This window comes from Gopherus flavomarginatus (assembly GCF_025201925.1).
Source record: "Gopherus flavomarginatus isolate rGopFla2 chromosome 13 unlocalized genomic scaffold, rGopFla2.mat.asm SUPER_13_unloc_1, whole genome shotgun sequence".
Lineage (NCBI taxonomy): Eukaryota > Metazoa > Chordata > Testudines > Testudinidae > Gopherus > Gopherus flavomarginatus.
This window is the reverse complement of record NW_026114609.1, coordinates 5,088,136-5,158,845: the sequence shown is the minus strand read 5'-3', so window position 1 is coordinate 5,158,845 and position 70,710 is coordinate 5,088,136. Positions and strand designations below refer to the sequence as shown.

Here is a 70,710-nt window from a genome sequence, read left to right as displayed (position 1 = left end):
ATCAGGGGCGGAGCCTTGGGGAAGAGGCGGGGCCTTGGGGAAGGGGCGGGGTTAGGCTGTTTGGTTTTGTGCGGAAAGTTGGTAACCCTACTTCAGGCCTAAAGCCTGGGGTGACCTCTCCACTCCAATCTCTAGCCAAGCAAATTGGAGCCTGCAGGTTTCCAGGCCAGGTTCACTTCGTGTCTCTCATTGGAGCTGCTCTGTACTGGCTCCCTGCCCAGCCGCTGCTGCTCCCCCAGAACCCCACCCAGACCTGCAGCCAGCTGTAAGCTCTGGGAGTCACAGCCTGTTCCACATGTGGATCTGCATCCGTTCCTGGGGATTGCCCTCCGCATCCAGCTCTCTGCAGCTCCTCGCCTGCCACGCGGCCACCACTTCCCACAACAGCCCGGCCCTTTCCTGCCTCAGGACCATTCCCCTGACCTGGCCAGAGGAAAGGGAAGTGCAGCGGAGAAGGAAATGGTGAATTGTAGTCCCATTCTTAACAGATTTCTCACAGTCCGAAACATAGGCTGAAATACACTGCAAACAGACAAAGTTCCTCTCTGCAATATCAGATTATGAGTCCCAATGTTTTTGGGGTCACATTGATTGCCCCCTCTTGTTTAAAGAAACAGTCTTAAAGTCTGCAGCTGCCTTTTCAGTTCCTTTCTGTACCTTTAACTGCAAACTTTATATTATATCCTTTTGGTGACACCCTGATTTCCTGTATTTTTTAACCAATTCATCTCCAAAAGATCCATGAAATGTTACCAAGAAAAAGAAAATTGAGAAAGTCAGTGTGTTTGTGAAAACGTTCATATTTTTTAAAGCTATCTCTTGGGTCAGTGAACCCTGATCCATGGACATTCGAGCCACACTGAAGACTGGGCACCTGAAGGGAACGTCCAGCTGAGAGACAAAGTTTCCTTCTTCCCCAGCAGCAGGCTCAGCAAAGCCAGCGTCACATGAGCTGGCAGGGACCATGTCCAGGACAGGTCGGTACATTTCCAAAACCTTGGAGACCATGGCCTGAGGCTCAGTAGGACTGACACTCTGTAGACGCAAGTCTAGGAAAAGAAAAGGGATGGACAGTGAACAAGTCAACACAACCCACTCCTTTTCACTGGGGGGTTGCAAAAATGAAAACAAAATCCTCAACATTTTAGCTTTGGGTTTAGATTTCCATTGAAAACCACAAAGGTTTCTTGAGAAATTAAAAAAATCCTTCAGCCCACGCAGCCCGAGGTGCCGGGCTCTCCGGCAGGCGGACACCTCAGCCACCTCTTGCCTCATGGCCTAGGCTTTCAATGCTCTGCTGGTTGCCTCCTCCTTTGAAGGCCCCCAGCAAAAAGAAACAAGCACATGCCTAGCAGAAGACGGTTTTGATTCATTGACTTTTGGGTTATGGACCCACCACGCTTCTGCTGTGTCACTCTGCTGGCTCTTTACTTACAGCCTCCAGCACCCACACTTGCCTTGCGAGCTCTAGCGCTGGCAGGCAGATGCGCAGGCTGCTAGGCAGCAGCCTTGGTAACAGCAGACATGTTTCTCCGTGGCGCAATGGGTCAGTGTGTTTTGCTGTTAATTGAAAGGATGGTGGTTTGAGCCCACCCAGGCATGGCGATAACCCCTAGCTCCTCAAGACCTGCTGGGAGCCTCAAAGGCCACCTCAAACCCATCTCTCTTGGCCTCAGTGGTTTCAGCTCAGGCCCGAAGACTGTGCTGGATGCAACTCAGAAATCCATCTCCCAACACCCATGCTGGAGGCTCAGGATTAATCCTCAAGGCTGAACACAAAACCTTCAGCCAGGCGTGTTTTGCTCCATTCCTGCCTCCGCCCAAGCGGCAATGGAGAAATGTAGGAGAAACGCCGGCTAGAAGACACCTCCCTCTCATTTCTCTGTAGGCTGTGACATTATTAATATCAACTGGGACCATATAGATCATTGCTGCCACCACTGTTATATATTTGCAGCAAATATTGTGCAAAAGTTGTCGTGTGAGGTGTCTGTGACAAGGTTATGATTTGCTGGTTATAATTATACTAGCTGTATGTGTGTACTATTTTTCTATCTGAAGTTATGAATATGGGCTATGTACTTGTATCTCAAATGTATTTGATTTCAAGTAGCCTCAGTGATGTATTTGGTCAGCTTCTTGAGAAAGGACTATTCTCAGTAAGTGCCCAATCAAGAAACGTTTCACTGACAATGGACTTTGGAAAATGCCAATCCACATCCGAGCTTTCCTGGGAACATTCAAACTAACATGTAAACAATGTTGTAGGCCTGCAAATTGAATCAGGCACAGACATGTGACCTGCCCATGTGACTCCAGACTCCATCTTGCTGCTGTGATTTTCCTAGGTCAGCCCTAGGACCAATCCTATTCAACTTATTCATAAATGATTTGGAGAAGGGGGTAAAAAGTGAAGTGGCAAAGTTCACAGATGATACTAAACTGCTCAAGATAGTTAAGACCAAAGCAGACTGCGAAGAACTTCAAAAAGATCTCACAAAACTAAGTGATTGGGCAACAAAATGGCAAATGAAATTTAAGGTGGATAAATGTCACGTTGGAAAAACATAACCCCAACTATACATACAATATGATGGGGGCTAATTTAGCTACAACATATCAGGAAAGAGATCTTGGAGTTATCATGGATAGTTCTCTGAAGACGTAGCAATGAATTGACACATATGACCCCAAGATGAGATCATTAATACACTAACCTGAGGAGAAGGACACCCCAACACTAGTAGGGAGAGGAAATACAAAAAGGGAAGAGGGGAGAAACCCCTACTGAACATGCATTACACCTAGTGATGGCAGCAGAACAGATTATCGGCTACACAACCCAAGAACGGGATCTGCATGTTGCTGTAGACAGATCAATGAAAAGCTCCACTCAATTCACAGCTGCCGGCAAAAAAGTTAACATCAAGTTAGTATTCGTAAGGAATGGGCTGGAGAATAACATTTGTATACAAACCAAGGGGGAAGCCTCCAATACCCTGGGACCACCCTGCCTACTACAGCGCTGCACACAGGATATTTTATATCTATCTTAGAGAACTGGGGAAGAAATGGGTCTAAAAAGAAACATTTGCTAATGAGAGAAAACCATCTGAATATGAAGAGATTTTACATTAAGTGAGAGTAATTGGACAGTGGAAGTTCAATTAACAGAGAGCAATAATTCCCCCCCCACACACACACACACAACCACACCATTCACATGGCAGCAGGGAGCCCTTTGGGGAGGTGCTTTAAGAGGGTACGTGAGGGGAGTGTGGAGCAGGAAAACTTCCTGGCAGTGGAGAGGAGGCAGAAGCAGGGGCAGGCAGGTGACTGGCAGTTGGGGGTAGCAGTAGCCAGGACGGCGTAACCTTGTGCTGGAAAGTCTCCTCTGGGGACTTTTTCCTTCTGTCCCCTTCCTTGCCAGCAGAGAATGGCCACCCCAGCCCACCCCAGAGGCAGCTGTGTCTCAGGGCTCTGCAAACTGCATCCATTAAGCCCCTTCTCATTTGGGGAATGATTCAGGACAATTTCCCGAAGAAAGGAAGAAAATTTGCTTCAGGTCAAATGGTTGTGAAAATATCCCAAATCAGAGATTGTTAAATTAAGATTGGAGAATTAAAGAGAAAATGGGGCAAAATCTGAAAAGGAGACTAGAGAAAGTGTCAATAATTGCTCCAGCAGCACCGACCCCTCATGGAGCCCTTGCTGCTTTTCCAGCTGAGAGGAAACTTCCTCTCTCTGATGCCTGGCCATGCTGGAACTGGTGACAGAGTGAAGCTGACTTGAGGCTGATGCAAGGTAAGCAAAGCTGAACCAGCTGCCCAGGGTACGGGGTTGGAAGTCAGAATCGGAGGGTGGGCCTGGGTTCCCCTACATCAGTGGTTCTCAACCAAGGGTATGTGTACGCCATAGGGTACGCAGAGAACTTCCATCAAGGCATCTAGTTAATTGCCTCATTTTACCACAGGCTACAGAAAAAGCACCAGCAAAGTCTGTACGAACTGACATCCCAGCACAGGGAGTGACTTGTACATGTAACCCTTCTGCCCCGCTGAGTTGGCAGCAACAAGGGCCGGGTTCAGTATCCAGGGGTTCTGTTTCAGTAACACAATGCATAACCGGATCGAGCCCCCGCCAAGTGACCTGGGACACTCACATACCACACCCCCCTGGGCTCCTCTAGGAGGCAATACTTTTCCTCTCGCAAGCACGGAGTCTGAGTGTAGCAAAATCTTTTTTAATAAAGGAAGGAATTAATGCGGCATCCCATTGGAGAAACACCACAAACAGGGTTATAACCCAAACCATAAACAAAAACCCACCTCCAAGTACGTTTGGCACTGTCCTTTTTCCCCTTAGGGTTTTAAGTTCAATTACCCCAAAGTCCAACAACCCAAAAGTCTCTGGTCAATGCCACCCCATGTCTCAGGTACAAGGAGACGGTTGCCAGCCACGCGCAGTCCCCGGGCGCGGGGACAGGCAGCTGTTTCCAGATCAGACACTTGGGGCCCAGAAGTGACCTGCTGCCCGACACCAGCTCCTGAACTTGCCTCTTGGGCAGGAGAGCCCCCCAGCCCCTCCCCCACTCTACCACCTAATCTCCCTCCCCTCCCCGAGCTGGGGGAGAACCCAGGACTCCTGGCTCCCAGCCCTGCCCACCTCCGTGTTTCCATAGGGCTCCACCCAACGCCCCCCCCCCAAGTGGGGCAGCCCCGCGGAGCACATCGGGGCGGCACAGACGAGGCCAGGGGAGGAGCAGGCGCCCGGCAGCCCCCACCACACTGGGGGGCGCCGCGCTGCGGGGGGCGGGGCCAGGCCGAGACCCCAGAACACAAGAGTTCGCGCCTGGACTCAGAGCTTGGGGAGGGCGGGGCCGGGGATCTCTGGGGGGAGGGGCGGGAGGTGTCCGATTGACCCAGGGACCCGCCCTTACCTGGGCTCGAGAGGATGGAAACGCCCCGGGGCAGGCTGGGAGTTGTAGTTCCTGGCTCGTCTCAGAGCGGAAGTGACGACTGTTTGCTCAGGCAATGCCCTCCCGGTGCATACTGGGAAACGTAGTTCCCCGCTCCCTGATTGGCGGAGAGAGCGCGGGACAGAGACTCAGCGCGTGGGGTGCGGGCCTGGTTCCCTCGCCCCGAGGCTTCGCTGCCCCCGCCCCCTCCGCCATGGGGAGCCGGGGGGGGGCACCAGTGGGACACGGGCTCGGGGGCAGCCCGCCCAAGCGGCAAGAGAGAAGCGGACGAGACACGCCGGCCCAAAGACGCCTCCCTCCCACTTCCCTGTAGGCTGTGCAAAGCTCTTGCCCTGCCTCATGCCTCGTCAGGAAAGAGCAGCCACGCTGCCCACGCCTGAGTCACGTGCACAGCCAGGCCCGCCCCGGCTGACGGCGCGCAGAGCCACACGAGTCAATGGCAGGTCGAGTCAGTAGCCTCGGCTCTTTCCCCTGACAGCCACACAGCACTGCCTAGTGCCCCGAGAGCCTCCCTCCTGTTCTCCCGCAGCCCGCCGGGGTGGGTGGGAAAAGGGGACCAGGAAGCACTGCAGCCTCATTCTGGGACAGGAGGCCCTTGCCACACCCCGACCTCCCTCTTGCCTTCAGCCCAGGCAGCCAGAGGTGCCAGGGAGCTCCCTGGCAGGCCGCCACCTCAGCCACCTCTTGCTGCTCTGCTGGTCACCGCCTTGCTGGAAGGCCCAGAGGGAAAAGAAACAAATGCACACGTAGCAGAGGATGGTTTCGATCCATTGACCTGTGGGTTATGGACCCAGCACACTGCCACTGCACCACTCTGCTGGCTCTTCACAGCCTTGCCAGCCAGCCAGCCACTGCTATCCGGATTAGTGCCTTATGAGCTCACGCGCTGGCAGGCAGATGCCCAGGCTGCTAGGCAGCTGCCCTGGTCACAGGATTTTACAGCTTCTACAGGGTAAAAGGGATCTATTTGGGGTTTGGACCCCACTGGGAGCTGGGTAGCTGAGTGCCGGAGACGGGAGCACTTCTTAACTGTTCTTAGTTAAGCCTTCAGCTTGTGGGGGACGAGGTTCAGCCTTGGATCCGTGTCTGCAGCAGGCAAGCGCCTCTGGCTCAATCGGCCCCCCTCGCTGTCTTAGCAGACTAAAACCCGGAGCAAACGCATAAGCCTTGCAAAGGAGCAGGATCCGGGATCTCGAACAAAAGTCAACATTTTATTAAGATGATGTTGAAAGAAAAAAGAAGTGTACGGTACAGCGTTTAGGCGCAGAAGTTTCTGGTGATCAGGGAACAACCTACAGATTACCCAGGGGGTGCGAAGTTCGGTTTAAGATCGGGTGGCATAAGGAATACATAATGTGCAATAGCCCCGACTGGGGGTAAAAGGTTAACGTACAGACACTGAGTTAGGGGGGTGTGTTGTCCATGTGAGGGCTAAGTTCAGGTGTGGAGTATAACGAGCGGATACAACAATGAGGATGGATTCACCCGCGTTTGGTGAGTTTTAACATTCAGTGTTTTTTAATCTTTTCCACAATCTAGTTTAAGCAGGGTCAGTATGAACTCTACCCTGCCATCTTTTGGTGATCTGTTGTAAAGGCCTTTTGAGGCTGATGTCATTTGCATGGTTCCACACACTCTGGATTGCATGATGGGATTGCTTGTCCAGAGGGTCATTTCAGCTGCTGTGGGATCCCCAGTCTCTTTGTTATTGGGGCAGGAGTAATGCAGTGTATTTTCCTGTTCGTTCTCGATCAAGGAGAGAGTAACTGTATCTGGCATTTGAGGCCTGAAAGCTTCACCCTCGCCTGAAAAGTACTCATCATTAAGGGGTCTGGGTTCCAAAGACCCAAGGTTTCTGGGAGGTTGGAACAGATGTTTCTGTGGTTCTTGCTGGCCTGTCCTTATGCGTGTGGGTTTTCTTTTTCTGGTGTGTAAAAACAGAAATGTTTTTGAGTCTCTTTGAGTTGTTGTTAGTGTTGCAGTTGTCTGTTGTAAGCTTATGCTACTTGATCTCTTTCAGGGTATGTCTTGGTTTCTGAGAGGTAAAAGGCTGCTCTGTGTGTGGTGTTATGGAGTGAAGTAGTAAAGGTTGGTGTTGCATGTGCCACAAAAATTGTCCCCCCCCCACCAACCCCAGCTCTGGTCCCAGAGTCCAGAATGTGCATAAACCTGCCTGCTGACCTGTGACTAAGAATTTGGTTGCAGAGGTAGTCCGTGTGTCACAAAAGTTGGGTCCCACAGCTAATCTCCCAGTGTGCAATCTGCAAAATTTCCTTGCTGTTTGAGCTGTAAGGAGCATTTTACCCATCTATGGAGTTGTTTACAAGTTTTAGTGTGGAAATGAGATGCCAGCCCTGTCATAAACAGATAGCTAAGGGTTAATGTCTCTTGCACCTGAAGCACCTGACCAGAGGACCAATCAGGAAACCGGATTTTTTCAACTTTGGGTGGAGGGAATTTAGAGTCTGAGTCTTTGGTCTGTCTGCCTGCTTTCTCTGAGCTTTGGAGAAGCAGTTTCTACTTTCTAGTCTTCTGTTTCTAAGTGTAAGGACAAAGAGATCAGATAGTAAGTTATATGGTTTCTTTTCTTTGGTATTTGCATGAATATAAGTGCTGGAGTGCTTTGATTTGTATTCTGTTGAATAAGGCTGTTTATTCAATACTCTTTTAAGCAATCGACCCTGTATTGTATCATCTTAATACAGAGAGACCATTTGTATGTATTTTTCTTTCTTTTTATATAAAGCTTTCTTTTAAGACCTGTTGGAGTTTTTCTTTACTTCAGGGAAATTGAGTCTGTACTCACCAGGGAATTGGTGGGAGGAAGAAATCAAGGGGAGATCTGTGTGTTGGATTGCTAGCCTGATTTTGCATTCCCTCTGGGGGAATAGGAAAGTACTTTTGTTTCCAGGACTGGGAACAGAGAGGGGGGAAGGGAAAAAGGATTATTTCCCTTTGTTGTGAGACTCAAGGGATTTGGGTCTTGGGGTCCCCAGGGAAGGTTTTTCAGGGGGACCAGAGTGCCCCAAAACACTCTAATTTTTTGGGTGGTGGCAGCAAGTACCAGGTCCAAGCTGGTAACTAAGCTTGGAGGTTTTCATGCTAACCCCCATATTTTGGACGCTAAGGTCCAAATCTGGGACTAAGGTTATGATAAGCCCAGCAGTTTATGTGTATCTAAAAACTGCATTTAGTCATTAATAACTTTTTATCTGTGGTATAGGTGCAAATGTGTATTAGAATTATAAAAGCTTTATTTTTAAACTAGAGAAACACACAGGACCTAATATTTTTATTTAGAGATTTCACAAAAAATCTGTATTACTTAAATAATGTTTTTACTTCAAGGTCCCAGAAACACAAACAAAGTTTTCATCTTAAGCCAAGAAAACCAAAAACATCAAGACACTTGATCACAGCCCTGGAAAAACCAAAAAACTACTGACACTTGATCTTATTATTTCATTCTGCTTTGGAACCCATGTCCCTTGCCTAACGAGATTTATGTAGGTTCGGGTGAGTTCCGAAATCATGAACTGCTAAGTACCGTTCTACTGTCCTTGATTTATATCACCGGAATAACTGCACTTTATTACCTCTGCCCTAATAAGAAAGAGATTGGGGATCCCACAGCAGCCATATTGACCCTTTGTACAAGCACCCCTATCATGCACTGCGGGGTGGGTGTGACCATGCACATCAGCAACAAAAGGCCTGTACAACAGATCACCAACAGATGTCAGGGTAGAGTTTATTCTCACCCTGCTTACGTCCTCCCTGTATCCAAGAACTGGTGGTCCTGATAAATCACATTCCCTATTATACCAACTCATTGGTATTGAATGCGAAGTTATGGCTAGCAAAAGTAGCCACCCACCTCTGCCTTGTAGCATCCAGCTTAGCCCTTGTTAACACATAAGTCAGTGGATTGTTCTCTGTCCACACCTGAAACTGAGCACCACACAAGTAGTCTCGAAATTTCTCAGTGATGGCCCATTTCAAGACCAAGAACTACTGCAGGTGAATGGGATAGTGAGTTTCGCTATCAGACAGTCCTCAGCTGGCAAAGCCTACAGATTTACATTTCCTTCCACTTCCTGGTACGGGACTGCTCCCAGACCTCCAAACTGGCATCATCTTGCAGGATAAATGGTTTGTTTGGGTTAACAAGGACTAGGACTTGCACATGAATTAGGCAAATAATTATTTCCCATAAAGCCCTTTCACTTCTCTCATCCCGCCATGTCCCAAATGGAGAAGAGAGGAGCCCCTCCTGTGCCCCAGGCCAGGAACACCAGATTGGAGGAGATCGGGGGAGAGGATGAGGTGTTCATGACTCAGTCCAGGTCTGCTAGTGCTGCAAAGGAGAAGATTTCCTTTTTCAGTCTAGGTCAACTTAAATTGTTGTTGCAGTGGGGGAGAGATGTCTCTCATCTGGTTCTTAGACGCTTTGGTGAGAGGGGACAAGCAGAGATTTTTTCTTTTCTCTGCAGCTCAAATCACACACTTCTTCTCTGCTTTTTGCTCTAGCTTGATTTCTCTCTTGCATCTCAATTTTCTCTTTCCTGGCCTCATTCCTGAGCATTCACAGCCCAATTCTCTATCCTAACCCTGAGTTCTCTACTGCACCCTGAATGTCTCATTTTAACCCCACCCCAGAGTCTGCACCCCCAGAGCCAGTGCCTTCATCCCTCTGCACTCCAAGTCTCTGTCCCATGTAGCCTGATTTAGGGTGTACTAATAATATTAATTTGGATAATTTGATGAAAATGTAATTGATTAGCTTACATTTTATTTAATTTAATTGAGTTACAAAGTTACAGTTGCATTACTGCTATTCAAAAGATACATATGGCATTATATGCAACAAAGTTTTGGTTAATATACCCATAGCCTTCCTTGATAACCTGGTGGTAAGAGACACAGGACCAGCCTTGCAGTTCAGGTTTCTCAATTCTTAAGTGAAAGATGAAGTGCTTCGAAAAAGCTAGTGTTACTTAGGGTTTACTTGTATATGTTAAACTTAAAATCAAAACCTAATAAAGACTAAAAACGTAGGGAAACCGAACTTAGCCTAGTTCCCTTGAAACTTAAAGTTTAAGAACAAGTACAGCCTGCTGATAGTACATAGAGAGAGAGTGGAGGAAGTAAGTCAGAATGATAGAGCAAAGTGCTCTAGCAAGGTGGGTTACATCTTTTATAGGGCACAAGGGCCGGAAATCCTTCCTCCTATACCCAAATTTCATTCCTCACCCACAAAACATTAGGGTACATTTACTTCATAGGCTAGTATGTTTGTGCTTGTTGATGACATGTACATATGCACATAAGTTACCTTGTAGCGTACCTCTTAAATCTGTGGGTACAACACTGAAAAAAACCCTATGCCATTCTCCATTGTCGATTGGTCTAGGTAAAGGTCCTGGACAGGCATGGGTACTTATCTATTTAAGTAACATGATAAAGGTCGATTTTCCTCTCTGAGTAAAAGGTCACAATACAGATATGCTAACTTTGCCTTAGCTTAACATACAGGAAATGACCTGTAGGTTCTCGTAAGTCATGTGTCTCAGTCCCCTAATCATTTTTATTGCCCTCTGCTGGACTCTCTCCAGTTTGTACACATCCCTTCTCATGTGGGTCCCAACCCCAAAAGCACTCACATTTCACCCCATTGGCCCCAAAATGCCAGCTTTTAATATGTAAATAGGGTGCTGCCATGGTCAAGTCACTCCCGAGCTCTCCCAGTGGATCCTGCTGGTGGAGAAGAAGGTGGAAATTAGCCAGGATGTCACTCAGTCAAATCCCTGTGCTCCCCGCAGGTGGTATCAGAAACCTCCAAGATGGCTCACTTCCCTTTCTCTCAGCAGCTTCAGGCCCCAGGGTTACAAATGCACAAACCAGTTGGGATTCTCCCCTGGCCTCAGGGTGTGGGGCTGCTCTGAGGGGATGGACTTGCACACTTGGGATATTAGTGCAAAGATACAATTTCAATTTCTCTTAGAGAATTTGGAAGGCAATTTATATTTGGTAAAAATCTTATTTAGTGAAAGGAAAGCTGCAGTGACAGCCTGGTTACTGGGGTGCAAGACACTTTCCTTCTGGGAGAAACAAGAAGTTAAAATTAGAAATTTACATCATTTGTTCCAGTGTTGGTACAGGTTTAATTTTGCTTCTGTGTAGGTTTGTTTCAGGCTGTGACCACTTTGGTTTATTGTGTTATTTTGGTTTTTTTAGTTGGACTGGAGCTTTTAATTGACATTTGCTGGATGGAATGGCTGTGTTGCAACACCAGTTTTGACATAGTTCTGCATATTTTATACAGATTTGACCAGTATTCAAGGATTCAATTCCTTTACAGGAGGTTTTAGTGGTCATGCTTATTTATTTGATGTTATTTTATCATTCTGCTGTAGCACACTTTTTTGATAAAATGTTGAAATTATTAATTTACAGCATTTGTTAGTTTTTATTTTTACAAACCAAGTTTTTCTTAATGTTTGGGTTTTAAATTAAGCCTTGTTTTTGGTTTCCATTTAGGTTTTGGTTACTTATGGGATCTTTAAGAGAACTTTGGATTCAGTACTAAAATTTGGACAGATTTAGAATATTTGAAATAAACTCTGTTTACTATTTTATTTTAATAAAGTTTGTATTGCTGTAAACCCTAGCCTGGGGGAGAGGAGATGAGCCTGGCCTTTAACTGAGAAGGAGCAGAGTCATGGCCCCCATGAAGGGTGGGGCCAGGTGATGGGGGGCACAGCCCCCCAATTTTTTTTGTCTAGCCCATCTCAGTCCCCCACTAAAGGAGAAGAGTTTGATGCCACCCCTGCTGGTCACTGGGTGTCACTGCTGCTCCATGGGAAACATGCTCTGTGCCTTACCCAGATTGGTGGGAAACACACTATGTGCCGTACCATGACTGGTCCGTGGGTGTCACTGCTTGTGGAGGGCAAACACATGCTGTGCATTACGCCACCTGACCAGTCGGTGTCACTGCTGTATCAAGGGAAACACCTTCTGTGCATTACCCTGAATCACCACGAGGTGTCACTGCTGCTTCAAGGGAAACGTGCTGTGTGTGTTACCCTGATTGGCCACTTGGTGTCACTGCTGCGCCAAGCAAAACCCCTTCTGTGCATGACTCTGACTGCCCACTGGGTGTCACTGCTGCGCCAAGGGAGACATAAGAGCGGCCAGACTGGTTCAAACGCAAAGTCCATCTAGCCCAGTATCCTCCTGTCTTCTGACAGTGGCCAGTGCCAGGTGCCCCAGAGGGAATGAACAGAGCAGGGAATCATCAAGTGATCCATCCCCTATTGCCCAGTCCCAGCTTCTGGCAAACAGAGGCTACAGGCACCATCCCTGCCCACCCTGGCTAATAGCCCTTGATGGACCTACCCAGCATAAACTTATCTAGTTCTTTTTTGAACCCTGTTATAGTCTTGGCCTTCACAACATCCTCTTGCAGGGAGTTCCACAGGTTAGCTATGCAACTGCCCTGAGTTTACCCCCCCCTCCCCTCGCCAGGTTGTATATGGAAAAGAGAATGAGGATGAGGAGAGCCATGATGTGTCTGTCAGTGGCTGGTGCCTCAGTTTCCTCTAGGCAGCAGTGCTGCAGGCTCCTTTGGTCTGTGCCCATGCAACTGTGTCTGGGGAAGGGGGAGTAGAGGTTCATGCTTTCCAGACCCACGCCCCTCCCCCAGCATCTTGGGAATTCAAGCCAAATTTAACCCTGGTAGCTGGGCTGGGATTAGTCTGGGCTGGGGTAGGGCTGGGGAGGAACTGGGAGGGAGACAGATGCACCTGCTTTGAGGGAAGATCCTCCCATTCCCTGCCAACCCCCTTCACTCCTTCCAGCACAGCATCCCCTAGCATTTCTTTCTCTGTCATGGGAGTTGTCTGCTGCCTGCTTCTCCCTTAGCATCGTCTCTCCCCACCCTGGGGCACTGGCATTACCCGTCCTGTGCAAACAGGCAGGCCCCAGTGTGCCCCATGACACCGCCCGGCAATTGTGGGGGCAGCTGTTGGATGGAGCCATATCAAAATATGAGAGTGGGCAAGGCTGGGGACTAGGACTCCTGGGTTCTCCCCTCACATGTGGGAGGGGAGTGGAGGTTACACGGTAGATTAGGGGAGAGGCAGGGCTGGGATCCGGGGATACTGCTTTTTTCTGGTTTTCTCCACCTCCTGCAGCTGCCTCGGTCCTTTCAGTGCGTTTCTTGTTCCAAATTCATTTGCTGACTTGTGTAACTCACCCCAGAGGTGGCTGCATCTCAGTGCTGGGTGAGGCACCCTTGGCTGCATCACCTCCTAACCGCATCTCTCTTCCCCTTCGGGTGATCCTGCAGCACTCGGCAAACAGCCACAAGATCATGGGGCACTTTGAGCACTGGGCAGGCAGGGGCCAGGCGCCCAGCCCTCCCTCCAGAGAATGGGACCCAGCACCCCCTACTTTTTACAGGGATTAAAAAGGGACAAAGGGGGGCAAATCAGAGGAGGGGGTGGTCAGGGTCTGAGCAAGGGGTGGAAATTGACTGGTCGGGGTTCAAGCAGCTGGAGGCAGAGTTAGGAGAGGGACTGAAGGGCAAAGTCAGGGAGCGGGGGAGGAGCCAGAGTTAAGCCCAGGGGGAGGCGCTGCCAGAGGGTTTAATCCTGGCACAGGCAGGGGCTGAGGGGTAACAGTTATCCCGGTGGGCTGAGATTCGTGTTTGCAAACATGGGTGGGGGGAGCAGAGGGCTTTTTTATTTCCCCTCTCACAGGCAGCACCTCTCAGCATGGGCTTCCCAGGGCTGGGCTCTTAAAGGCACAGGCATCCCACTGCCTAGACACTGCAGCTCCTCTCTGATGTGACCTACTGAGGTTCTGCAGTAGGAGACTCAATTCAGTGAAACTGGGTATTCCCTATAGGCCCCCCAGTCAGGGGACTGTGCACCCCCTTCCCCGAATTTCCCCAACACCCCCTCCCTCAGTGGTCAGGTAGTTACATGCAGCGCTGCCAATGTTGTCATTGTTTGCAAATTTGAATGGAAATTGAAACGTTAACACACACTTTAAAAGCAGATACAACGTATGAAAACTACTTGTACCTGAGAAAGTAAAATAGGTTTGGAAAGTCTGTACAAAGCCAGGTTTCCTCACCCAGCTGTTGTGTTTGCTGACAATGTCGGTGCATTGGCTTCGGCAGTGTTGGCCAACCTTAGAATTTCAAATGATGATTTGTAAGCGAGGTGTGAATGAGCTCTCCCCTGACAGCTACTGATGACCAGGGTTGGGAGGAGGCTTTGGGACCAGACTGTATTTACATGAACTAACCTACTCTGCCGAGGTATCCAGCGGACAGAGCTAGGCTGCCTCTGCTCTAGGTGCCCGGAGGAGGGAAGGTGTGTGGGGCTCCAGCCTGAGACTCTTCCTCCCTCCTGCCAAGACCTGACTATTAATCACTATCCTGTCACTCCTTTCTTCAAGTGCCATGTGAGTCAGAGGAAACGTGTGGTAGGAAGCACAAGGGCCAAGTTTGCGAACATCAGGTGCAGCAGCAAGAATCCCAACTATCAGAGTAGCAAGTTCTAAAGCCCTAACTCATTGTGGCCATCCCAGCCAAAGACCTGGCTCTAGGAGGTGTGAGTCACCCAGCAGGAGGGGAAAGATTCACTCTTACACAGCTGGAGACAGGGGAGTTGAGCTCTGGGGCTTTACCACAAGCATGGGTGGCAAGTTTGTAGAAATTTTGGTGGTGCCCAGAACCCGCCCCGCAACTCCGCCCCCCAAACTCCACCCCCACCTGCCTAAGGTTCTGGGAGGGGGCTTGCGGGGGAGGTCTGGGGTGCAGATCCTGGGCTGGGGAATAGGGTGCAGGCTATGGGATGGAGTTTGGGTGCTAGGTGCAGGCTCCATGCTGGGGCAGGGGGTGGGGTTGTAGGAAGGGATGAGAAGGGCAGGCTCTGGGAGGGAGTTTGGGGGTGGGAAGGAGTGTGTGGGAAGGGGGAGGGGTGCAGCCGCTGGGAGGGAGTTTGGGGATAGGAGGGAGTGCAGGGCTGAGGATGAGGGATTCATGATGCAGGAGGTGGCTCAGGATCAGAGTTGGGACTCAGGGCGTTGGAGAGGCTCAGGGCAGCCTGCCTTGCCATTAGTGGGGGGTGGGCACTAGGACCCCAGGGGAAGCAGACAGCAGTTCTGCCCAGAATCCCTCTACTCCAGCAGCAGGAGCAGGCAGGAGACAGTCGCACGCTGCTTTTTGTCAGGCAGGGACGCAGCGCCAGACATGCAGGGGGAAGGGTGGCAGGGCCAGGGGAAGAGACCCAGCTCCAAATATTGCTGGAGCAGGGCCCCCAGCCCTGAATATTCCTGGAGCCCGAGCACCGCAAATGTATATAACCTGCCGCCTATGACCACAAGCCAACACAAGGTCCCACTGAGATTTGAACTCAGATTACAGGATTCAGAGTCCTGAGTGCTGCCCATTACACCATGGGAGCAGCTTGTGCTGCCTTCTCTGCACATCGGTGACCCTCATGGGGCTGCTTGTGTAAGGGGGCTCTTGGCCCTTTACTAAAACTTAGTGTGTGTGGGAGGGGGTTTGGTTGGCTAGTTCCCAGCACCAATAGAAGGGGGGAGGATCAATGGGAAATCAGGACCCTGAGACTGACAGTCCCCAGGGACAATGGGGAGAGGCCAAAGCTCCAAGTTAGCTGCACTGACAGGCCAGGCAGTGTAATGAGGGAGTCACCAGGCCAGGGGGTCCCATCCTCCATGTGAGCTGGAACTGCCTGGGTGAGAGTGGGGCAGAGCTAAGGGGAGAGCAGGAGCCCGAGAAGAGCCAGGGAGCAGAGCTGTGCAGGTGTAGTGCCAGAAACTGCTACATGTAGGAATTTGCAACCTGTAGCAGTTACTGATACCTGAGGTGGTTCTTATTTGCTGACTTGTCCTAATTGGCTAAAACTTGACAGCGGTTTCTCTAGCAAAGGCCAGTCCCTGTCCCCTTGGTCCAGACATCCTCCTTCATATCAGGCTAGGGTGACCAGATGTCAAAGATGAAATATCGGGACGCGGGGGGTGGAGCAAAAAAAAAAAAAAGCTGGAGGGCCCCCCCGCCACCAAGCGGCAGTGGCACAGCCCCATCTCCAACCAACTCTCGGCTCCAACCCCCGCTACACCCCCAGCTCCCCCATCCCCTCACTCCTGGGCCCCGCCTGGGCTCCGAACTCTGCAGCTGAGCCATGATCCGGGCCCTTCCTGCAGCTCCCGGACAAGGGGTGAACCAGGCTGCTCCCAGCAGGAGCGTGACCACCCCATATATGTCTCTGCCTCCCACCCACCTGGGCCCTGCCTGCTCCGCGCTGCCCCCAGCCCCATTGCGCTGCCCCGCAGGCTGCAGGGCTGGAGCAGCTTCTGCACTGCGCTCCCAGCCATGGCCATGGCCTGTGTGCAAACCTAGGAGGGAGGAAGAATGCTGTGTGCTTGGGAAAGAGGCAGGGCCAGGGCAAGGATTTGGGGAGGGATCCAATGGGGCAGTGAGGGAGTGGGCCTGGGGGCAGGGGCAGGGCCAGGGCCAGGATTTGGGGAGGGATCCAATGGGGGAATGAGAGGGTGGAGTTGGAGGGGACAAGTATCCCTCCAGACTATGCCTGTGTGCTGGAACAGAGGACAAAGTTATTTGTTTGTCCAGGGTCCCAACCACACATCGCTTGGGACGCGGGACAAGTAAGCAAATATCAGGACAGTCCCGATAAAATCGGGCCGTCTGGTCACCCTACATCAGGCTTCAAGTTGAGAATCATTTCCCATTCCCGCTCTGTGGGAGGAGAGACTTTTAAACGTGCTCTCTGTGCTACTGCACATGGCTAAGCAAAGAGAACAAACCCCAAATCCCCCCTGTGCTTTGGGAGCCAGGTTTGTGGTGGGAATTCTGTGGTTCAGATGGCTTCACACCTGGTCATTGTGATTTTTTGCCAGTTTCTCTGGCATTGGGGCATTTTTGTATTCACAGCTGTGATGGCCAAGTGGTTAAGATGTGGGAGTTGAAATCCAAAAGGGTTTCCCTGAGCAAGTTTGAATCCTACTCACAGTGAGGCCTGTGTTTTAGCCAGTCTCTCACCCGGGCAACATCTCTATACAACTCCCTGAGACACTCTCAATTCTCTCCCCACCCCAAGTAAATCCCGTTCTGCTCCTTTCATAGAGATCCCTGGGACACCACCTCACACTGTGTCCCTGAGGGGTCAGGCAAACTCTCAGCACCTGAAGCCTCTGCCACTCACCTGATGCCCCATAGATCAGCCATAGCCCTGGTTCTGCTCCTGTCTCTAGAGTGCGAAAGAAGCCAAGTCAGCGACTCCATGGGAGCTATGGGGCTGCAGAACCAACAGAGAAAAAATAGGTGCTCAGCACCTACTGGCAGCCAGCTCCCCCCCTCCCCCATACACACTACAGGCCTTGCTGACAAGCTCCTCCTCTTCCCCTTCAGCACCTCCCACTTGCCAGTGATCAGCTGTTCAGTGGAGTGCAGGAGGCACTGGGTGGGGACGGGAAGGAGCAGGGACGGGAAGAGGTGGGGGTGGGAGAGGAATGGGACAGGAAGGTGCAGGAAGGGAAGAGATGGGACAGGATGGGGTGGGGACTTGGGGAAGGGGTGGAGTGGGGGCAGGGCCTGAGGAGGAAAGGGGGGGATTTGTCCCAGACCCCAGACCTCCCTAGGGCCAGCCCTGAAGGGAAGCACTGACTATCACAGTGACAATAAAACTGACCAGCATTGCGGGGGAGGCTGAGGGAGATCCGCACTCATCAGGTCTCTTCTCTCCCCCACGGTGAGCCAGACACTGCTCTCTCCTGGCTCTCACTCTAGCAGCAGGACGCCAAGGAGCCATTTCCCCACAGGAAGTGCATTGAGTGCCCCTGTGGTGCTGGGGGGGCTGGCGCTTCTGCTGGCTGTGGGGCTGGCAGGGGGCTGATGTCTGCACAGAGTCTCAGCTGCCAGGCCGGAGGGGGCACTTGGGACCTTACCAGACTGGCTCAATGAAGATGGGGGGTTGACAGACCAATACAGACGCTCTCCAGAGCACGGAGCAACATCTGCCCATGGAGCCAGGCAATGAGCATTTCCCACAGCCTGGAGCCGAGGGGGAGGTGGCAGCTGCTGTTCCAGCTCCTGAGGGACAGGCCCTGTCAGCCAACAGACACTTCTTACTCACCACAGCTAATGGTGCCGGGTTCCTCCGGTGGGGGTATGAAGCAGCCGTTTGTTTTCCTGTCCTTTTTGTGTGCAACTGTTGACAAAAACATCCCAGACAGAGAAGCAACAGGCCAAAATGCTCTCATATAACTGCCAGAGTAGCTCAGTTGGGAGAGTGTTAGACCGAAGCTCTAAAGGTAGCTGGTTCAATCCCTGGCTTTGGCAGGCCTTGTTAGCACTCTTCGTACAGGGGATGTTTTCTGGGAGCACAGCAGTCCCTGCACCCAAGGTGAGTTCCTGAGTTTGGGCTCTGCAGTAGGGAAACAGAGAACAGGCTTCTGCCCCTAGTTGGCCCACCTGACCTTTAATAATGAGAACTGTCTTTCCCAACATGGTAGGAAGAAAGTGAGGCAGGGTAGGTCTCAGGAATGGTGCCAGAGGCCTGCTAGGCAGGGATTGGGGATGGAAGCTCCTCTGTACAGCTGAGCAATGGCAGTACCAGGGAAGGGGTATCTGTAAAAGTGACCCAGCACACCTCTCCTACTCTGGGCATCTAGAGCAGAAGCAGCTGGGGCTGACAGCTCCAAGGGAAGGCTTAAAAGCCACAGAGCAACTGAGGTCAGGGCTAGAGGAGGGCAGGACCATGCCTATGTGTGGCCTTCAGACAGGCACAAAAACACTCAGCCAGTCTGCTCCCTGCAATGCCAAACACCCATTGAAGGTCACCAGCATGCAGGGCAGCTGCTGATGCTCTGTGGATAACATCATAAGTTGCTAGGAAAGCAGGGTCAGCCCCCATGGTGGGGCCTCTGACTGGTCCCACTCAAGGTGCTCACTTTTGCAGTGGGGCAGGAGATTTTACCCCAAGAGGCTTTTCCGAAGCTGACGAGAAGCAGAGAAACACCCAAGCTCCGAAGACGCTATGTAGCAAATACTGTCCAGCACAGGGACAGGCGCACACGCCAGCCCGGGCAGTCACTCACTTTCTTTGGCAAGTCAGGAATGACAAAGGCTAGACTGGAAGCACTTGGGTCTCATGTCCCAGCCTTTGTGACACCCACCCCCCAACTCCTTCCCAGGGCTCTAGCTGAAGCCAGAGCATTGGCCTGAGAAGCCAAGAAGAGGTTCCAGCCCTGAAGGAAGTAGAACTTTCAGCACAAAGGTAAAACTGCAGAAACACAACCACCAAGGGACTCACACCCTCAATCTTTTGATCCACACTCAGATACCTTATCCATTAGGCCACATGAGGGGTTCCTGGGACTTTTTTTGCCTCTCTTTTGCCTACCTACTCGCTCTTGTGGTGAATGGTGAAGATGGTCTCAATAAGCCCAGGTAGTTCAGTTGGTAAAGCATCAGGCTCTTAATTTGAAGATCCAGAGTTCAAGCCCTTGTCTGGGTGCTCAGCTTTTAAGTTGCCTTGTGTGCCAGGAGCCAAATGATTCCTGGTGCTGTCCACCAGCCACATGCAGATTCCCAGAATCCATGGCCATTTCCTGGAATGGTTCCTTTCCTCAGGAATCAGGAGAGAGGTCACATCCACAGGAACAGGCCTGGAACATGCAGTCTCTGGCTGGCAGGAAGTGCTGTGGGGCCAGGTGCTGAGAAAGCTCAGAGGGAGAGCAGCAGAGCTGAGGGGAAGAGAGACAGAGAAGCAATGAGTACAGAGGGCAAGTGTACAGGGGGTTCTGGTCTGGCTATTGTGGAGAACTTCCCTGGTTTATACATGACCCTGGTGCAATTGGCCAGAGAGAGGATCTGAGTCCCCACCCCCTTACCAGAGGCCTGCCTGACCCCAAGGACTCTCTTTCTACTCTCATGTGTGGCAGAGTCCTCGTAACCGCAACAAGGCTGGGCCCAGGAATCCTGCTGAAAAACCAATACTAGTCTGGTTGGGGAATTTGGTTTGAATGTATTCTTAGTATTCTCTTCTGATTTCTGAATCAGTTCAGCTCAGTCTTTGTCCTCCAGGTGTGTTTCCAGCTGTTGAGTTATGGGGGAGAGAGGCCAAGTCATGGTGTCTCTACCCTTCTTTCATAGTTTCTTCCAGCTTGTTAGGAAGCTCCTTTGCTAGGATGTGAATCAAGTAGTGTCTATCCTCACAAGGCAGACTTGTACAAACCATATGATCATTATATGAGAGTGGTGAATATGGGGCTTCCAGGGTGCTGCTTTGAGCACAGCGTGCCACACCTGGGCTTCCATTGCGATGGAGACGTACCCTTAGAGTCCATCTCTCCTGGGATAAAGATGGCAGCAGGGCTGGCCTGGCTCATCTGACTTGGGCTCATGGACGTAAAGCTGAGGGGCTAAAAACTGTGCTGCAGATATTTGTGTTCACACTGAAGCCTGGGTTAAAAAACTCTCACCCCTCGTGGGGCCTAAGAGGTTGGGCTCGAGCCCATATGTCTGCACTGTAATTTTATAGAGGTTGGGAGGGAATTTAGCAAGTGGAAATAGTAAAACTGCATTGAGGGGAGTGGATCACTGACCTATCAGCTCTTAACACCCAAACTTTCAGTAACTCTATTATCAGTGCCTGTGCGTGTAATTTAAACCATAGGTTCATCTAGTTCTGAATCTTGTCTTCTGACAGTAGCCAATGCCAGGTGCCCCAAAAGCCACCACTGGGAGTTGAATCCAGGATCTCCTCTTTACAAAACAGGTACTTTAGCCACCTAAGCTATGGTACCTGCTGTTACTTAAAGTGTCATGTCTGCCCACACCTGACTGTCTGCCAATACCCACTGGGCCCTGACAAATGTTGCTCGTGTTTGGCTTCCGTAAAGCAGAGGAGCAGGTGAAGTTTTGCTCCCAAGGGGTGTGTGTGATTCTTTGGACAAGTCTACACTACAAAATTAGGTTGGTGTAATTACGTTACTTAGGCTGGCAATGCAGTATATCAACCTAATCCCAGTGCAGATAGTGGCTCAGCTGTCAGAACTTTCTGGAACTATGAAAGGGGAGGGGCCCAGCCTCTGTAGCAGGAACGCAGGGCAGGTGAGTTCATGGTGGGCATTATGGGATACTGGTGGAGGCCAGTTATGGTGATAAAATGACCAGCAGCATTTACACTGAAAATTTGCCACTTTAAGTTTGCTGCACAAAGCTCTAGGCCTCTCGTCTAGGTGGTTTTATTTTGTCACCTAAACAGGGCAGTTTTGTCACCAGATGTGGTATTGCAGTGTGTGCACCTGCCAAAAGCTGCTGACCGAGGGAGCGTTGTGTGTTTTTCACACACCTGAGCAATATAATGATGCTGAAATAACTTTGTAGTGCAGACCTGGCCAAAGATTCACACACACACAGCTTGCAAGGAAAAGTTCACCTGCTTCTCTGCTTTGCAGAATCCAAACACAAGCAAAGCTTTTCAGGCCCCAGTGAGGATGGCAGGGAGTCAGGTGTGGGCAGACACTGTGTTTTAGCTACAGGAAGGTGTCACGGAGTCACCGGGCGATGCTCTGGAACTGCTCCCCACCAAGCCAGGCAGGACTTTGGGGAGCCTCCTCTCCCTTGGAGCAGACTTGTTCAGGGCAAGAAGCTCACACAGCTTCACCTCCTGGGTCTCTCCTTGGAGCATTTAGCATCCTCTGCCCCTCCGTGCGCTTCCCACAGCGAGTCCACCCCAGCGGGGTCCTGGGGAAGCCACCGGGTTCTGCACCCCCACTTTGCAGTCAGACGTGACTCTTAGCCAGCCAGTAAAACAGAGGTTTATTTGATGACAGGAACAGGGTCTAAAACAGAGCTTGTAGATACAGCGAACCGGACCCCTCAGCTGGGTCCATTCTGGGGGGCAGTGAGCCAGACCCCCAGGTCTGCCCTCCACCCTTGACCCCAGCCAGCTCCAGACTAACAACCCCTCCCAGCCCCTCCTCTCTGCTCAGCCCCTTTCCCGGGCCAGGAGGTCACCTGATCCCTTTGTCTCCAACACCTTCAGCTGGCACCTTTGCAGAGGAGGGGCCCAGGCCATCAGTTGCTAGGAGACAGAGTGCCAGGCATTTAGGTGCACTGGCCCTTTGCTCTGCCAGATACTTAAGAACTGCCATGGGGACACTGAGGCACCAACACAGTATTCAGAGCAAACATTAAGAACATTCCCCGTTCGTCACATCTCTCCCCCCTTCGAGACCGAACTGAGCGAGGTCACTCCAGCCAGTGACCTGGGGAAGTTCGAACCCACCAAGGTTCCCATGGATGCCCCAGCATCTCTCCCATTCCTTGGTGTGAGTTACACCAGGACAGTCCAGTCTCACGCCCTCCCTTAGGTCGGGTGTGCTTGATGGCACTTGCAGGCCGCAGGTGGGAAGGTTTATGCAGCCCACACCCTTTGCCACCCCAATACCCCTGGGGTTCAAGCTGGGATTGGGTCTTTCCCCAGCCCTCCGGTCTGTGATTCGGGCTCCTTTGGTTAAGAGCCCCCATCTTGGCCTTTGCCAGCTCTGGGCTTGGGCAGCCGCTTCCCACTTTGTGGCCCAGACACAACACATCTGCCGTCCCCCCTTGCACTTTCCAGCTTTTAATGTCAGTCCGACCTTCTTGAGGCAGCCCAGCCCCCTCTTCACCTGGGACACCTGTTCCTCCCAGGTCTGGCTAAAGGTGCACATGTTATCAGTGTCTGCCAGGGCCAAGTTCTCCATCGCCCTCTGCTTGTCTAGAATCTCCCCAGGCCTAGGCATGGGGTCGGCACCAGACACTGTGATGGCTTTAAGCTTTTGATAGCCCCCATAAAACCAGATCATCCTGTCTCCCTTGGGGTTCAGCCCCATGGGTGAGGCCCATGGGCTGTAAAACGGCTGGATCCCATCTAAAGCCAGCAGGTCCTTGACCTCTCTCTCCAGGTTCTGGGCTGCTTTCCCAGTGACTCTGAATGGGGAACACCTGATGGGGAGATTGGCTCCGACCTCAGGGAAGAGATCCCCCTGGGGGTCTTCCCCCTTTTCCATCCAATCCTCCCTCTTCAGGTCCAGGGGTCCCCTCACTCTCCTCCCATCCAGCAGCTCGAACGGGAAGAACCCTGTGGATTCCTGGGGTACCACCAGCTGCCTCCCGATTCCCCCCAGTTCTACTTCCCCTTGGGGAGCCCATTCCCGGTACAGGAATCCCTTCTCCTGCAGGACTCTGTCCCTGCAGCCTTCCCCAAGGGGGTTTGCAGTGCTGTGGCCAGCAAGTTCCCTCAGCTTCTCCAAGGAGGGATCCCTCTGCAGCTCAGTCTGGGATTCAGCGGCTGGGGCAGGGAGTGGGACCTGCTCCCTCTCGCTGGCTGGACCTGGGGTCACAGCCCCCCTGAGCCCTGCCCCTGGTAGCTCTCTCCCTGCTGTGTAATCACTTCCCAGCAGCACGTCTGGACCAGGCAAACCTATTTGGCAGCTGACTTGCCCTGCCTGGGTGTCCCCCCACTCAGCTGGGGTCTCAGCTCCCCCCGTGCTCAGTGCTGCCCTGGCTGTCCCTGTGGGGGCAGGCAGCGAGCTCTCTGCTCTGGTCACAGCATCAGAGCCAGCGTGAGCCCCCTCTCCAGTGTGCAGGGGGGTGGGGAGCATCTCTCCCTCCCACTCAGCCCCAGGGGGCTGGTTACAGGTAGGCAGGTATCCTGAGCCCTGCAGCCCCTCCCCCCTGCCAGCAAGGTTATTTGCATTTTCACTGACCATTTCCATCCTAGCCAATTGGTTCCCTGGATTTGAATTCAAACCCTCGGCCGTTACAGGAGCGGAGCCTGGATCCTGTCCCAAGGGGAGACAGTCACCCCCCAACAGGGCCTCCCAGCCAATATCCTGGAGAACCCCAACCACCAGCCAGCCCGACGCCTCCTGGGTCTGCACAGGGATCTGGGCCATAGGCAGGGCGAGGGGCCTCACCCCAGGGAACTTCACCCAGGTCCCACAGTCCCTCAGCATCTGGGGCTGCACCACCACAGTTCTCTCTGTCCCAGGGTCTCGCCCCTGCAGGCGTGTTTCCCCACTGACCCCTGGGCAGCCCCCTATGTCTCTCTGCTCCACCATCACCAGTCCACGCTGCTGCTGGTTCTCCTGCAGCTGTTCCTCGGGCTCTTGCTTTCTCTCACGGTCCTCTCGCTCTCTCGGGCTCTGCTCCCATCCCATCCGTCTCCAATCTCCTGATGGGGAACCCAAGCGTGAAGACCCTCGTCTGATTGGGGACCAGACTCCCGGGGATGCCTGGCTGATGCTCCAGCTGCTCTCAGATCCTCTTGTAGCCCCATCTGGGCCAGGAATCTGCTCCTCAGAGCGGTGCTTCTCCTTCAACTGCACGATTAACTGTGCCTTGGTGAATTTCCCCATGCGTAACCCTCTCTTTGTGCACAGGATCACAATGTCCTTCTCAAGGAGATGGTGATAGGCCATCACTTCACCGTTCCCAAGTGGCTCTGGACTCACAGGCCTGTGTGCTCTTGGCTCCCCCATGGTTTCCAGGAAGAACCCCGGGTGTGCCAGCCCTTCTCGTGATCACCACCTCTTTGCCAGGGTCGAGCTGCAGACTCCTCTGCCCCTGGGACTGCTCCTGCAATCCCCAGGGGAACCCTGCTACTGCAAAAATCCTTCTCTCTCCCAGGGTCGAGCAGCAAGCTCCTCCGCCCCTGAGACCGCTCGCTGCAGTCCTCAGGGGGACCCCGTTACTCCAACAGTCCTTCTCGCTGGTCACACACTCCCAGAGGTTGATCGCCCCCTGAAACCGTCCCTCTCTGAGCCTTCAGCACGCCTGGTCCTCATTATCCCTCTTTTGTTTTACTGCTCCCCAGTCACTTACTGCAAGCAGCGCCGTTCACGGGGTGCAGTACGTCCCGCCGCTGCCACCAGTTGTCACGGAGTCACCGGGCGATGCTCTGGAACTGCTCCCCACCAAGCCAGGCAGGACTTTGGGGAGCCTCCTCTCCCTTGGAGCAGACTTGTTCAGGGCAAGAAGCTCACACAGCTTCACCTCCTGGGTCTCTCCTTGGAGCATTTAGCATCCTCTGCCCCTCCGTGCGCTTCCCACAGCGAGTCCACCCCAGCGGGGTCCTGGGGAAGCCACCGGGTTCTGCACCCCCACTTTGCAGTCAGACGTGACTCTTAGCCAGCCAGTAAAACAGAGGTTTATTTGATGACAGGAACAGGGTCTAAAACAGAGCTTGTAGATACAGCGAACCGGACCCCTCAGCTGGGTCCATTCTGGGGGGCAGTGAGCCAGACCCCCAGGTCTGCCCTCCACCCTTGACCCCAGCCAGCTCCAGACTAACAACCCCTCCCAGCCCCTCCTCTCTGCTCAGCCCCTTTCCCGGGCCAGGAGGTCACCTGATCCCTTTGTCTCCAACACCTTCAGCTGGCACCTTTGCAGAGGAGGGGCCCAGGCCATCAGTTGCTAGGAGACAGAGTGCCAGGCATTTAGGTGCACTGGCCCTTTGCTCTGCCAGATACTTAAGAACTGCCATGGGGACACTGAGGCACCAACACAGTATTCAGAGCAAACATTAAGAACATTCCCCGTTCGTCACAGAAGGTACCATGGCTTAGCTGGTTAAAGCCCCTGTCTTGTAAACAGGAGATCCTGGGTTCAACTCCCAGTGGTGCCTTGCTGATTAACTTTTGGGGCACCTGGTGGTGGCTACTGTCAATGGACAAAACCCAGAGCTTGATGAGCCTTTGGTCCAGCCCAGTATGGCAGTTTAAATTATACTCACAGGCACTGATAACAGAATTACTGAAAGTTTGGGAGTTAAGAGTTGATAGGTCAGTGGTCCAGCCTCTCACAGATGACCCTCCTCCCTCTGGGACAGGGGCAGGTCTGGGCTCTCACACTAATTGCTCATTGTGGCTGCCAGAATCTGTTGGCGGCTCATTTAGGTTACACTGAGTGTGAAGTCCTGCTTTGTGCACCGTGTATGAGAATGAAAATCCTAAACTGCCCTTTGAAATAACGAATGCAGCAGGACATGTTATTGTCCCTGCCCCAAAGCAGATAGACCAATGGAGAAATGCCATTGAGTCCAGGGTATTACTCCACTGCCATTTTACCTTTTTTGCTTGCTAAACTCCCTCCCAACCTTGAGGGCTCCCAGAGCCCGATATTGAGCTTGAGCTGAGATGTCTACAGTGCAAATTTACCACCCCACGGCCAAAACCCTTAGGAGCCTGAGCTGGCACAGGACAGCCGTGGGTGTTTCATTGCAGTGTGGACATAGCCGAGCATTATGTCTACACTGCCATTAACACACCCAAGTCACTATTCTCAAACCCTGAGTCAGTTGATTCAGGCTTGCGGGGCTTGTGCTGCAGGGTTATAAAATTACAGTGTAGACACTTGAGCTTCAGCGCAGCCTCAGAGACCCCACGAGGGGTGAGGGTTTCCAAGCCTGGGCTCCAGTCTGATCCCCAGGAGCCCAAATCAGATCATCCAGGTCAGTGGGATTTTATCACAGTATAGATGCCCTCTTAGGATATGTCTACATTGCAATGTAAGCCCAGGGTTAGCAGAAGTCATGTCAGCAGCCCCAACACATAAACATAAACCACGAGGAAAAGACCCACCCCCAAATAAGCTGGGCAGTGTCCTTATCCCTACGGTTTGTAAGTCCAGCAACCAAAAGTCCTTAAACATGAGCCCCCCCGGCACTCTACTCACAGCTGTTGTCCTTAGTCAGTGCAAGCCCAGAGGTGCCTCTGTAGAGTTCACCTGCCATCCTGAGTGGAAAAGAGGGAAAATAAGAAGGCACTGTACATCACTGTCTTGTCTAGGAACTCACTCATCCCTCCACTGCCACCCTGTCTTAAAGTTGATTTAACACCTACATTTTAGTATTGGGACCCCAGCCCACTTGGTCCTGGAACCCTTGTCCCCTGCCTACCAAGTGCTATTGAATTGAGGGTGAGTCTCTCAGTCGGGGTCTTCCAAGCACAGTTGTGCTGCCCTTGATTCACACAACAAGGATAACAACTCTCTCTTTCTCCTGTCCCAATAACAAGGAGACTGGGAATCCAACACGAGCCAAAAGTGATCATTTTGGCAAGCAATGCAACATATTTCCAACGCACTGTAAAATCCACATGCAGACTCATACACGAAACCTTGCAAGAAAATCTTCCTGAGGGAGTCTGAAGCACCTGCTGCTGGAGGGAAGGAAAGAGACGTGGTTTGGGATTGAGGGGCACTGGGAATAGGAGAGGCCTGTGGGTTGGGATTGATGAGCAGTGTAAAAAGGAGGGGGCTGTGGGTTGGGATAGAGGAGAAGGGTGAAGAAGAGTAGGCTCTGGATGGGAGTGAGGAGCAGTGTGCATAGGAGGGGCAGTGGATTGGGACTGAAGGTCACTGGGAGTAGAGGGAACATGGGTTTAGGCTGAAGAGCATCATCATTTGGGGATCCAGCAGGATAGAGGAAGGCCGCAGGTGATTGTAATTCCTTAGAGATATTCTGTTTTGTTTTCTGTGTGTGCGTGTGCGTGTGCATGCAGGGGAGGAACATGCTGTGTGTCCAGAGGCCTTTATTCCTCCAGGCTGCAAGCACAGAGAGGATGTCAGGAAGTTGCCCCTTCAAACCCACACACACAAAGGCCCTTCTTAGGAAAGGCACAGTCTTGAAGAGAAAAAGTAACACCAAAGAGGACATCAGAAGAGCAATTTTTAAAGATATAGTGAGTAGTTTATTACCTGACCAGAGACTTGAATGCTGGACCATCAGACTAAAAGTCTGACGCTCTACCAGCTGAGTTAGCCAGGCTCACAACAAAAGAAGTACAAGTTATGCAGAGGAGAAACTAGTCAAGAAAAAGGGAAATGGATACAATATGGGAAACCTGCTGCTCTGTCTCTCTTCCCAGCCCTGGCCTGGCCTGGTATTAGTACAGGTTAAAAAGACAGGGAAATATTGGCATCTACCAGCCTTTCATAGCTGTACAAGACTCAGGCACAGTACAGAGGTGCCCATCTGCAAGTGCTGAATGGTTGGATTGGCTAATGCAGCCTGTAGATGTGCAGGGCACACTGGGATATACAGCCAAGTGTCCATCACATCATTATTTCAGAGGGATAATGATAATGATGGGAAGCTTCACAATTGACTCAGTAGTTGCCTACAAAGGTGCATGTTTGGCAGTTACATTGGGAAATTCTGGCTTCTTCTCAGGCTCTGGTTGGCCACCCCGGTCTAGGTGTAGAAGTTACAACATTGAAACTTGAAAGAGGGACCAATTTCCCCATCATTTCCCACCTTTACATCCAAACATGATGACTTTCTGAATGAACCTGCCTCGTTCAGCCAGAAGATCTTGGGGTGGGTGTAGGAGTCACTGGGTAAAATTCTCTGGACTCTGTTCTGAATCAGGTCAGAGCAGAGATACCTAGTGATCTAGTCTGGCTGTAAAATCTATATACACAAACCCAAATATGGTGTGAAATTAATCCTCAGGAATAGCTGTTCCCCACCCAGATCCAGCAAAGGGCTTTCCAAGGAAGGGGGCTTTTGAGGAAGGAAAGAAGAAAGATATCCTTCTCTTCCTGGAGGAACTGGGCACTGCACTTTGGACAGAAAGGAGGGGAAGGAAATGGCCACATGATGGCAGCAGAACTTAAGAAATGAAACACAACTGAAACACAACAGGCTTCTGTGCACATTGATTCTGCACAGTGAACGAACCTGACTCCTGTATCATGAAAAGCCAAAAAGCCATTTCTTTGTATGACAGGGAGAAAAGAGTTCCAATCATTCCTGCCCATTTACTTTTGAATTATTTTACATTATAAAGAAAATTGTAACAAAATTAGTCTGAACTTGAGCTGCCTGTTATTAAAAGCCTGTACCCCAATTCAGTTCCAACTGCCCTGCAAGAAACACCCCCAGGTCGCTGCTCACCCCAGGAAGAGGAAAAAGAGAAACCCCCACTGGACACTGTCCTTGGCTCCAGGCTGCTGTCCCAGGGTGTGGGTGGGGACTGATTGTTTGCTGCTGAGGAGGGAGCCAGTAGAGGCCTCTGGTGCTCTGCTCCTAGCATCTGCCCAGCCCAGGTTGTTCTCTGCTTCAGCTGCTGCTCCCAGCCTGCTCTAGAGTCAAACAAGCAGGGCTCCCAGGGGAACAGAGGCTGGGACAGGGCAGCAGCTTTGGTTGGGCTGGGAAGATGCTGGGAGTTCTCGTTCTCTGATAACTGGTCCGGCTCCCTTCTCAACAGCAAACAAACCAATTCCACATCCCCTCCCTAAAAAAATTAGCCTGAAGCCAAGGGCAGCAGGGGACGATTGCCTCTAGTTCTCACTGAGGCAGGAGAGAACCCAGGGCCTTTCTAGCAGAGCTTATGGAACTGACATGGGGAAACCAGCCTTTAATAACAGGCAGCTCAAGTTGAAGCTAAGTGTTTTTAACGATTTCTACAACATTAAATAACCCTTCAATCGTAGTGTCAGCATCCATAAAATTGCTTCAGCCTTATAGGTTCCTAAGTGCACAACTAAACATCTCTTCAAAACCAAGGAAGTGGAGATCAGTCAATCTTCAGAGTCATCCCACATAAAAGAACCATGTTCTGGTACATACTGGCCCCATCATGTGGCCATCGCCTTTCCCTCCTCTCTGTTAAAAGTTTTAGAATTTTACACAGAAAGTTTCTTCCCTCAGGAGAGACCTGGGAACCAGGGCTGCCAGCCAGACAAACACCTTTAAGAGGAAGTGTAACCTGTCAAAAAATGATCTCCCTCCTTCAGTTCAGTGACACCCTGAAATGTTACTTATCAGGGCAGAGCAGGAGGATTGAAAGCAGCTACATCAAGCCCCTGTGTAGCTAGCAGGAATGAACATAAACACTCCCTTGTATCTGAAGAGATGTTTAGTTTTACCCTTGGTAAACTACAAGGCTAAAGGGAAAGGTTATGGTGGTGTCCGATATAAAGAGTGAAACATGAAACAATCATCATAGTTATGCCCATACCAACTGTAAATATTTCTAAATTCTTCTTATTATCATCAGTGTATTATTTTCTCTGTCATCCAGACATTGACTAGACCTTGACCAAGAAATTTGGATCTTGACAAAATAATCAACTACCCCTCGTTAAGGTAATGGACTTGACACCCACTTGGGTGTCTCCACACATGTTCAAGTACTAACAACAGTGGCACTTTACAGCCATAGCTTTTAATCAGGGCAATACATTGATACAAATTCCTGTTAAATCATTTCTCAGCCAGACTCCATCGCCCACATTCCTTAAGGCACTGGGCCACCATGTGGATGTTTCATTTCCCTCCTCAATTTCACACAGAGGCACAATTTCCTTTGCACAGATCCAATAACAGTAAAACCTCCCTGTGTCTCTGGTCTGAGCCAGGGCATTCGATTGCAGTGAACCCTTCTCTCCTGCAATGGCAATGGTCAGACAGAGGGGACGTGGCCACCTTCCGTGCTGACAGTGAGTTATTGGCTCAGCTCTTTCTTTCTGCTGCTGTTGTTAGTCCATGAAACATCAGGGATGGAATGCAAGGCTGAGCTCACACACCAACCCCTGAAACATTTCAGTGCCCCAGAGAAATCCTGCCCTTGGCTATTGGAATGATATGGTGGAGATTGGAATAGGAAAGGGACTGTCTGAATTGTCAGTGTGGGGAATGAACAACAATCTATAGCAAAGTTGTTAGCCACAAACACACTAATCACGCTCCAGCTGGAAGGAAAATGGGCAGGAACTCTTGCTGTTCACCATGGACACACTTACACTAATGCACAGCCATGAGTGTGCTGGGGAAGCTGGTCTGAGCCATTTGAAGTGACAATTCTGTGAGAACAGAATTATCATATAGGGCAGCAGCTGTTCATCAAGTAGTTGTGGCTGAGTGGTTAAGGCGATGGACTAGAAATCCATTGGGGTCTCCCCACGCAGGTTCGAATCCTGCCAACTACGGAAACATTAGTGTGTTGTCATTGCTGCTGTCTTAGTGCCTGACCATTCATGAAGCCAGATTTGGTCTCCCTTTGAGGCTGGCTGTGCTTAGAATATTGCTGTAGGATTGTGGAGTAGACAGCTGCTACAGTGAGGAGAGGGGTTTTCCATCCCTGTAATAGCTGCATTGGCAAAACAATCTTTCCTTTTATTTAGCACTATCTAACCATGGCTTAGGTCAGCTTAATTATACTGGTTCTGGGGGGTTTCACACCCTGAAAGACGTACTTGTTACAGGGTTTGTCCCATCACCCTCCCATTCCCTGGTCCTTCTCACGTGACCAGAGAGCAGCAATGCATGAAGCTCAAAGGTGCAAACAATTCAATGTTTATTGGGGTAAACTTCCAGCAAGCAATGATTCCAATTTCCTTCCTCAGCATCCCCCTTCCCAGCTCTGACACCACAGAGGCTTGCCTGTGACCCCGTTCCCCTTCCCTGTCCCTATTCCCCCCCTTAGCAAAACATAATTCCAATTCCCCTACCCCCATTCCCATTCACATTCCTCCCCTTACTTCCTGATTGACCGTAGACTATATAGTAAAACTTGAGTTCTGCTTAGCTCTATCTTAACCAATCATTTTACTGACCAATCCTAACATATTGTAACATGATTATCTAACAAATTATACCTCACCACCTTAATTGGTTTACACTAAACAAATTAATTATACAGCAGACAGAAACAGTTACAGAACCAGACAGAGATTATACAGACAAGTAATAGGAAAGTGGGGACTACAGTGACAGAACAACAAAGAAATGAGGATTTCACACCCCAGCTGTTGGTAAGTGAGTTGTTCCCAGACAGGATGCTATCATAGTAGAGGTTGTGGGTGCTGGTTGCTTGACTGTCTGGCGCACAGGGCAGGATTTTGAGGTTCACCATTACTCTCTTAGAATGCCAGCACCCATCTTTTGTTCACTTAAAAAGCGAACAGGGAGATTCCAACACCGCAGAACTCACGGAGCTCCAGGAAACGTGTAACTTTAGGTCCGGGTGAGTGTATCTAAAAATCAGCTGTGCTGTAGAAGGTCTCTAGGAGTTGAAAGAGATGTGCCATCGTGACCTCCCTAAAGAGTTCACCAACTATTAATGAAAACTAGGGTTGATAAGTCACCTTCTTTGTAGTATCAGGATGGTGGACTGGTCTAAAGTACTAGTTATAAGTTTCTTTTTTTCCAATCCATTGGGTGTTCTGGTCTCTGCATGGAGACGTGATTTCAAATCCCACTCCTGACATGACCATTTAATTCTATCTGCAGAAAATGGCCTCACTTTAATCTCCTTTGCAACAATAGAACACCATTTGCTTAGCTTTTCTCTTCCAGTAGTTGTGAGAGAAGTTCCAAACCAGGGGGAAACAGGGCCTGTTCTCTCGACCCATCAGTTTTTGTCTTCCTTCATTCCAAGCCATTTCCTCAGATACATCCATATTTCCCACACTTTTAGGAAACTTTAGAGTCATCATTTAATTGCCACACAACTGTACTTATGAAGTAAAGTGAAACACAACATTTTTTGGATATTCTTGCAGAAGAGTTTTGTTTTCTGACCTGGAATTGAACAGCGGCTACCCGAGGGGGACAATGCTGCTCCCTTTTACTTGCTCATCCAAAAAACATAAGTTTGTGGTGCCCTTTGTTTCCTTGTTCTTCAAACACCTGTCAGGGTGGCCAAGGGAGACTTGGTCCTGACTCTCAGAGTCCCTCCCTGCCCTACCTTTCTATATGATTCTGTTGTGTGGGTTTGCGCTATGTCATTGTTCCACGCTGAGCTGTTTTGCACAGTGAACCTTTGCACTCTGATGCATTTTTTCGTGTTGTATGGTTTTTGCACTGGCTTGTGTTGCACTGGTTTGAGCTGAGCTCTTTTGCAGTGTGTCATTTTGCCCCATGGGGCGTTCATTTGCATGGTGCTCAATTGTCAGGCTTTGCACTCCTACGTGTTGTCACTTTGTGCTGTGGAATGTCAGTTCACGCTGAATTGTTAGATGTTAGATTGGGGGGATTCCACTTTTGTTGTTCTTTGTATTGTATTGCGATGGCATCGAATTATAGAGCTGTACGGTTGCAAGGGCCCTGGAGAGGTCATGAAATCCAGCCCTCTCTGCTGAAGCAGAGCCAAGCAGAGATGATGCATTGGGGGCATGTGGGACCAAGTGCCCAGAGCAGCCGGCCCAGGCAGGGAGCAGAAGGAGGGAACCAGAGCCAGAGCAGGTTGTCTATGGGACCAAGTATATGCAGAGTATCCTTAACAGAGATTTGTTCAACCTGTTCTTAAAAGCCTCCTAGGACGGAGACTCCACAGACACCCTTGGGAGCCTATTCCAGAGCTTAACTACCCTCAGAGTTAGAAAGCTGTTCCCAATATCTAACGTGAATCTCGCTGGCTGCAGATTAAGTCCATTACTTCTTGTCCTACCATCAGTGGACATGGAGACCAAATGATAATTGTCCAATTTATAAAGACCAAACTTTTCCTTCTGCAATCATCCGTTAACTGGTTATTATCCCCTCTTCTTGCCTGGGGTACAATGGAAGAGGAGAAAATACTCTCTTCACATAGGATGCAAATGTCTGTTTGTTCTCTCTTCATGTTTTAGTGAAGCTCAGAGAGAAGAAGAAACATGACCTGCCAAAGAGCACAGAGAGTTTGTTTCCTTTTGATCTGTGACTATTAGCAGAAGAGTGACACCTAAGGGCTGTCGCTATCACCCACCATGGGGCTTGAATTTATGATGGTGGGATTAAGAGCATCATGCTCTACCAACAGAGCTAGCTAGATTTAAAGTCAGTCAACTGCCCAGTCGCCGTGTAGAAGGTGCCCTATAAGAACATAAGAACGGCCATACTGGGTCAGACCAAAGGTCCATCTAGCCCAGTATCTGTTTACCAACAGTGGTCAATGCCGGGTGCCCCAGAGGGAGTGAAGCTAATAGGCAGTGATCAAGTGATCTCTCTCCTGCCATCCATCTCCATCCTCTGATGAACAGAAGCTAGGAACACCATTTTTTACCCTTCCTGGCTAATAGCCATTTATGGACCTAGCTACCATAAATTTATCCAGTTCCCTTTTAAACATTGTTATAGTCCCAACCTTCACAACCTCCTCAGGTAAGGAGTTCCACAAGTTGCCTGTGCACTGTGTGAAGAAGAACTTCCTTTTATTTGTTTTAAACCTGCTACCTATTAATTTCATTTGGTGGCCCCTAGGTCTTATATTATGGGATCAAGTAAATAACTTTTCCTTATTCACTTTCTCCACACCACTCATGATTTTATATACCTCTATCATATCCCCTCTTGGTCTTCTCTTTTCCAAGCTGAAAATTTCTAGTCTCTTTAATCTCTCCTCATATGGGACCCATTCCAAACCCGTAATCATTTTAGTTGCCCTTCTCTGAACCTTTTCTAATGCCAGTATATCTTCTTTGAAAAGAGGAGACCACATCTGTAAACAGTATTCAAGATATGGGTGTACCATGGATTTATATAAAGGCAGTAAGATATTCTCTATCTTATTCTCCTTTTTTTAATGATTCCTAACATCCTATTTGCTCTTTTGACTGCTGCTGCACTCTGCACGGTAGTCTTCAGAGAACTATCCATGATGACTCCAAGATCTCTTTCCTGATTATTTATAGCTAAATTAGCCTCCATCATATTGTATGTATAGTTGAGGGTATTTTTTCCAGTGTGCATTACTTGACATTTATCCACATTAAATTTCATTTGCCATTTTATTGCCCAATCATAGTTTTGTGATACGTCTCTGAAGTTCTTCACTGTCTGCTTTGGTCTTAACTATCTTGAGCAGATTAGTGTCATCTGCAAACTTTGCCACCTCCGTTTACCTCTTTCTCCAGATCATTTATGAATAAATTGAATAAGAGTGGTCCTAGGACTGACCATTGGGGAACACCACTAGTTACTCCTCTCCATTCTGAACACACCAATGGGCGAACCTGGAGAGAGAAGTGGCAGCCCTTCGATAGGTCAGCTGGTAGAGCAAATGACTAGAGCCGGCACTCAGGAAGTCATCCTGACGTCGCCCTTCTGACTCCAGCTTGAAGGAGAGCTTCTTTTTCTTCCCCTTGCTGACAAAGAGCAAGAGAAGAAAGAAAGGTCAGGTGCTTCCAATACTGGGCTCTGGGCCCCCTCAAAGCTGCAAGGGAGTTTAACAAGCAAAAAAGGTAAAACTGCAATGAAGTATTACCCTGGACTCAATGGCATTTCTCCATTGGTCTGTCTGCTTTGGGGCAGGGACAATAACACGTCCTGCTGCATTCATTATTTCAAAGGGCGGTTTAGGATTTTCATTCTCATACACTGTGCACAAAGCAGGACTTAACACTCAGTGTAACCTAAATGAGAAGCCCACAGATTCTGGCAGCCACAAAGAGCATTTGGTGTGAGAGCCCAGACCTGCCCCTGCCCCTGCCCGTCATGGACAACCTACCAGCTGCTAACTCCTAAACTTTCAGTAACTCTATTATCAGTGCCTGGAGTGTAATTTAAACCATAAGAAAAACCACACTGGGCTAGACCAAAGGACCATCTAGCTCTGAATCTTCTCTTCTGACAGGAGCCAAGAGCAGGTGCCCCAAAAGCCACTCAACAAGGCACCACTGAGAGTTATTATCCCTGCCCCAAAAGCAGAAAGACCAATGGAGAACTGACATGACTCCAGGGTAATACTTCACTGCGGTTTTACCATTTCCACTTGCTAAACTCCCTCCCAACCTTCTGGGCTCCTAGAGCAGGGTACTGAGCCTGAGCTGTGACACGTACACTGCAACTTTACAGAAGAAGCCACATTACCCTGATAACTCCAACCCAGGCCTGCCCTGGATGTTTCATTGCACTGGAGACGTACCCTAACATTATGTCTACACTGCCGTTAACACACCCAGAGCAGCTGTCTCAAAGCCTGGGTCAGCTGACTCAGGCTTATGGGGCTGGGACTGCAAGACTATAAAATGACAGTGCAGACATATGGACTTGAGCCCAACCTCTGAGACCCCACGAGGGGCGATGGTTTCTGAACCCAGGTTTCAGTGTGAACACAAATATCTGCACCACAGTTTTTAGCCTCTCAGCCTTAGCATAATGAGCCCAAGTCAGATGACCCAGGCCAGTCATCCTGCCATCTTTATCCCGCGAGAGAGAGACTCTAAAGGGACGTTCCCATTGCAATGTAAGCCCAGGGGTGGCAAGCTGTGCTCAAAGCAGCACCCTGCAAGCCCCATATTCACCACTCTCATATAGTGATGATACGTTTTGAACAAAGTCTGCCTGGTGAGGGATCATTTAAAAAATCTTGAACTGTTCATCTGTTGAACATTAATGTCTTCTTGCATTCTATGTGTTCACATTTGTTTGGGAAGTTATGAAGTTTGCTCTGTGTGCATTACAGAAATATGTTATGAGGTTGGGAAATGCCTCCCACCAGCCTTTCAGGTGCAAAAATGGAGGAGCCAGACTTGCTGCTGGCCCATTGAAGGTATCCACACTCCCAAGGATTATTCCAGGAACCATGTACAATGCAGACTTCTCTGAGATAGCACAGAGACAATGGACAGTGCTTGACTCATGTCGTAGCAAAGGTACTTTCTAGCAAGTTGGAAGAAACTATGAAAGGGAAGTAGAGACATTATGAATTGGCCTCTCTCCCCCACAACTCAACAGCTGGAAACACATCTGGAGGACAAAGACTGAAATGAGATAAATCAGAAGAGAATAACAATAATACATTCAAATCAAGTCCTCAAACAGATTAGTATTGGTTTTTCAGCAGAAAATTTTCAGTTTGGGGAATTTTCATGACAGGTGTCCATGAAAGGAGAGAGAGAGAGTTTGAGTGAAAGTTGGCCAACACAGAGAGAGAAACCTAGGAGGACGAAAGAAATTCACAACAGGGAGTCACCCTCATGGATCCAACTTTCTGCTAGGGAGCACACACCACTCCTGGCCAGAGAGATGATCAGCTCTCGCAAATGGCAACATCATCTCCCCTGAAGACACAGCTAGACCGGAAACTCACACCCAGGTAATGGGAAGTCCCTGCCTGGAGCCAGGACGGCTGTGACCAGAGCCCTTCCCAAACCAGATACACATCTCACCGACAGGGACGGTTACTCTTGTCACAGTTGGGGAGGTCTTGCCTGGCATCAACAGGATTCACGCTGTCACTGCTCTTGATCACTTTCCATCTCACCTCAGGGCTGGACTCCGTCCCCATGACTTCTTTTCCCTTGGTATGAAACACAACACAAGAGGAAAAGAAAAAGAAATGGTGGTGAAGTTCCTCTTCTCGCCACTCCCGCACCCCAGGGCTTCGGCTTCAACCCTCCTCCCATTCTGCCATCACAGCTACAATTAGAAATCTGAGCCCAGGGCTCACACCTGTTTGTCTCCCCAATCCTAGGCCCTGTCCAGCATGTCTCCCTCCACAGAAGTTACCTGGTCTCATCTTACACTCCATCTTCATATTGCTTTTCTCCTTCCCAGAGCTCCTGCTCTGCTCCTCAGACCTGTCTGTCTCAGCTCTGCAGGCAGAGGGGAAGGGACATGATGGGAACACACACGCCCCATTCCAGACACCACACAGCATCCACAGGGCTACCAAAACACCTCATCTTCGGCCAAAACCATACCCCACCCCGAGGGAGCAAAAAGCCTTTCTGAGTACAGCACACACAAGACAGGAAAAGATTAACACCCACACCCAGCCCAGCCAAAGTGGGAGCTTCCTGGCCACAGGTCCATGGGGCTCATGGATGGAGAAGTCTCCTGGGCTGTGGGGGTCACTAGCTCAGCATGTGAATGACTGGGATGTATGAGGAGGCCTGACTGTGGGTTGGGGTGTCCAGAAGGACCTGAGGGAAGGGAATAGGTGGATTAGGGACAGAGGAGAGTGGTGTTACCAAGGTGCATTGTGGGAATGTGGGATTTAGAGAGCCCAGAGTGGATGGGTGTCGGCGGGTTGGACGACCCCACAGTGGTTGAAAAGGGGAACCTGGCAGGTTTGGGTGTAGCAGAGATTGAAGATGAGGAACCTCACACCCTGGGGAAGGGCTGGGGGAGTGGGAGGATGGGAAAGTGGGGCCCAGCAATGAGAAATGGGTTGGAGGCAATTAGGGGTGGGGCGCTGAGAACAGGGACGGGGGAGGAGGAGGAAGGGGGGGCGGGGTGCTGAGGACGGGAAGGAGGATGTGGGGGGTGGGGCGAGAGGCGGTATGTGTCGGGGTGCTGAGGACAGGGGGGAGGAGGAGGTCGGGGCGAAGGGAAAGGCCAGGTAGAGTGAACACGATGGGGGAGGGGATGCTGGGGGCTGAGGGATCCCCACAGATGGGGGTGGGGCTGGCGAGAGGGTCACAACAGATGGGGGGACACTGGGGGGCAGGTTGTGGGGGCTTGAAGGGGCTGCTGGGGCCCTACAGAAGGAGAGGAGGGGGTGGTGCTGGCAGGAGAGTCACAGTGGACGGGGGGACACTGGGGGGCAGGTTGGGGGAGGTTGAAGGCCCCGCGGCCCCAGGCTGCCGCTTGTGGGGCTGCGCCCAGGCAGCTCAGCCACCCCCCGTTGCCCCCCCAGGCCCAGCGGGGGGGAGGTGAAGCCCTTTCACTCGCGCTGCCTCTGCCCTGTGCCCCCCCGCCCGGCTCCCACGGCCCGGCCCGGCCCCGATCAGCTGCTTTGTGCGGGGGTGAAAGGGGCGAAACGGCGCGGCACGTTCCACGCGGAGCAGGTTAACACACTGCACGGGGGGCGGAGCTCTCTGGGGGGCGGGGCGGGGGGCGGAGTTGTGGGGGGGGAGGTATCAGGTTGACCCAGGGACCCGCCCTCACCTGGGCCCGAGAGGACGGAAGCGCCCCGGGGCAGGCTGGGAGTTGTAGTTCCTGGCTCGTCTCAGAGCGGAAGTGATGAACGGTTGCTCAGGCAACGCGCCCCCTCCCGGTGCACACTGGGAAGCGTAGTTCTCCCTCTCACACGCGGCCTCTATTGGAGGAGGGGCCGTAGCTCGTCAGATCGCCGCGCCCCTCCCCGCTCCCTGATTGGCGGAGAGAGCGCGGGACAGAGACTCGGCGCGTGGGGTGCGGGCCTGGTTCCCTCGCCCCGAGGCTTCGCTGCCCCCGCCCCCTCCCCACGGGGAGCCGGGGGGGGGCACCAGTGGGACCCGCCCCGGCGCTGCGGGGGGGACGCGGGCTCGGGGGCAGCCGGCGGGCGGGGCCGGGCCGAGGGGCGCTGAGGCGGGACGGGGAGTGGCGGCTCCACACGGGGGGGCCGGGGGCTCAGACACCCAGTTCCAGGCGCCAGGCCCAGCCCCTCCCCGGGAGCAGCCACGGGCCCGTGGGAGCCGGGCGGGGGGGGGCACAGGGCAGAGGCAGCGCGAGTGAAAGTGCTTCACCCCCCCCGCTCTGCCTGGGGGGGTAACGGGGGGGGCTGAGCTGCCTGGGAGCAGCCCCACAAGCGGCAGCCTGGGGCCGCGGGGCCTTCAACCTCCTCCAACCTGCCCCCCAGTGTCCCCCCCCGTCCACTGTGACTCTCCTGCCAGCACTGCCCCCTCCTCTCCTTCTGTAGGGCCCCAGCAGCCCCTTCAAGCCCCCCCCCAACCAGCCGCCCAGTGTCCTCCCATCTGTTGTGACCCTCTCGCCAGCCCCACCCCCATCTGTGGGGATCCCTCAGCCCCCAGCATCCCCTCCCCCACCATGTACACTCTGCCTGGCCTTTCCCTTCGCCCCGACCTCCTCCTCCCCCTCCGTCCTCAGCACCCCGACACCAACCTCCTCTCGCCTCATCTCCCACATCCTCCTTCCCATCCTCAGCACCCTGCCCCCCTTCCTCCTCCTCCTCCGCCCCATCCCCGTCCTCAGCGCCCCACCCCCCCCTTCCTCCTCCTCCCCCCATCCCTGTTCTCAGCGCCCCACCCCTAATTGCCTCCAACCCATTTCTCATTGCTGGGCCCCACTTTCCCATCCTCCCACTCCCCCAGATCATCCCCAGGGTGTGAGGTTCCTCATCTTCAATCTCTGCTACACCCAAACCTGCCAGGTTCCCCTTTTCAACCACTGTGGGGTTGTCCAACCCGCCGACACCCATCCACTCTGGGCTCTCTAAATCCTACATTCCCACAATGCACCTTGGTAACCCCTCCCTCTTCTATCTCTAATCCCCCTATTCCCTTCCGTTAGGTCCTCCTGGACAACCCAGCCCACAGTCAGGCCTCCACATACATCCTAGTCATTCACATGCTGAGCTAGTTCTTCAGGGACCCCCATAGCCCAGCAAACTTCTCCATCCATGAGCCCCATGGACCTGTGGACGGGAAGGTGAGGAAGCTCCTATTTTGGCTGGGCTGGCTGTGGGTGTTAATGTTTTCCTGTCTTGTGTGTGCTGTGCTCACAAAGGCTTTTTGCTCCCTCTGGGTGGGGTGTGGTTTTGGCCGAAGATGAGGTGTTTTGGTAGCCCTGTGGATGCTGTGTGGTGTCTGGAATGGAGTCTGTGTGTTCCCATCATGCCCCTTCCCCTCTGCCTGCAGAGCTGAGGACAGACAGGCCTGAGGAGCAGAGCAGGAGCTCTGGGAAGGAGAAGAGCAATATGAAGATGGAGTGCAAGATGAGGCCAGATAACTTCTGTGGAGGGAGACATGCTGGACAGGGCCTAGGATTGGGGAGACAACCAGGTGTGAGCCCCGGGTTCAGATTTCTAATTGTAGCTGTGATGGCAGAATGGGAGGAGGGTTGAAGCCGAAGCCCTGGGGTGCGGGAGTAGCGAGAAGAGGAGCCTTACCACCATTGCTTTTTCTTTTCCTCTTGTGTTGTGTTTCATACCAAGGGAAAAGAAGTCGCAGGAACGGAGTCCAGCCCTGAGGTGAGATGGAAAGTGATCGAGAGCAGTGACAGCGTGAATCCTGTTGATGTCAGGCAAGAGCTGCCCAACTGGAACGAGAGTAACCGTCTCTGTCGGTGAGATGTGTATCTGGTTTGGGAAGGGCTCTGGTCACAGCCGTCCTGGCTCCAGGCAGGGACTTCTTGTTACCTGGGTGTTGGTTTCCGGACTAGCTTTGGCTTCAGGGGAGATGATGTTGCCATTTGCGAGAGCTGATCATCTCTCTGGCCAGGAGTGGTGTGTGCTCCCTAGCAGAAAGTTGGATCCATGAGGGTGACTCCCTGTTGTGAATTTCTTTCGTCCTCCTAGGTTTCTCTCTCTGTGTTGGCCAACTTTCACTCAAACTCTCTCTCTTTCCTTTCATGGACACCTGTCATGTTCAGTTGCCTGCATTCTCTTCCTCTGCTCCCCCTCCCCCAGTCTCCTATGGGCTCAGCTGGGTCTGTCTGCCCATGGGCAGGGTCTCTGCCATACTGGGAAGGATGTGTCCTGCCTGCTAGGATTGGGGGTTGCTCCTCCCACCTCCTATCTTCAGGAAGACCTCATTGCTGTAACTAGGTCACAGTGTGAGTGGCTGTTTATGTCTTTGGGGCTGTGAGGTCTGAGACTGAGAGAGGTGGGCTCACGGTCGTGGCTTTGGGCAGAGGAGAAGTGGGGCTGGGATTAGAGATGCCCCTTTCACCCGCTAGCTCCATTACTGCATCACCCAAAAGCCTCGCTCAGGGTCCACTATGTGTCCTTGTGCTAGGCACTGCAGGGACAATCAGAGGGACAGCAGGATGCATGAGGAAATAGATGAGTGTGTGAGGCGATGGGTGAAGGGGTGTGTGTGGCATACGTTGGGGATGGATAGGGGGTTGAGGGTTGGACGGACAGCGGGACAGATGGAGAGCTGCAGGGACGGATGGTGATGTCACAGGCTGGACTTATGATGGGATCAGCTCATGGCCGCTGGCTCTGTCATGTCCTTCCCCCATCTGCCCATCTGACTCTGCCTCTGTCTCTCACAGGCAGCACTCAGCGGAGTCTGGCCCTGTTGTTACACTGGTGGCTACATCCAGCGCACACCTGTGCGTAATGTGCTCCTGGAGAGCTCAGGCAGGGAGAAGCGTGTGGCTCATGGCTGCTAAACCAGCTACTCCAAAGAGTGCCGCAGATCTCCCCCTCCTTGGGCAGCAAGACCCTGGGCAGGGGGTTCCCTGTCCCTCCTCGCTGCCAAAGCAGCCTGCTCAGCGCAGAAACCGAGGTCACCTGTCTCCACCCAGCCTCTAGCTGGAGCTGCTCCCGCCCCGAATTGCTGGTATCCAGCCTGGCCGGAGTTGGTGTCATGTCCTAGCGGAGTCCGTTCTTTCTCCCCGGTAGATTATGATTTTCCCCACTGCATGTAGTTGCTCTTTGTCAGCTTCTCCATAGCCCCTCCCCAGTGATAGTGACCTCTGCTGGCCAGGCACGGGAGTGTCCTGTAGGTGCCTTCTTGTAGGAGCAGTGACTCCTGGTGGCAAGGGGCAGCAATGTCTTGCATGTATCCCCCCTAGCATTGCTGCAGTGACCCCTGGTGGCAACTGAGGTCAGCTGTCTGTGTGACCCCACTACTGCCATTGTGCCTGTTAGCACTGGTGCATAGGTGAGGCAGGGCCTTGTATGTATATCAGCCATTGGGGCAGGGCCCTATGCGTATCCCACTCTCATCTCGTTGACACGTCTTCCCCCAGTGGGGCAGTCTCCTGTGTATATTTACGCCCCCCCAACCCCTATATTGGGCATGTGACCACTAATAGCCAGAGGAGTCAGTGCCCAAGGTGTATTCTTCACCTCCCCCAAGGTGGCAGGGTGCCTGGGTGGCTGTGTCAAGCAGTGCCCTGGGTGTCTTCCAACCCCTTTGTGGCAGTGAGCCCTGCTTCTGGTGTGTATCACTCCCCCACTAGGGATGTGCACTGTAGGCCCAGTATGGCAGTGCCCTTTGTGTAGCCCCCTCCCTCCCCCGCCCCAGGGTGACCAGATAGAAAGTGTGAAGAATCGGGACAGGGTGGAGGATAATAGGCACGTACATAAGAAAAAGTCCCGAATATCTGGACTATCCCTATAAAATCGGAACATCTGGTCACCCTATCCCCTCTACCCCTGTGCCAGGTATGGCAGGCACTGATCCCTGGCATCCCTGTGGGGCAATACCCTCTGTATATCCCCCAATTGGGGCAGTGACCCCTGCTGGTCAGGTGGGGCAGTGCCGTTTGTGTGTGTGTCCCCTATTTAGGTAGTGACCCCGATGGCTAAGTGAGGCAGTGGCCTTTGATTTCCTCTTCTCTCCCCAGCCCCCCCTCTCTCTAGGGTAGGGCCCCCAGTTGGGGCACTACCCGATGTGTATCTCTACTGATTGGAGCAGTGACCTCCCTGTGGTGCCCTGGTGTGGCAGTGCCCTATTGGTATCTCCCTCCCCCTCTCCCCACGCCATTGTGGTAGTGGCCACGTCAGGCAGTGGCCTGTTTATCATCTCCCCCGCACCAGTGCCATTGCAGCAGTGCCACCTGGTGGCCATGTGCAACAGTGCCCTGCCTGTATCCCCCTTAACCTTTGCTGCAGTGACCCCAGGTGCCCAGTTTGAGTAGTAGCCTGTGTGTACCTCACCTCTTGGGGCAATAACATGTGGGGCCAGCTAAGACAGTGCACAGTCTGTGACGTCTGGTGGCCACGTAGGGCAGTGGCCTGTATGTACCATCTCCTCTGGAGCGGTGACCACTGGTGTCTTGGTGCTAAGATGCAGCCACCTCTGGGTTACGTGGTGGGGCTGTTGACAGGACAGTGGGGACTGCCACCCCATTCCAGGAAGTAGGGGAAAGTCTGGTGTTCAGGGCAGAGTGTTCCATCTTCTGTTGAACTGTGATGCTCTGAGCACCTTTCCTTTCCATGAAGAAGACCTTGTGTGACTCCAAAGCTGGTCCAGTAACAGGTATCACCTCACCTGCCTTGTCTCTCTGATATTCTGGCCAGTGTCCAACTTCCCCTTCACTGTTCGTCTTCAAACTTCCTCCAAGCCTCCCCACCCAGTCCCTTAAGATGCCAAACCTCCCCTGGAGCCCAACCGTGGGGAGGGCACCCCATCTGAAAACCCTACGGCACCATGGGGGTGGTAGTGTCCACTGCCTCCATCTCCCACCAGCCAGGATGGGCCCCACAGCACAATGGGAGTGGTTGTGTCTCCTGGTTCCATTTCCTGACAGCTGCTGCCAGGCCCGGCCCAAACTTCCCATTTCTGGTGCGAGTCTGGAAGCAGGTGCTGCCGGGAAGGGTGGTGCTGGTGTCAGGAGAAAGCAGGAGGAATAAGTGGGTCTGTGCTACTGCGGGGAGGTGCTGCCCTTGCTGTGAAAGGGCCCCGCTATTAGAGGAGATGTCATCTCCCTGCCCTGCCACGCTCTGCACCAGCCCCTGCTTGTCACAGGAGCAGGGCTGGCTCCAGGCACCAGCGTAGCAAGCAGGTGCTTGGAGCAGCCAATTCAAAGGGGCGGCCCGTCTGGTATCGGGTCAGCATGTCTGGTCTTTGGCGGTAATTCGGCGGCGGGTCCCGTATATCCTGTCTTAGTCTTTGAGCTGCCACCAAATGTCTACCAAAGAGGAAGGGAGGGAGGACTCGCCGCCGAACTGCCGCAGAAGAAGCGGTGTGGTTGAGCTGCCGTCAAAGAGCCACAGCTTTTTTTTTCTTTTATATTTACTTTCTCCACACCGGTCATGGTTTTATAGACCTCCGTCGTATCCCCCTATAGTCGTCTCTTTTCAAAGATGAAAAGTCCCAATCTTATGAATCTCTTCTTAGACAGAAGCTGGTCCATATCCCCTTATCATCTTTGTTGTCCTTTTCTGAATCTTTCCCATTCCAATAGATCTTTTTTGAGATTGGGGCGACTGCATCAGCACACAGTATTCAAGATGTGGACGTACCATGGATTGATATTGAAGCGATATGATAGTTTCTGTCTTTTTACCTATCCCTTTCGTAATGATTCCCAACACTCCGCTGCACATTGAGTGGATGTTTTCAAAGAACTATCCACAACGACTCCCAGATCTCTTTCTCAAGTGGTAACAGCTAATTTAGACGTGCATTACTTTGCACTTAACAGCGCTGATGTTCATCTGCCATTTGGTTGTCCCATCACCCAGTTGTGTCAGATCTCTTTGTGGCTCTTCGCAGTCTGCCTGGGACTCAACTATCTTGAGCAATTTTGTATCATCTGCAAATTTTGCCACCTCACCATTTACCCCTTTCCCCAGATCATTTGTGAATAAGTTGAACAGTACTGCTCCCAGTACAGACACCGGGGGATAAGAGAGGGAAGATCCTCTTCTGACATTGGCAGACCAGGTGCCAGCTCACGCCAAGGCCCCTAGGCCTTACTGAAAAGTGACAAACGCATGGCTGGAAACTAGTCTTGCTCACCTGTTTGTTAGTGTTGTTAAAACAGGCATTAGATTCATAAAAATGTGTTTAGAGTTTATGACTAGCTCGTCAGTTGCTGCATGCATTCTTCTCACCTATAATAGCCGTAGCCCGTGTTGTAAGGTGATATATAAGCGTTGGCACTAAAGCTGTAAACCCCCTTGCTGCCACTCCGCCACCAGTCAGGAGAGAAGCATTACCAAGTGTGAAATGCTAGTTTACCAGAAGAGGCGTCATCTCCTTTCCAACAAGAGAAGGGCCTGACTGAGACATCAGACAGGCCACTGTGGATCATCAATGGACAAAAGACCTGGTTGATTGCTTCCCCTCACACACCCACGAGGAGTCAGAGACCTGCACAAACACTTGCCCCCATCTCTTTGAGCTCTGGGGGAATAGAATAAAAATCTCTGTCAGGAAGAAACTGTTGTCCCCACCCCCGATGCTGCTTGGACTTCAGGGAGATGGCACGCCTTCTAAGCATAAGCAAGGGATCCCGGCTGTTTGGCTAGGGTTAGCCCTAAAGGACATACAGAGTTTGAGTGTTACAGCAGCTTCTGCTACACCTGGGTTGCAAGCTAGAGTCAGGGTGCCCAAGGGGGCTGTCTGTGACTCCATGTTAAGGCTGTTCTAGTGCCTGAGGAGATCACACTTGATGCTTGGTGGGTGAGATCAAAGTGTGTGTGGAATACACAACCGTGAGGAACCCCACTGCCTGCCAGCCCCAGGCACCGGGGGCTCCTGCTCCCTGGGGCTCTGGCTGCACTAGAAAAGTAAGTTTCAAGCTTGCCTGGTTCAGAAAACTGGAAGGGAAAGATAGAGAACCCACATTACATTTTTTAAACAAAGAATTCTCATCATTTGTAAGTCACTGTTGTGATTTTGGGGATTTTCCAATAGTGAGGGTGGCAATAATGAGAAGTTAAGGGTTATTATTTAGCATTTAGATTACAGTCAGTTTGGGGGAAAAAAAATCAGGCTTGGGGCCCTTGTGTGCCAGATGCAGCACGACACCTAGTGCCTTGTCTCGATCTTACGAACCAAGATACATAGAACGTAGGTCGGGTACGGAGAAGTCTGTGTAACTCATGCAGTTGTTGATGTACACGTAATCTCAAATATTACCAAGCCCCCACCCCAAGAAAAACAAAAGAAAAAAACAACCATCTCCCCAACAGACCCAGAGTCCAGAAAGCATTTGTCCCTCATACTGTTGAAAAGAATCACAGCAGAAAGGAGTCCAGCCTCTTAAATAATTCTCTAGGAAAACAAAGAAGAACCTCTCACATCTGCAGACTCACAAAACACTTCCAAGAAAGTGTAACTGTATTGTGTTTATCATAAAGAAACAAAAACACTAAAGATACCACATTTTTCTGCTATTTCAAAAAAAAATCTGCTTGAAAAAAAGATCATTACAGTTTAACTTTTTTCTGTTTTTCTAATCAGAAAGGTCTCCCCTAAAGAAGATACACTGTTCCTGGAAACACTGCAATACCAGATCCATGCATGGAGTAGATAAAGCAAACTCCTGTTCTCACTAATTTTCTTCTTTTAAAAATCAAGCTAATACACAGTGCTCACATCAAAGACATATCACAGATTATACTGAGAAAAACAGCCACTATGCTTTGATCTTAGCTCCAGGGAAACAAGAAACAATGCTGACACTCTGCCACGCACGCACACCCCTGCGCCCACCCATTTCTACCTCATCAGGACGAGCTCCCAGACATGCAACAAACACCATAACTAGGGAACTCTACGGGAGACTGACTCACTTCCCCGAAATGACTCCAGTGGAAGAATTCAAAGCAAGAACCCTTAACACACAATTCTGTTCAAAGACAGACAAGTCTTGCAGATGCCTTCCTCTCCCTGGTTTCCCCTCTAGACTCCTAATTTCCATAAACCCACCCACTGACCTGTGACTACCAATCTCTCACTGTTAACTCTTACAAGAAACCAGGGCAAAGAAAGCCTATGCAAGCGCTATTCCGCAGCCCCAGTGCTCTTTTCTGCTCCTTCCCACGCAACTATCTCAAACATACAGTCAATTGCATCAAAGCAGTTCCTCGCTATTTGGGGCATTGGTGCCCCTTAGTCCCTCTGAGGTGATCGGCTGATTCCTTCTGGCCTTAATCCCTAGGAATCTGACTCAAATGGCCACAAACTTCCTCCTCTTCTGCTCCTATGAACTATCCCTCATCTGGGCAAAACATTTAAAAACACTGGTGTTTTCCCAACAGGAAAGGGATGGACAATTTCTCTTCTGTGGGGAGACGAGGGAAACCATGCAATCACCTTCTGGAAGGTATATTAAGGAGGGCAGCGTATGAACCCTCATGGACTAGATTAAGAAAGCAGCTCTTTAACTGACCTTCCAACAATGACAAACTGAAATCCGCAAGAGCAGCCTTTCAGCTCAGGGACCCAAAAATAAGCTGTTGACAATAACTAACCCAAGAGTTACAAATGACTCCAAACCATACACTCTTAGGACAGACCAAACGTTAACACAAACAACAACGCAATTCTTTGCTGCTCTTTAACTGTGATAACCAAAAACTTATGAAACCAAAGAGCCAGCAGAATACACATCACAAAACAGTCCCCTGTTAGCTAGGAAGCCATCTCACTAACACGATGAGCTCAAAAAAAAAAAAAAAAAAAAAAGGACAAAAAATCCCACACAGTCATTTTCAGAGCTCTCAGTTGTTTTCTTACACTAATAGAAAAGCTTGAGTTACTGACACTAGGTGAGGTAGTATCCTCCTGTTTTTTTCACAACAGGGAACAGTCTTACCAAAACAAAGCCTCAAAAAAATTGGGTACAAACTCATAAATGCTCCTCTCCACAAAAATCTTTAGTAAAAGGCAAAAGATTTATACAAACTGGGAAAGGGAGAAAAAAAAAAAGAAGAAGAAAAAAAAAAAGCAGAGTCTCTGCCGGGGCAACCGCATATGCTACCACAAGTCAGGGTGACTACTCTCACAGCCCACTAAACTGCTAGCTTTTAGAGGAAATGGAATTGAACCGATCGACAGCCTGAGTTGGATCATGGGAACCGGTGACACAGGGAGCAAAACCAGCCCCTTGACCAGGGACTCGCTTCGCTGCAGGCAATGCACTGTGGGTATGCAAATAAGATGCTCCAGCCGTCTCCAGCGCTCAAAGGGGTCTTTTCTCCGAGCTGCCTCTGCTCCTTCCCCAGCTGGGCGGAGATTGGGATGCAGCGAGGGTGGGGAAGCTGCTCTCCTGAGACAGTCCCGCTGATGGCCAGGTACATGGAGGACGGAGCCCGGACGAGAAGCCAGAGGGCACTTGGCCCACAGCTAAAATCTGGAGCAAAAGCACACACTTTGCAAAGGAACAGGAGCCGGGATCTCAGACATGAGATTCTATCTGCCGGCCGGGGTGTGACCCCGTGTTGTACTTGCTGCATGGTCTGTCTCTCCTGCAAAGTAGCTGGCCTCAGATCCTTGGGGTTCGCTGAGCTGCAGCTCACCTTGATACACGGGAACAGCTTAAAAATCATGGCCTCTCAGGGTTGAAAGGGACCTCAGGAGGTCATCTAGTCCAACCCAATCCCCAACTAAATCATCCCAGCCAGGGCTTTGTCAAACCTGACCTTAAAAACCTCTAAGGAAGGAGATTCCACCACCTCCCTAGGGAACCTATTCCAATGCTTCACCACCCTCCTCATGAAAAAGGGTTTTCCTAATATCCAACCTAAACCTTCCCCACCGCAACTTGGGACCATTGCTCCTTGTTCCGTCATCTGGTACCACTGAGAACAGTCTAGATCCATCCTCTTTGGAACCCCCTTTCAGGTAGTTGAAAGCAGCGATCAATCCCCCCTCATTCTTCTCTTCTGCAGACTAAACAATCCCAGTTCCCTCAGCCTCTCCTCATAAGTCATGTCTTCCAGCCCCCTAATCATTTTTGTTGCCCTAGGCTGGACTCTTTTCAGTTTTTCCACATCATTCTTGGAGTGTGGGGCCAAAAACTGGACACGGTACTCCAGATGAGGCCTCACCAATGTCGAATAGAAGGGTACGATCACGTCGCTCGATCTGCTGGCAAGGCCCCTACGTATACAGTCCAAAATGCCGTTAGCCTTCTTGGCAACAAGGGCACACTGTTGACTCATATCCAGCTTCTCATCCACTGTAACCCCTAGGCCCTTTTCTGCAGAACTGCTGCCTAGCCATTCGGTCCCTAGTCTGGAGCAGTGCATGGGATTCTTCCGTCCTAAGTGTAGGACTGGGCACTTGTCCTTGCTGAACCTCATCAGGTGTCTTTCAGCCTAATCCTCTAATTTTTCTAGGTCCCTCTGTATCCTATCCCTACTCTCCAGCGTATCGACCGCTCCTCCCAGTTTAGTGTCATCTGCAAACTTGCTGAGAGTGCAGTCCAAGCCATCCTCCAGATCATTAATGAAGATGTTGAACACAACCAGCCCCAGGACCGACCCTTGGGGCACGCCGCTTGATATCGGCTGCCAATTAGACTTGGAGCCATTGATCACTACCCGCTGAACCCGACGACCTAGCCAGCTTTCTGTCCACTTTATAATCTATTCATCCAGCCCATACTTTTTGAACTTGATGACAAGAATACTGTGGGAGATTGTATCAAAAGCTTTGATAAAGTCAAGGAGTAACATCTCCATTGCTTTCCCCTCATCTGCAGACCCAGTTATCTCCTCACAGAAGGCAATTAGGTTAGTCAGGCGTGACTTGCCCTTGCTGAATCCATGCTGACTGCTCCTGATCACTTGCCTCTCCTCTGAGTGCTTCAGAATTAATTCCTCGAGGACCTGCTCCATGATTTTTCCAGGGACTGAGGTGAGGCTGACTGGCCTGTAGTTCCCCTGATCCTCCTTCTTTCTTCCCTTTTTGAAAGATGGGCCACTACATTAGCCTTTTTCCAGTCATCTGGGACCTCCCCCGATCACCATGACTTTTCAAAGATAGCCAGTGGCCCTGCAATTACACCCGCCAACTCCTTTAGCACCCTCAGATGCATCGCATGCAGCCCAATGGATTCTTGCTCATCCAGCTTTTCTAAATAGATTTGAACCACTTCTTTCTCCACAGTGGGCTGGTCACCTCCTCTCCATGCTATGCTGCCCAGTGCAGCAGTCTGGGAGCTGATTTTGTTCGTGAAGATGGGGGCAGGGGGAAGCATCAAGTACATTAGTTTTTTTCCACATCCTCTATCACTAGGTTGCCTCCCTCACTGTGTAAGGGGCCCACATTTTCCATGACTTTTTTCTTGTTGCTAACATACCTGAAGAAACCCTTCTTGTTGTTACTCTTAACATCTCTTGCTAGGTACAACTCCAAGCATGAGTTGCCCTTCCTGATTTCACTCCTGCCTGCCTGAGCAATATTTCTATACTCCTCCCTGATCATTTGTCCAATCTGCCTGGCTGTGGGGAGGAGATAAGCAGGGTGAGAATGAACTCTACTCTGCGATCTGTTGGTGATCTGTTGTAAAGGCCTTTTGAGGCTGCTGTCATTTGCATGGTTCCACCCACCCCGGATTGTATGATGGGGGTGCTTGTCCAAAGGATCATTTCGGCTGCTGTGGGATCCTCAGTCTCTTTCTTATTAGGGCAGTGGTAATAAAGTGCAGTTATTCCGGTGATATGAATCAAGGACAGTAGAACGGAACTTAGCGGTTCATGATTTCGGGACTCACCAGAACCTACATGAATCTCGTTAGGCAAGGGACATGGGTTCCAAAACATGGTGAAATAAAAGAGATTCAAAAGGGATATTTGTACTTAGTGCTATGGATTTCTAGTGGAATCTTTAAGTGCACATTTTATGCCATTTATGTCTCTCCAGTTTAAAAACAGAATGTTTTACATTTCTAACCCATGTTTAGAACTAGCCATAGGAAAAAAGTGGTCAGTGACTAAATGCAGTTTTCCAAAATTTCTGAAAGACTAAGTTGTGATTTCTTTTTCACACTATAAGTTGAAAACACCCCCATAGTTGGGGAAAAGGCTCCTCACCACTTAGACAGCAAAAAAATTTTGCAGATTGGATTCTGACAGTCAAGCTGTGGGACACAGCTTTTGTGACACACTCTGAAACTAGATTCTTAGTAACAGGTCAATGGGTAGGTTTACACAAAATCTGGCCTCTGGGACCAGAGCTGGGGGTGGGCCTCCACAACTTTTGTGGCACATGCACCACCTCTGCAAATCAACCTTCACTACCTCACTCCATAACACCACACACACAGCAGCTGCCTTTTACCTCTCAGAACCCAAACACACCCTGAAAGAGATCAAACGGCATAAGCTTAAGGCCAACAACTGCACCACTAACAACAACTCAAAGAGATTCAAAAACACTTCTGTCTTTACACACCAGGAACAGCAGGAACAAAACCAGCATGCACTAGCTGCCAAGAACCAAACAAACATCCATTCCAGCCTCCCATAAACCTTGGGCATTGGGAACCCAGACCCCTTAATGATGACTACTTTTGAGGCGAGGGTGAAGCTCTCAGGCCTCAAATGCCAGCTACAGTTACTCTCTCCTTGATCCAAAACGAACAGCAAAATACACTGCATTACTCCTGCCCCAATAACAAAGAGACTGGGGATCCCACAGCAGCTGAAATGACCGTTTGGACAAGCACTCCCATCATGCAATCCGGGGTGGGTGGAACCATGCAAATGACAGCAGCCTCAAAAGGCCTTTACAACAGATCACCAACAGATGACAGGATAGAGTTCATAGCGACCCTGCTTAAACTAGATTGTGGAAAAGATTAAAAAACACTGAACGTTCAAACTCACCAAATGCGGGTCAATCCATCCTCATCGTCCTATCCGCTCGTTATACTCCACACCTGAACTTAGCCCTCACATGGACAACATACCCTCCTAACTCAGTGTCTGTACGTTAACCTTTTACCCCCAGTCGGGGCTATTGCACATTATGTATTCCTTATGCCACCCGATCTTAAACCGAACTTCGCACCCCCTGGGTAATCTGTATGTTGTTCCCTGATCACCAGAAACTTCTGCTCCTAAATGCTGTACCGTACCCTTTTTTTTTCTTTGAATGTCATCTTAATAAAATCATCATTATGCATCTGAGGAAGTGGGTATTCACCCACGAAAGCTCATGCTCCCAAACGTCTGTTAGTCTATAAGGTGCCACAGGATTCTTTACTGATCTTAATAAAATGTTGACATTTGTTCAAGATCCAGGCTCCTCTTCCTTTGCAAGGCGTGTGCGTTTGCTCCGGGTTTTAGTCTGCTAAGACAGCGAGGGGGGCCGATTGAGCCAGAGGCGCTTGCCTGCTGCAGACACGGATCCAAGGCTGAACCTCGTCCCCCACCAGCTGAAGGCTTAACTGAGAACAGTTTAAGAAGTGCTCCCGTCTCCAGCACTCAGCTACCCAGCTCCCAGTGGGGTCCAAACCCCAAAGAGATCCCTTTTACCCTGCAGACGCTGTAAAATCCTGTGACCAGGGCAGCTGCCTAGCAGCCTGCGCATCCGCCTGCCAGCATGAGAGCGCGTAAGGCCCTAATCTGGATAGTGCCGGCTGGGTGGCAGGGCTGTGAAGAGCCAGCAGAGTGGCGCAGCGGAAGCGTGCTGGGCCCATAACCCAGAGGTCGATGGATCGAAACCATCCTCTGCTATGTGTGCGTTTGTTTCTTTTCCCTCTGGGCCTTCCAGCGAGGCGGTGACCAGCAGAGCGGCAAGAGGTGGCTGAGGCGGTGGCCTGCCAGAGGGCTCCCTGGCTACCTGGGCTGAAGGCAAGAGGGAGGTCTGGGTGTGGCAAGGGACTCCTGTCCCAGAATGAGGCTGCAGTGCTTCCTGGTCCCCTTTTCCCACCCACCCCGGCGGGCTGCGGGAGAACAGGAGGGAGGCTCTCGGGGCGCTAGGCAGTGCTGTGTGGCTGTCAGGGGAAAGAGCCGAGGCTACCGACTCGACCTGCCATTGACTCGCGTGGCTCTGCGCGCCGTCAGCCGGGGCGGGCCTGGCTGTGCACATGACTCAGGCTTGGGCAGCATGGCTGCTCTTTCCTGACGAGGCATGAGGCAGGCCAACAGCTTTGCACAGCCTACAGGGAAGTGGGAGGGAGGCGTCTCTGAGCAGGCGTGTCTCGTCCCCTTCTCCCTTGCCGCTTTGGCGGAGGCGGGAAGGGAGCAAAATGTTCCTGGCTGAAAGTTTTTGTGCTCGGCCTTGAGGATTAAGCCTGAGCCTCCGGCACGGCTGCTGGGAGACGGGTTTCTGAATGGCATCCAGCACGCTCTTTGGGCCACCAGCGGAAAGCACTGAGGCCAAGAGGCAGCAAAAGGGGACTTTGGAGACTCCCTGCAGGCCTCGGGGAAGCAAGGAAGTAGCACGGGCTCATCGCCGTCCCTGGGTGGGCTCGAACCACCATCCTTTCGGTTAACAGCCGAACGCGCTAACCCATTGCGCCACAGAGACATGGACGGGCAAGGCTGTATGGAGCACAAAAGTCGGGAATCAGCACAGGGTACGGTCTAGCATATGCATGCAGCTCTTAGACAAGCAACAGCAAGGGACTGGACTGGTATGCAGTGAAAGTTCTGTGGGAAGGAACCGAAAAGAGCACGGGGGCTGCGGTACAGTGCTTGCGTACTCTTTCTTTGGCCTGTTTTGCTGGAAGAGTTAGCAGGGCGAAATTCCTAGTCAGAGGTCAGCAGGCAGGTTAATGCAAATTCTGGACTCTGGGACCAGAACTGGGGTTGGTGGTGGGGGGGCGAATTTCTGTGGCACCTGCACAACCTCTGCAACCAACCTTTGCTACCTCACTCCATAACACCACACACACAGCAGCCTTTTACCTCTCAGGAACCAAAACATACCCTGAAAGAGATCGAATGGCATAAGCTTAAGGCAAAGAACTGCAGCACTAAGAAGAACAAAGAGATCAAATGGCATAACCCTAACCCTAAGGCAGTGGGGCTCCTTATGGTTGCGTGTTCCACTGTCATAAACAGGGTTAATGTCTCTTTCACCTGAAAAAAAAAGTAACCTGAAGCACCTGACCCGAGGACCAATCAGGAAACAGGATTTTTTCAACTCTGGGTGGAGGGAAGTTTGTGTGTGAATCCTTTGTTCTTGGTTTTCTGCCTGTATGCTCTCTGAGCTATGAGGGGATTTCTGTTTCTTGCTTTCTAATCTTCTGTTTCCCAGTTGTAAGTACAAAGGATCAGCTAGTGATTTATATGTTTTTTTTTTGTATTTACATGTCTATAGTTGCTGGAGTGCTTTGAATCGTATTCTTTTTGAATAAGGCTGTTTATTCAATATTCTTTTAAGCAATTGACCCTGTATTTGTCACCTTAATACAGAGAGACCATTTTTATGTATTTTTCTTTCTTTTTATATAAAGCTTTCTTTTAAGACCTGTTGGAGTTTTTCTTTAGTGGGGAACTCTAGGGAATTGAGTCTACAGCTCACCAGGGAATTGGTGGGAGGAAGAAGTCAGGGGGAAATCTGTGTGTGTTAGATTTACTAGCCTGACTTTGCATTCCCTCTGGGTGAAGAGGGAAGTGCTTGTGTTTCCCAGCTGGAAAGGGGGGAGGGTGGAATCCCTCTGCTTAGATTCACGGAGGTTGCTTCTGTGTATCTCTCCAGGAACACCTGGAGTGGGGAAGGGAAAAGGTTTATTTCCCTTTGTTGTGAGACTCAAGGGATTTGGGTCTTGGGGTCCCCAGGGAAGGTTTTTGTGGGGACCAGAGTGCCCCAAAACACTCTAATTTTTTGGGTGGTGGCAGCTTTACCAGGTCCAAGCTGGTAACTAAGCTTGGAGGTTTTCATGCTAACCCCCATATTTTGGACGCTAAGGTCCAAATCTGGGACTAGGTTATGATATCCATGCTTTAATCTCACCCACCATGTATCAAGTGTGAGTTTCTCAGGCACTAGAATAGCTTTAACATGGAGTCATAGGGCTAACCCTAGCAAAACAGCCAGGATCCTTTGCTTATGCTTAGAAAGTGTGCGGTCTCCCTGAAGTCCAAGCAGCATCCAGGGTGGGGACAACATTTTCTTCCTGACAGGGATTGTTATTCCATTCCCCCAGAGCTCAAGCTGACAGGGGCAAGTGTTTGTGCAGGTCTTTGCCTCCTCCTGGGTGTGTGAGGGGGAGCAATCAACCAGGTCTTTTGTCCACGGATGATCCATAGTGGCTTGCCTGATTTCTTAGTCAGGCCTGTTCCACACTACACAGTTAAATCGATTTAAACAGCGTTAAATTGATTTAACGCTGTACCCGTCCACACTACAAGGCACTTTAAATCGATTTTAAGAGCTCTTAAAATCAATATCTGTACTCCTCCCCAATGAGAGGAGTAACCCTAAAATCGATATTACTATATCAATTTAGGGTTAGTGTGGACGGAAATCGAAGTTATTGGTCTCATACTTTTACTGTAGCTACCCAGAGTGCACCGCTCCGGAAAACGATGGTAGCCTAGGACCATGGACGCACACCACCGAATTAATGTGCCCTAGTGTGGACGCATAAAATTGATTTTATAATATCAGTTTTATAAAACCGGTTTTAGTAATTTCGATTTTATGCTGTAGTGTAGACGTTGCCTCAGGGCCTTCTCTTGTTGGAAAGGAGATGATGCCTCTTCTGGTAAACTAGCATTTCACACTTGGCAATGCTTCTCTCCTGACTGGTGGCAGGGTGGCGGCAAGGGGGTTTACAGCTTTAGTGTCAACACTTATATATCACCTTACAACATGGGCTACGGCTATTATAAGTGAGAAGAATGCATGCAGCAACTCACGAGCTTGTCATAAACTCTAAACACTAAACACATTTTTATAAATCTAAGGCCTGTTTTAAAAACAGTAACAAACAGGTGAGAAAGACCAGGTTCCAGCCATGCGTTTGTCACTTTTCAGTAAGGCCTGCGGGCCTTGGTATGAGCTGGCACCTGGTCTGCCAATGTCAGAAGAGGATCTTCCCTCTCTTGTCCCCAGGTGTCTGTACTGAGAGTAGTACTGTTCAACTTATTCATAAATGATCTGGGGAAAGGGGTAAACAGTGAGGTGGCAAAATTTGCAGATGATACAAAATTGCTCAGGCAGACTGCAAAGAGCCATAAAGAGATCTCACAAAACTGGGTGACGGGACAACCAAATGGCAGATGAACGTCGGTGCTGTTAAGTGCAAAGTAATGCATATTGGAAAACATAATCCCAACTATCCCTATAAAACGATGGTGTCTAAATTAGCTATTACTACTCAAGAAAGAGATCTGGGAGTCATTGTGGATAGTTCTCTGAAAACATCCACTCAATATGCAGCCGAGTGTTGGCAATCATTAAGAAAGGGATAGATAAGAAGACTGAAACTATCATATCGCTTCAATAAAAATCCATGGTACACCCACATCTTGAATACTTCGTGCTGATGCCGTCGCCCCAATCTCAAAAAAGATCTATTGGAATGGGAAAGATTCAGAAAAGGACAACAAAGATGATGAGAGGATATGGACCAGCTTCCGTCTCAGAAGAGATTCATAAGATTGGGACTTTTCATCTTGGAAAAGAGACGACTAAAGGGGGATAAGACGGAGGTCTATAAAACCATGACCGGTGTGGAGAAAGTAAATAAGAAAGAAAAGAAAAGCTGTGGCTCTTCGGCGGCAGCTCAACCACACTGCTTCTTCTGTGGCAGTTCTGCGGCGAGTCCTCCCTCCCTTAATCTTTGGTAGACATTTGGTGGTAGCTCAAAGACTAAGACAGGGAATGGGGGACCCGCCGCCGAATTTCCGCTAAAGACCCAGACGTTTTGCCCCGATGCCATACGGGCCACCCCTTTGAATTGGCTGCTCCAAGCACCTGCTTGCTACGCTGGTGCCTGGAGCCAGCCCTGCTCCCGTGACAAGCAGGGGCTGGTGCAGAGCACGGCAGGGAAGGGAGATGACATCTCCTCTAACAGCGGAGTACTTTCACAGCAAGGGCAGCACCTCCCCGCAGTAGCACAGACCCACCTACTCCTCCTGACACCAGCACCACCCTTCCCGGCACCGCCTCATGGCAGCATCTGCTTCCAGACTCGCACCAGAAATGGGAAGTCTGGGTCAGGCCTGGCAGCAGCTGTCAGGAAATGGAAGCAGGAGACACGACCACTCCCATTGTGCTGTGGGGCCCATCCTGGCTGAGGGAAGATGGAGGCAGTGGACACTACCACTCCCATGATGCCGTAGGGTTTTCAGGTGGGGTGCCCCCCCCTAGGGTTGGGTTCCAGGAGAGGTTTGGCATCTTAAGGGATTGATGGGGGGTTGCTTGGAGGAGGTTTCAAGACCAACAGCAAAGGGGAAGTTGGACAGTTGCCAGAAAACCAGGGAGACAAGGCAGATGAGGTGATACCTGTTACTGGACCAGCTTTGGGGTCACACAAGGTCTTCTTCATGCAGGGAAAAGGTGCTCAGAGCATCACAGTTCAATAGAAAGTGGAACGCTCTGCCCCAAACACCAGACATTCCCCTACTTCCTGGAACAGGGGGGCTGTCCCCACTGTCCTGTAAACAGCCCCACCATGTAACCCAGAAGTGGCTGCATCTTAGCACCAAGACACCAGTGGTCACCGTTCCAGAGGAGATGGTACATACAGGCCACTGCCCTACGTGGCCACCAGACGTCACAGACTGTGCACTGTCTTAGCTGGCCACACACGTTACTGCACCAAGAGGTGAGGTACACACAGGCTACTACTCAAACTGGGCACCTGGGGTCACTGCAGCAAAGGTTAAGGGGGGCATACAGGCAGGGCACTGCCGCACATGGTCACAGGTGGCACTGCTGCAATGGTGCTGGTTGGGGGGGAGATGATAAACAGGCTACTGCCTGAAGTGGCCACTACTACAATGGCATGGAGAGAAGGGGAAGGAGAAAGCAATAGGGCACTGCCACACCAGGGCACCCCGGGGAGGTCACTGCTCCAATTAGTAGAGATACACATCGGGTAGTGCCCCAACTGGGGGTCCTACACCAGAGAGAGGGGGGGGCTGGGGAGAGAAGAGAAAATCAAAGGCCACTGCCTCACTTAGCCATCGGGGTCACTACCTAAATAGGGGACACACACACACAGGGCACTGCCCCACCTGACCAGCAGGGGTTACTGCCCCAATTGGGGGATATACAGAGGGTATTGCCCCACAGGAATGCCAGGGATCAGTGCCTGCCATACCTGGCACATGGGTAGAGGGGATAGGGTGACCAGATGTCCCGATTTTATAGGGATAATCCTGATATTCAGGGCTTTTTCTTATGTAGGTGCCTATTAGCCTCCACCCCGTCCCGATCCTTCACACTCTCTATCTGGTCACCTTGGGGGGCGGGGAGAGGGGGCTACACAAAGGGCACTGCCATACTTGGCCACCAGTGCACATCCCTAGTGGGGGAGTGATACACACCAGAAGCAGGGCTCACTGCCACAAAGGGGTTGGAAGATACCCAAGGCACTGCCTGACACAGCCACCCAGGCACCCTGCCACCTTGGGGAAGGTGAAGAATACAGCTTGGGCACTGACTCCTGTGGCTACCAGTGGTCACAGACACAATGCAGGGGTTGCGGGGAGTAAATACATACAGGGGACTGCCCCACCTGGGCAACACAAGTCACCGAGATGAGAGCGGGATACGCAGAGGGCACTGCCCCAATGGCTGATATACATACAGGGCCCTGCCTCACCTACCCACCAGCGCTCACAGGCGCAATGGAAGTAGTGGGGGTCACACAGGCAACTGACCTCAGTTGCCACCAGGGGTCACTGCAGCAATGCTGGGGGGATACATGCCAGGCATTGCTGCCTCTCGCCACCAGGAGTCACTGCTCCTACAAGAAGGCACCTACAGGACACTCCCGTGCCTGGCCAGCAGGGGTCACTATCGCTGGGGAGGGGCTATGGTGGAAGCAGAGAAAGAGCAACTAACTGCAGTGGGGAAAATCACTATCTACCAGGGAGAAAGAACAGACTCTGTTAGGACATCACACCAACTCCGGCCAGGCACGATACCAGCAATTCGGGGCTGCAGCAGCTCCAGCTAGAGGCTGGGCAGAGACAGGTGACCTCGGTTTCTGCGCTGAGCAGGCTGCTTTGGCCGCGAGGAAGGACAGGGAACCCCCCGGCCAGGGTGTTGCTGCCCAAGGAGGGGGAGATCTGCGAGAGTCTTTGGAGTAGCTGGTTCAGCAGCTGTGAGCCACACGCTTCTCCCTGCCTGAGCTCTCCAGGAGCACATTACGCACAGGTGTGCGCTGGATGTGGGTACCAGTGTAACAACAGGGCCAGACTCTGCTGAGTGCTGCCTGCGAGAGACAGGGGCAGATGGGCAGATGGGGGCAGGAGATGACAGAGCCAGCGGCCATGAGCTGAACCCATCACAAGTCCAGCCTCTGACATCACCATCCATCCCTGCAGCTCTCCATCTGTCCTGCTGTCCGTCCAACCCTCAACCCCCCATCCAGCCCCAATGTATGCCACACACACCCCTTCACCCATCTGCCTCACACACTCATCTATTTCCTTATGCATCCTGCTGTCCCTCTGATTGTCCCTGCAGTGCCCAGCGCAAGGACGCATAGTGGACCCTGAGCGAGGCTTTTGGGTGATGCAGTAATGGAGCTAGCGGGTGATAAGGGGCCTCTCTAATCCCAGCCCCACTTCTCCTGTGCCCAAAGCCATGACCGCAAGCCCACCCCTTTCAGTCTCAGACCTCACAGCCCCAAAGACTTGAATGGCCACTCACAGTGTGACCCAGTTACAGCAATGAGGTCTTCCTGAAGATAGGGGGTGGGAGGAGCAACCCCCTTATCCTGGCAGGCAGGACACATCCTTCCCAGTATGGCAGAGACCCTGCCCGTGGGCAGATAGACCCAGCAGAGCCCATAGGAGACTGGGGGAGGGGGAGCAGAGGAAGAGAATGCAGGAAACTGAACATGACAGGTGTCCATGAAAGGAGAGAGAGAGAGTTTGAGTGAAAGTTGGCCAACACAGAGAGAAAAACCTAGGAGGAAGAAAGAAATTCAGAACAGGGAGTCACCCTCATGGATGCAACTTTCTGCTAGTGAGCACACACCACTCCTGGCCAGAGAGATGATCTGCCCTCGCAAATGGCAACATCATCTCCCTTGAAGCACCTGGTTGTCTCCTCAATCCTTGGTGCTGTCCAGCATGTCTCCCTCCACAGAACTTACCTGGCCTCATCTTAGACTCCATCTTCATATTGCTCTTCTCCTTCCCAGAGCTCCTGCTCTGCTCCTCAGACCTGTCTGTCTCAGCTCTGCAGGCAGAGGGGAAGGGGCATGATGGGAACACACACGCCCCATTCCAGACACCACACAGCATCCACAGGGCTACCAAAACACCTCATCTTTGGCCAAAACCACACCTCACCCCGAGGGAGCAAAAAGCCTTTGTGAGCACAGCACACAACAAGACAGGAAAAGATTAACACCCACACCCAGCCCAGCCAAAGTGGGAGCTTCCTCACCTTCCCGGCCACAGGTCCATGGGGCTCATGGATGGAGAAGTTTGCTGGGCTGTGGGGGTCCCTGAAGAACTAGCTCAGCATGTGAATGACTGGGATGTATGTGGGGGCCTGTCTGTCGGTTGGGGTGTCCAGAAGGACCTAAGGGAATAGGGGGATTAGGGATAGAGGAGAGTGGCATTGCCAAGGTGCATTGTGGGAATGTGGGATTTAGAGAGCCCAGAGTGGATGGGTGTCGGCGGTTGGACGACCCCACAGTGGTTGAAAAGGAGAACCTGGCAGGTTTGGGTGTAGCAGAGATTGAAGATGAGGAACCTCACATCCTGGGGATGGACTGTGGGAGTGGGGGGATGGGAAAGTTGGGCCTAGCAATGAGAAATGGGTTGGAGGCAATTAGGGATGGGGCGCTGAGGACGGGTATGGGGGGGAGGAGGAGGAAGGGAGTGTGGGGTGCTGAGGACGGGAAGGAAGGTGTTTGGTGTGGGGCGAGAGGAGGAGGTCAATGTCGGGGTGCTGAGGATGGTGGGGGAGGAGGAGGTCGGGAGTGAAGGGAAAGGTCAGGTAGAGTGTACACGATGGGGGAGGGGATGCTGTGGGCTGAGGGATCCCCACAGATGGGGGTGGGGCTGCGAGAGGGTCACAACAGATGGAGGGACACTGGGGGGGCAGGTTGGGGGGGTTGAAGGGGCTGCTGGGGCCCTACAGAGGGAGAGGAGGGGGCGGTGCTGGCAGGAGAGTCACAGTGGACGGAGGGACACTGGGGGGCAGGTTGGGGGAGGTTGGAGGGGCTGCTGGGGCCCTACAGAGGAAGAGGAGGGGGCAGTGCTGGCAGAAGAGTCACAGTGGACGGGGGGCACGGGGGGCAGGTTGGGGGAGGTTGAAGGCCTCCTGCTACTTGATGGCCCTTATCTGTATAGAGCTTATCTCCTGAAATGTGTCCCATCCTTATCTTGTAGGAATGCATCCTGGGAATGCATCCACTTAGCCTGTACATTCCTAGCTGCACTCTTGCTGCCATCAGGGATCTACCACCCACACAAATCCTCCCCACAGGAAATCTCTTAGAGATCTGGCTCCTTTCTCACGAGCAGTTTGACTTGAAAGATATTTTGTTCACCCTGTCCCTCCCGCTCGCCCATCCAGATCAGTTCCCTACGTACATCCTCCAGGGCTTTATACAGACCAGTTTTATATAATTCAGGTACTGGGGCTCCTCCTGCCACTTGCCCAATGCCTGTTTAATCCGTGCTCTTTAGCAGCCCCTCGTGACCAGTGGCAGAAGTGCAGTGTAGCCCTGGAAAGCTGCTCACTGCACATAGGGTGCAGATAATGTGCCTGTGTGTGAATTTCTCTCTTTTTAGGAAGAACGGATATAACGGGGAGCACTCAGCTCACTTAATTATGCCCTCCTGAGGCAACGTGGTTGTTATTTTTCAGGGCTCCTTCCTCATGTCGCTCCTGTAGCTTAAACAGCCAGTGGAGTTACATGTGAGGCTGTTTTATAGATGAGTTTGGGTAACTAACGATCCGCTTTAAAGGTCACGTGATGAAAGCGAGCACTGGGCCAAGTGAGAACAGCAGCCGCTTCCAGAGCTGAGGAGCAGTTAACTTACTGCTGAGTTACCAGCCTTTGTGCTGGGCCAGCGGGACCCTCACGTGCCCCTGTGGCTGAGCCTCCAGCTCCTCTCACACACACGCACGCACATAGGGAGCGAGGGAGGGAGGCTATAGCGGCTTTCAGCCGGGCTGCCGCACGTGGGGCTGCTCCCAGACAGCTCAGCGCCCCCCCAGGCCCAGGGTGAAGCCCTTTCACTCGCGCTGCCTGTGGCCCCCCACCGCCAGGCCCGCACCCCACGCGCCGAGTCTCCGTCCCGCGCTCTCTCCGCCAATCAGGGAGCGGGGAGGGGCGCGGCGAACTGACGAGCTACGGCCCCTTCTCCAATAGAGGCCGCGTGTGACAGAGAGAACTACGCTACCCAGTGTGCACCGGGAGGGGGCGCGTTGCCTGAGCAACGTTTCGTCAATTCCGCTGTGAGACGAGCCAGGAACTACAACTCCCAGCCTGCCCCGGGGCGCTTCCGTCCTCTCCAGCCCAGGAGAGGGCGGGTCCCTGGGTCAATCGGACACCTCCCGCCCCGCCCCCCAGAGAGCCCCGCCCCCCGTGCAGTGTGTTAACCTGCTCTGCGTGGGAACGTGCCGCGCCGCTTCGCCCCTTTCACCCCCGCACAAAGCAGCTGATCGGGGCGGGGGAGGGAGCGCGGGGGGCGGAGGCCGAGGACCGGGGGGGGCAGGTCAGTGCCGGGTCTGTCTCTGCCCGGTGACATGGTACATTTGTCTGCACCGCGGGGATGTTCCCAGCGCCCCTTGTTCGCTGGGGCTGGAACCCCCCGTCTGGGTGTGAGCTGGTTTCTGGGGGTGTCCGATGAGCCTTGGAACCGGCTCCTTGTCACTCCCCGAACTCCCGCTGTGCCCGGCCACCCAGCCCCGTCCTCCTCCCTCGGGTGAGCCCGGCTTTAACCCCCCTGCAGTGCCAGTGTCACCCGCAGACAAACCTGCCACTGAACCGAATTAATCCTCCTCATTCCCCGAGCTCCGCCCTCCCCCCAAAGCCCTGCCCCTGCCCCCTCCCCCTGGGGTCCTGTCCCACACTGCCCCTGCCCCCTCCTCCTGGGGTCCTGCCCCCACACTGCCCCTGCCCCCTCCTCCTGGGGTCCTGCCCCCACCCTGCCCCTGCCCCCTCCTCCTGGGGTCCGGCCCCCACACTGCCCCTGCCCCCTCCTCCTGGGGTCCTGCCCCCACACTGCCCCTGCCCCCTCCTCCTGGGGTCCTGCCCCCACACTGCCCCTGCCCCCTTCCTCCTGGGGTCCTGCCCACACACTGCCCCTACCCCCGATGTCCTGGCCTCACGTCACCTGTTCCCCTAACCCCTGCTCCATTCCCCAAAGCCCTGCCCCTGCCCCTTCCTCCAAGGCACCGCCTTCGCATTGCCCCTTTTCCCCAATACCCCACCCTAACTCTGCGCTTTCCCCCAAATCAACACTCCTGCATTGCCCCTCCCCCATACACCCCTCCCCTGCACCCTTTCCCCCCGAGAGCCTGACCCTGCACTGCCCCTTCCCCCTTAGACCCTGCCCCTACACCACCCATTCACCCAGGACCCCACCCTCACATTGCCCTGAGACCCTGCCCCTGCACCACCCATTCACCTGGAACCCCGCTCCCACATTGCCCCAAGCAGGGGCCAGCTCTCGCAATTTTGCCGCCCCAATCACAGCGGCACGCTGCGGGGGGCCCTCTGCCACTCGCCGGTCCCGCGGCTCTGGTGGACCTCCCACAGGCGTCCCTGCTGGGGGGTCCGGTGGTCCCACGGCTCCGGTGGACCTCCCGCAGGCATGCCTGCAGATGCTCCACTGGAGCCGCGGGACCAGCGGACCCCCTGCAGGCACGCCTGTGGGTGGTCCACAGAGCCGCCTGCCACCCTCCTGGCAACTGGCAGAGCGCCCCCTGTGGCATGCTGCCCCAAGCACGCGCTTGGCATGCTATGGCCTGGAGCCACCCCTGGCCCCAAGACCCTGCCCCTGCACCACCCCTTCCCCCTGAGACCCCACCCCTACACCACCCATTCACCCAGGACTCCGCCCTCACATTGCCCCGAGACCCCACCCCTGCACTGCCCATTCACCTGGAACCCTGCCCTCACATTGCCCCGAGACCCTGCCCCTACACTGCCCCTTAACCCTGAGAACCCGCCTCTACACCACCCATTCACCAGGGACCCTGCCCTCACATTGCCCTGAAACCCTGCCCCTGCACCACCCCTTCCTCCTGAGACCCCGCCCCTACACCACCCATTCACCCGAGACCCTGTGCTCGCATTGCCCTGAAACCCTGCCCCTGCACCAACCCTTCCCCCTGAGACCCCGCCCCTACACCATTCACCCGAGACCCTGTGCTCACATTCCTCCAAGGCTCCGCCCCTGCACCGTCTGTTCCCTCTAATCCCTGCTCCCGGGTCGCCCCTTCCCCCGAGGCCCTGCCCCTTCCCCTAACCCCCATCTCTGCATCGTCCCTTCCCCCGAGGCCCTGCCCCTTCCCCTAACCCCCATCTCTGCATCGCCCCTTCCCCCGAGGCCCTGCCCCTTCCCCTAACCCCCATCTCTGCATCGTCCCTTCCCCCGAGGCCCTGCCCCTTCCCCTAACCCCCATCTCTGCATCATCCCTTCCTCCGAGGCCCTGCCCCTTCCCCTAACCCCCATCTCTGCATCGCCCCTTCCCCTGAGGCCCTGCCCCTTCCCCTAACCCCCATCTCTGCATTGTCCCTTCCCCCGAGGCCCTGCCCCTTCCCCTAACCCCCATCTCTGCATTGTCCCTCCCCCCGAGGCCCTGCCCCTTCCCCTAACCCCCATCTCTGCATCGCCCCTTCCCCCGAGGCCCTGCCCCTTCCCCTAACCCCCATCTCTGCATCGTCCCTTCCCCTGAGGCCCTGCCCTTCCCCCACCCCTACCCCCAGTCCCCGCCCCTTTCCCTGAGACCTCACCCCTGCATCACCCTTCCCCCCCGAGACCCCCTCCTGCACTGCCCCTCCCCCTGTCCCAGCCCCCGCCTGGCCCCTTCCCTCTAGTCCCTGCCCCTTCACCACCCATTCCCCTGAATCGCCATCCCTACATCACCCCTTTGCCCAAGACCCCGCCCACATGCTTCCCCTTTGCCCCGAGACCCTGCCCTCACACTGCCTCTTCCCCGAAGTGCCCAATACCACACTGCCCATTCTCCCGATTCCCTGCCCCTGCACCACCCCTTCCCCCGAGACCCTGCCCCTGCACCACCCATTCACGTGAGACCCCGCCCTCACATTCCCCCGAGACCCTGCCCTCCCACTGCTCCTTCTCCTGGGACCCCGCCCCTGCACCACCCATTCACCTGGAACCCTGCCCTCACATTCCCCCGAGACCCTGCCCCTGCACCACCCATTCACGTGAGACCCCGCCCTCACATTCCCCCGAGACCCCGCCTTCCCACTGCTCCTTCTCCTGGGACCCCGCCCCTGCACCACCCATTCACTGAGATCCCGCCCTCACATTCCCCCGAGGCCCCGCCGCTGCACCATCTAGTGACCCAGGAGCAGGCCAGACCTCGGAAGAGGGAGGCAGAAACATGCTTTGCTCTGCCACAGACTTCCTGGGTGTCCTTGGGCACATCACTCAGCCTCTCTGGGCCTCAGTTCTCCCATCTGGGAAATGGGGCTGGTGGCGCTTCCTACCCTTGCACGAGCCTGGGAGGAGAATTACCCTGCGAATTAGGAAGATGCTCGGATCCTGGAGTAATCGGAGAAGCGCTTAGGGGGAGCATACCTCCTGACCCTGGCTGGGCACCCCGGTCCCTCGTAGCAGGGGGCTGTGCAGGAGGGTCTCCTTGCAACCATGAGTGGGTGTCTGGTGGGTGCTGTCATCTCTGCAAGAGACCCCCTAGAATCTCATTAGCTTCCTCTGCATACGGGGAGGGGCTCCCAGGGCCGCCCAGAGGGGGTGGCAAGAGGAGCAATTTGCCCCAGGCCCCAGGGCTCTGCAGGGGCCCCCACGAGAGTTTTTCGGGGCCCCTGGAGCGGGGTCCTTCACTCGCTCGGGGGCCCCAGAAAACTCTTGCGGGGCCAGGCCCCGGAGCTTCTTCTGCTCCCAGTCTTCGCTGGCGGGGGAGTCCTTCCGCTCCGGGGCGGAAGGACCCCCCACCATCGCATTACCGCCGAAGCGGGACCTGCCGCTGAAGTGCAACCCGGTCTTCGGCGGTAATTTGGCAGCGGGGGGCCCTTCCGTTCTGGGATCTGCCGCCGAAGTGCCCTGAAGACCCGTGGTGTGGCCCCCCCGCCACCGAATTACCGCCGAAGAGCGGGCTGCACTTCGGCAGCGGGTCCTGCTTCGGCGGTAATTTGCCAGCGGAGGGCCCCCGCCGCGGGTCTTCGGGGCATTTCGGCAGCGGGTCCCAGAACGGAAGGGTCCCCCGCCGCCGAACAGGGCCGGCTCTAGGCATTTCGCTGCGCGGGGGGCCCCCTGCCGCTTGCCGGTTCCATGGCTCCGGTGGACCTCCCGCAAGCATGGCTGCGGAGGGTCCACTGGTCCCGCGGCTCCGTTGGACCTCCTGCAGGCGTGCCTGCGGATGCTCCACCGAAGCCGTGGGACCAGCGGACCCTCCACAGGCACGCCTGCGGGAGGTCCATCGGAGCCGCCTGCCGCCAATGGCCCCAGGCCCCCGGAATCCTCTGGGTGGCCCTGGGGGCTCCTACTTTCTGACTTGGGGGGGAGATTCTGTGATGTCAGAGCCTGTGGGGGGAGGGGTTTGAATCACGAATCTGGAGTGGCAGGGCAACCCCCTCCCCCAGTCAGATTCCACTAGGGGGCTGGGCTGGGACCTCTAGGGAGGGAGACCCAGGAAAAAACAGCCGCCACTATGGAACCCAGGAGTCCTGGCTCCCAGTCCCCCTGCTCTCACCCCTAGACCCACCTCTGCTCCCAGAGCCAGGGATAGAGCCCAACCCCCACCTGCTCTGACCATTAGACCCCACTCCCCTTTTAGGCTCACTGCCTCTTCTATCCACGCAGCCCACCTGTCCGTCCCTTTGCTGCAGGTTCCTGGGGTGTCACCCCTGCTCTGCACTCCCTCAGTGCAACCCAAGGCCTTTCCTCCCCCCTACCACATTTCCTCTCCCCCCTTGTGCTGGATCATCTGCTTGCCCCCCTGCCTCTTGCGGTGCGCTGTGCGGCATGGCTGGGGATTGTGCAATGGTCCAGCACCAGGCAAGGCAGAACGTAAACCACAGGCCCTGCCCTGCCCTGCCCCACATCACCCCACTGGATCTACCTTCCAGGTGCATCGGAGCCCAGCACCCTGCACCTGTGCCCTCCTGCCCCACAAGGGGTAAGCTGCAGTCCCCACCATGCTCTGCAGAGGGGAGAAAGGTCAAGCCAACCAGCCCATTTAGGATGGGGGAATCAACACCCTTTTTTCTGCACAGCCACTGACCATCAGCAGGATTCCTCCTTCTCCTCCCTCCTGTGCCTCAGTGTGACTAAATCTCTGCACCTAGACAGCCGGTCCATCTGCTGCACCTCAATCCCCCCATGCCTGAGCCTCCCTGCCAAAATCCTGCACATGGTTCCATAGAATTAAGTCTCACATCTCGCTGGGAACTCGACTTCTTGTGCCCAGAGAGTCTCGGCCCCCGTCAGTAGATGACCTGAGTCTGAGAAACACAGTGTCCATCTTCTCTAAAGAAGTACTTGGAGAGGTTTTTCTTGTGTGACCAGGTGGCCTAATGGATAAGGCATCTGACTTTTCATCAGGTGACTGAGAGTTTGAGTCCTTTCGTGGTTGTGCTTGTGCGGTTTTACCATTGTGCTGAAAGTCCTACTTCCTTTACAGCTGGAACCTCTTCTTGGCCGCTCAGACCAATGCTCTGGCTTCAGCTAGAGCCCTAGGAAGGAGTTGGAGGATGAGCGTCACAAAGGCTGGGGCATGAGCCCCAGCTGCTTCCAGTCTAGCCTTTGCTGTTCCTGACTTGCCAAAGAAACTGGGCGGCTGCCCGGGCTGGCGTGTAGAGCAGTTTCCCTCTTCCAAATGTGCGCCTGTCCCTGTACTTGAGGGGGCTTGGTAAATAGCACCTTGGGAGCCTGAGTGTTTCTCTGCTTCTTGCCATCTGGGGAAAAGCCTCTTGGGTTAAAATCTCCTGCCCCATTGCAGAAGTGAGCACTGTGAGTGGGAACAGACAAAGGCCACATCAGGGGGCTGGCACTGCTTTCCTACCTTCTTCTGATGTTGGCCACAGAGCATCAGCAGCTGCCCCACATGCTGGTCTGTGGGTCGCCTTCAGTGGGTGTTTGGCATGGAAGGGAGCAGGCTGGCTAGGGGTCTTTGTCGCTGTCTGCTGGCCACACACAGGCATGGTCCTCCCCACTCCTGAACAGCCAGAGTTAGTCTCTGCTTGAAAGCAGGGACACAGGAGACTCAAGACAAGAGGGTGAGAAAGACTGAGAAAGGACCTATGAAGACAGCACACACTACAGGGACACTGCCTGGTGAAGGGATGTGGAGACACCAAGTTACCCCATTTTTCCTGGTGCCCTACGCAGCTGCGTACTGCTCCACCCTGATCCCCCGGCTGTCTGAGCCACCCAGGAAAGCTGCCCCTGCTCCGCCTCTTCCACAAAGCCCCCACCCCTGCTCTGCCCCCATGCCTCCTCTTCCCACTCCTGCTCCACTCCATTCCACCCTCACTCCACCCCTTCCCCTGAGCTACATCCCGGTGGACTGCAGGAGGGATCAGTCTCATCCTGCACTCATCGGGCGGTGGGAAGTGGAACAACCTGGCCCCAGCCTGCTCTGCTCCACCAGCTCCCAGCTACGATGCTGGTGAGTGCTGGGGGGCATTTCCCCCCACCCCCCCAAGTTCCAAGGCTGGGAGCAGAGTGCAGCAGGCTGGGACCGGATCACTCCACTTCCCACTGCCCAGTGGAGTGACTTGGGCCCTGCGTTCTCCGCTCTGCCCGCTTGGCACCAAAATGTCTAGGGACAACCCTGAATAGATCATTTTTCCACAGGGACCGATGGCTGTTAGAATAGAGATATTCAGGCTGCTTGTACAGGCCTAGACTTTAAGAACTTAGGTGTATTTTTATCACTTAGCTAGTGACAGGGGTATAAAACAAAGAACCAAAATCCCAGTCTGCCTGTGTCTGGGCCTTCTCTCCCTAGGAGAGTCTGAGCCCTTGTTCGTAGGTGTCATAAACAGATAGTTAAGGGTTAATGTCTCTTTTACCTGTAAAGGGTTAAGAAGCTCCATAAACCTGTCAGACACCTGACCAGAGGACCAATAGGGGGACAAGATACTATCAAATCTTGGTGGAGGGAAGTCTTTGTTTGTGCTCTTTGTTTTGAGGGTTGTTCGCTCTTGGGACTAAGAGGGATCAGACGTCCATCCAGGCTCTCCAAATCTTTCTGAATCAGTCTCTCATGTTTCAAACTTGTAAGTAATTAGCCAGGCAAGGCGTTAGTCTTATTTTTGTTTTCTCAACTTGTAAATGATCCTTGTTTGCTGAGAGGATTTTACCTCTGCTTGCTGTGAATTTGAACCTAAGGCTAGAGGGGTTTCCTCTGGGCTATATAAATCTGAGTACCCTGTAAAGTATTTTCCATCCTGATTTTACAGAGATGATTTTTATCTTTCTTTCTTTAATTAAAAGTTTTTTCTTTTAAGAACCTGATTGAATTTTCCTTGTTTTAAGATCCAAGGGGATTGGGTCTGGACTCACCAGGGATTGGTGGGGGAAAAGGAGGGAGGATGGTTAATTTCTCCTTGTTTTAAGATCCAAGGGGTTTGGATCTGTGTCCACCAGGGAATTGGTGAAGCTTCTCAAGGCTGCCCAGGGAGGGGAATGTTTTGGGGGGACAGGGAGTGATCCAGACACGAACTTCTGGATGGTGGCAGTGTTACCAGATCTAAGCTAGTAATTAAGCTTAGAAGGGTCCATGCAGGTCCCCCACATCTGTATCCTAAAGTTCAGAATGGGGAAAAAACCTGGACATTAGGCTAAGGCCTTTGGCTAAGCAGCAGGGGCAGCCATACGCTGGGAAGTGAATGGTCACATCCTCACCTCCCAAACCCGTCACACTGAACTAAGGTGGGGTTGGGCTGTTAGGAAGACGATCCTGTCCCAATAGTGCCCATCACCACCAGATAAAGAAACAGATCTTAAGGGAGCATCCGATCTGGCAAGAAATCCCCTCTCAATGGCTGTGGTTGTGAAACCGTCATTTCTGT

General features: G+C 52.5%; 6 non-coding genes across 6 annotated transcripts; 3 read left to right on the top strand and 3 right to left on the bottom strand.

Moving 5' to 3' along the window:
* The first annotated feature begins 25,639 nt into the window (after positions 1-25,639).
* Positions 25,640-25,713, top strand: TRNAT-UGU (transfer RNA threonine (anticodon UGU)). The gene has a single exon. It is a non-coding gene; the product is annotated as a tRNA-Thr (tRNA).
* Positions 25,714-30,940: 5,227 nt separating this feature from the next.
* TRNAS-AGA (transfer RNA serine (anticodon AGA)) lies at positions 30,941-31,022 on the top strand. Its single transcript has one exon. It is a non-coding gene; the product is annotated as a tRNA-Ser (tRNA).
* Positions 31,023-46,844: 15,822 nt separating this feature from the next.
* On the bottom strand, positions 46,845-47,043 carry LOC127041020 (U2 spliceosomal RNA). The gene has a single exon (XR_007771603.1). It is a non-coding gene; the product is annotated as a U2 spliceosomal RNA (small nuclear RNA).
* Positions 47,044-48,178: 1,135 nt separating this feature from the next.
* On the bottom strand, positions 48,179-48,291 carry LOC127041041 (U5 spliceosomal RNA). The gene has a single exon (XR_007771622.1). It is a non-coding gene; the product is annotated as a U5 spliceosomal RNA (small nuclear RNA).
* Positions 48,292-52,984: 4,693 nt separating this feature from the next.
* Positions 52,985-53,056, top strand: TRNAM-CAU (transfer RNA methionine (anticodon CAU)). Its single transcript has one exon. It is a non-coding gene; the product is annotated as a tRNA-Met (tRNA).
* A 722-nt stretch (positions 53,057-53,778) lies between these two features.
* On the bottom strand, positions 53,779-53,852 carry TRNAN-GUU (transfer RNA asparagine (anticodon GUU)). The gene has a single exon. It is a non-coding gene; the product is annotated as a tRNA-Asn (tRNA).
* Between the last annotated feature and the right edge of the window lie 16,858 nt (positions 53,853-70,710).